At 34.3% G+C, this 72,089-nt stretch overlaps 2 protein-coding genes across 3 annotated transcripts; one reads left to right on the forward strand and one right to left on the reverse strand.

Annotated features, from left to right (window-relative positions):
• Window positions 1-984: 984 nt before the first annotated feature.
• LOC110092802 lies at window positions 985-17,107 on the reverse strand. 2 transcript variants are annotated; one of them, XM_020817472.2, is made up of 3 exons: window positions 16,750-17,104; window positions 16,521-16,544; window positions 985-1,647 (listed from the first exon to the last, which is right to left on the reverse strand). In XM_020817472.2, the coding sequence occupies exons 1-3, from the start codon at window positions 16,958-16,960 to the stop codon at window positions 1,337-1,339; spliced, it is 546 nt and encodes a 181-aa protein (XP_020673131.1). In that variant the 5' UTR covers window positions 16,961-17,104; the 3' UTR covers window positions 985-1,336. The 2 variants fall into 2 exon arrangements, with proteins under 2 accessions (XP_020673131.1, XP_020673132.1); XM_020817473.2 differs by lacking the exon at window positions 16,521-16,544 and having other exon boundaries at window positions 16,750-17,107.
• A 6,724-nt stretch (window positions 17,108-23,831) lies between these two features.
• On the forward strand, window positions 23,832-51,820 carry LOC110092778 (protein KTI12 homolog). The gene is made up of 9 exons (XM_020817445.2): window positions 23,832-23,997; window positions 27,687-27,790; window positions 38,022-38,078; window positions 43,055-43,140; window positions 45,844-45,929; window positions 46,688-46,803; window positions 49,772-49,822; window positions 49,912-49,998; window positions 51,214-51,820. The coding sequence occupies exons 1-9, from the start codon at window positions 23,844-23,846 to the stop codon at window positions 51,379-51,381; spliced, it is 909 nt and encodes a 302-aa protein (XP_020673104.1). The 5' UTR covers window positions 23,832-23,843; the 3' UTR covers window positions 51,382-51,820.
• Window positions 51,821-72,089: the final 20,269 nt, after the last annotated feature.

Below are 72,089 nucleotides of genomic sequence, written 5' to 3' on the forward strand. Positions count from 1 at the left end.
GTTTTTTAGCCACAGTTTTACTACTGTATGTATTTTAGGGTGATACTTTTGTCCCTCACTTATACATGTAATTTTTCTTCTGATTTTATCAAAATTTGACTCTGCCCTCACCAATCCTTTAAAAAGTATTTAAAAAAAAAAGAGTATTATCTTTTGATTGAGAGCTTTAATTACAAACCAATGAGAAATTGTTCTGTGCTGACACCAAACAGTTCTTAATTTGCTGCGCTCTTGCAAAAGGACAGTAAAAGAGCAGCAAATATTCAATTATGAATGCATTTTTACTTCCATTTTCCCGTGCTTTTGCAAATACTAAGTAAAAGCACAGCAAATTTTCAAATATTTAATATCCTTTTACTGCCCTTTTGCAAAAGGGCAGCAAATCTGATCGGTTGTCTTCATCCGATGTCCACACAAAATAATTAGTCACCAATAAGAGATACTACATTCAAAATATGCATATAATATATATATATATATATATATATATGAGTTCATCTTAATAGACTCAAAACTTATTAAAAAAAATTAATATACATATAAGCATGATATCAGAAGGATGCCGGAGGTAAGAGTAGAGATAGAGAGAGAATAAATAAGGAAAAAATGTGATGAGGAAGGAGATGTGATGGTGACTCTCCATCCCTCTCTTTCTTACTGAGTCAACCATCTACAATGAGGAAAAGTAAATAGGTGTTAGCATCATTCATACAACTAGAGAAAAGCTTTCTGTCGAGTCAATAACTAGGCCCCGCTTCAAGAAATTCGGACCATTTGGGTCAAAATCCACAGAAGTTCCACACCTAATTGTGATGAATTGCAGGCACTAAAGACAGGTAAGACAATAACAGATGTAGAAACCGCAATATTCATCTCAGATTTTAGTTCTAGACAATTAGTACAAATGATATATTAACAAGCTGATAGTACAATACAAATTTAGGTTTCGTTTGAGACGGCTTTCTTACTGCTTCTTAAAACAAATTTTTTAGTTAAAAATTTTAATCTTTATACTTAAAAACTGCTTCAATAAGTAATAAAAAAATCATCTCAAATACAACCTTAATGTCTATTTCTGCCTAACAGATGTGAAATGGATGATACAATACTTCCCATCAAACAACCCCAATAACCCCTCCTACTCTGGAATAATTATTACGTTCAGACAGAATACCGAGCATACTGAGTGATACTGCGCTCAGTATCACCGTATCACTCGGTATTCTATTTTTTTATTGGTCTCTGGATACGTTCGGTGTCTGGGCGTAATAATTACTCCTACTAGGTAGCATCCTCTTCGAGGAGGAAAATTGGCTATAACTGACTGATTCCTTGTTCAAGAACGAGATTTTGGTTTCCATCCTCTTTGGCGTGCCCTTGCTTCCCAAATTGCAGTCAGTTTCTTTTGTTCTGATAGGGTAAACTCAGCTCTTTCCCGCGCTTCCTCGCAAGTATCCATCCCTGAATTGCATTTATCAGCCTCTTTTTGATATTGGGATGCCAGTTTCTTGGCTTCAAGTAAAGTTACATCAGCGCGCTGCTGAGTATCAATTGCCTCGGCTTCCTTCAGTTTGAGTTCTTCAGCAAGAAGATCTGTGAAATCCTTTTCCATTACCTCATTCACATCCGGGTCCCGTTTGGCGCAATCTGCGGCGAACAATGCAGACAGAAACTCGGTTACTCTTGAAAAGACAGCTCTGTGAATAAGAATGCACCTTACGTGTGGTGTCCGGATAGTCCGGAGGCGAATCCGGGCGCGCCATGTTACCCTGATGCACCAGGGCCCGGGTGACGTGTCCAGATTCGCCTCCGGATTAATCCGGACACCGCACATAATAATTTTCCTAAAATAAGACGGCACTTTTCCATATCTCAAACTATTTTATATGTTTTTCTTTATCAAAATCACATGCTTCAATGCAGATAAGAATCGTGTCATGGCTTAAATTGCATCTTATACGCACAGCACTTGTTTCATTCCGTTCAAAAGTTTCTCTCAAGCTTAAAACATTGATCAATTTTGCCCTTCCAGATTCACCAGAATTTAAGAGGAAAAACATGCAGACTAAATATGTTCCTGCAGAGTAAACCCGGATTTGAAACAAAACAAGCACATCAACGGCAAGGAATGGACAAAATTTAAGCACTCTCCCCTGGGGTGTTCGCCAAATAATTTATTAAAGAAACAATAAAGTTACAAAGGCCTTTCCACCTCCCAAGTGCAATCAAAGTCGAAGCTACAAGAAGCCAGCCACTGATCCCCAAGAAGGAGTTTTAGAACCACATGATACTCGCATTAAACGCCACTGCAATAAGGCCAGCCCAAAAAAGCTACTGATGTCTGATGGTGCAACACTCTGGGTACTACCACTTAAAAAGACTTAGATGGTTTGGTCACAGAAAACAGCAGCCTTTCGATGACCCAGTTATGAGAGTAGATGTTGTGAGCTCCGAAAATTCGCGCCCCCGCCTCCCTACGGCCCCTTTTCTCTTTTTGGGGTCGTCGAGAAGAGTTTTAACGAGTAGGTTCCGAGGCAAATTTTCAAATGGAAGATTGGGTTGTGAATAAGACATCACCGATAGATTTCGCCCTCATTTTGTGAGGACTTTATGATCTAAATTCATGCTTCTTATAGGCGCAAGCCCCTATAGTTAATTACCCCTCTCGATAGCGGGAGAGAACTTTCGATTAAGGCTAGTCTTCAAACAAATACGTAGTATCTGGCATATAGTAGCAGTAGGATTTAGGTTTTTGAAATTTTAATATTTAAAATTTGAAATTAACCAGCATGTAGTTAAAGCAGATGGTGGAGTAATGATGATAAACCCGATTAAGATTCCATGGTTCCGTCGTCTCGGGTCATCATGGTCTATAGTCTACTTAGTCAGAGGAGGTAGTCGACCTAACCTGACAGAAGGATCATTGTCGGCAACTATGAGTTGCTTTGTTCAAGAGTACCTTGCAGACTTAGGATGAATATTTGTCTAAGGAGACAAATCTGAATCCACCTTAGCTAACAGAGGGTTTTGTGTCCTATCAGTCATATCCTATTGATTCGTCACTCAATAATTTGAAGCAGTTGGGGAACATAAGGGTTCTGATCATGGCCATAATTTAATGGTGTCATTTGATGACAAAACCACCCAATCAAAGGGACTCGGTCATAATCATTTGCCAGTGGTATCATTTGGCGGCGAAACCACTAGTTAGATGACACGTGTCACATACTTACTGGCAAGAGACAAATTGAGAAAGAATCCTATTGATATTCTCGACTAAACATTTGTTCTTTGTGAGCTATAGTGATTTTCATATTTATCTATCTCAAAAATGTGTTAAAGATGGTGGATGGGTATTTTTTATTTTAAGTATTTAAGTGTTTTATTTCAATTTTATATATTGACATCATCGAGTGTATTTTATGCAAATTTGGAGGAATTCTTGAATATTTGAGATCCCCTACGATTGAGATTTTATGTCAATGCAGCCATCATCAGAGTATTTATAAGAAATTTTCATTTATCACTTGAACCATGTCTACTTACCGACAGAGAATCGGGTTTATTGTTAGTTTTATGCCTTTATTAATGTTTTTTTTTTTTTGTAATTGGCCTTGAAGGTCTAATATGAATGTATAAAACAAATATTCGGATCGATACCGCGACTATATTTTTATTTGATTGTTTGAGTCGTGTCGACTCCTATCTATTCATAAAAAAGGATCGGGCTCGAACTTAAGTTCATTTTTTGGATAAATTATTATGTGCGGGCACCAGACGCCGTTTGGAGACCAACTAGAATGCACCATATCACTTTTTTGCTTCGTACCAGTGCTGGGTACTACTGGGTATTGGGTGATGTGGCACATTATGGTTGGTCTTCGAACCATCTGGTGTCCGCACGGAATAATTTCTCCATTTTTAACCCATGCAGCATCCTCAGACGGCATGTGTATACATATAACACGCTTGCCGGTGCCCCGGTGCCCATGTAGATATATACTTTTATATGCATTTTGCAAGATTTGTTTTATATTTTGCAACGTGTATATGCACGTGTGATTACGTCAATGCTTATTTCAATGCATGGGGGGTTCTGCAATATTCAACAATAACTAGTTTTGCATGCGATGATCATTTGGAAAATGCGCAAGTTTTGTATTTATGGGCCTGTAAATGCCTTTTGTCCATTTGTACGAGCAGTAAGGATTCAGTGGCGTGTCGCTGCGCTATGGGTTACCCGCTGCTTATTGTAGGCAGGGTGTTGTGCAGCACTAAACTCTCATTGGCAAGTAGTGAACATTTGAAAGATGCACGAACTTCCTTGAAGAGATGATTAATACCTTATGTCTGCTTATATAAGTATTACGGATCCAGTGGCAATATTTAACAACACATTTTACTTCATTCATATGTATTAACAGTGAAGTTTAGTTCAGCTTGTCTTTAGCAAGTTGCTATTTTCCTCAGCATTCAACCTGCGGGAATATACTTCAGCCTGCAAATGAGATGTATGGTGCATCAGGGACCTGTTACAAGTCAATTGCAAATAAGCTGATTTATTTGGTATGACGGCTTGGCGTGACAAATTTACTCCCTCAGCTTATCAGTAGCCCCCAATTTTTACTATAAATCCCTTGCTTCAACTTACAGGTGAATTGTAGCACTGCACCATGGGTCATTTGCTATTTTATGCATGTAGATTGTCGTGTACTAACGAATTTCCTGTAGTCACTCATAGATGCTTGTATTTATCACAAGCTCATCGCTTTTGCCTCATACAGTGTGTTGCACTCGCTGCAATCTTCTTACTCAAACGCATAAAGAGTCCACCATACTTACAATACATTCACCATCGTTGTTTGTAGGCAGGACCTATGTATGCATTTTTAGCCTTCTGCTATCATCTACGAGCAAGTTGTTTTGCATGCAAATCTTCTAGTGTTGCCCGTAGGTGTTTACATTAATTGCATATTAATCCCCTTTGCTTGTAGGAGATCAATGTATTTGCCTGACATTGAGTGATTGTTAACTCCGAGGGTATCGTAGCACTCATTGGTTGTCGTTGATCATCACCGTAAGTATATTACTGTGCATATGGTGAATCTTCCATCATTGCTAGTAAGTATTCACATTCATCATGTATTATGTTGTGTATGTTTGCAAGAAACTTTATCATTTGCAGAGAAGTTGATGTGTTCCTCTGCAAGTTAACACTGATTGTCGGTGAGCTGCATTCATCACTAATTCTCCCTACGCACACTGATTGGCAAGTTGCTACATATACTTGCATATTGGGTTTGTGTTCATGGGAGATTTCTACATCATCAGCAAGCCCATTGAAATCGTTACACTCATAGCTCATCCACTATCATCGTTCACGAACGGATTAGTGTATGCATGTGCCAGTCGGCTAATGTTGAACAAGCCAATTGATGTTGAATATAGGGAGACTACTACATTCACGGCTTATTCATTATCATTGTTGCTTGTTATGATTTGCATGCATTATAAGTTTATTATCTTTCTTCATAGACAGCACACCGTATGCATATCTATTTTTGCAAGGGATCTATCATATTTGCAGCATATCTACTATTAGTGTTCCATCAATAAACTATATGAGTTATTCTTGCTCGTAGATGTTTGCAATTGCTACAGCTCTCTATACTTGCTCATATGTTGCATGTTATGTATATTTCTATTCACAGAGGACCCATCACACTTCAATAAATCTATTATTGCTGCTTGCATGGCCTATTTTATTTGCTTGCATGACCGATGTGAATATTACATGTCAACTGCTATCATACGTTGGCAATTTACAGTATTGTTCATGGGCTTTGTACATCTGTTAGCAATTAAATTATAAATTCCCTTCAATTTCATTGTTTGCAAGCAAGTCATTTTGAAAACCACAAATCCTTTGCTTGCACATTGATATTCAATTGAATGATTTGGTCTTAACATTTGTAATTTTGGTGTGATTGTGCATTTTAGAGTTTAAGGTCTAGTTCATTGCTCATTAATATGAGTTCTATTCCATGTGGTCTTGTTGAATCCAAGTCCCCTATAAATCGAATAAGTTCTGTGAATTTACAGTATGAATTTCAGTAACCTCCTGATGTCTCTCCTGTTTAGGAAAAATTTGAGGAGTCTTAGCCTGCCCATCACTTCAGAGAAAGACGTGCATGGTCGGTGTCAAGTGACACTGCAACTGTGGTCTTCAATCTCACCTTGCCAGAGAAAGGCATTCATGGGTTTTCAAAGGTACCTGTTTGAAAATACAATTTTTCCCCGCAGGCACTGACACACGTACATAGGTACTTAATTTTTACCCTGTCATGCTAAGAAAACGAGCACAAGGCTCACCTGCTCGCCACAAGCACCGCACCGAGTTCTCTCCCACCATGCTAGAGAAAAAGCGTGCATATGATATCTTTCAGTGCGCTACGAGTGCCGAAAATATGATTTTGTGAGTTCTTTTGTTCAGAGGGCTGACGACATCGATGTCGATGGTGTGATGTTGACAATGGCAACAAGCACAAAACACAAGAATTTCTTTTTCCTCTTCTTTCTTTCTTTTTGCTTTTTTTCTCTTTCTTTTTATATCCCTTTTTTTACTGAATAACAACAATATTAATATTAATATTAATAATTAGTAATAGTGGTTAATGATAATAACTAATGATATTAATTAATATCAATAACAATAAGGGGAAGGGAAGAGTGAATTGCCCAATGAATGGTTGTAGTGGAGAGGTTTCGGTGGACTGTAGGTGAGTGTTTATGGTTGGGTTTATGAAGATCGGGGTGTGAAAATGAGTGGGTAGAAGTAGGTCACATGAAGCTGCTTGCTATTCAGCAAAGTCCTACATGGGGTCCTAGTTGGGTACCCATGCTTTACTCGGACGGGCTTCGCCCACCCACAGTAACTTTTGGGATGTCGTGCCCACATATACCAACCCACTTTCCATGCTTTTTGAACGCAGATTGCCACAAACAGATGACCTTGAGGCTTGTTGCCCTTTGCTGTGATTGCAAACTTTCAATCCGCATATCAAAATTTATCATAGTCGCAGCGTGGTTATGTGTTGCACATTGCGTAGTGAGAATTGCAGTAATATAAGATATACGGTGATTAGCAATGTAAATAGATTTATCCCTCGATGTTGAGTACCCACCCACAAGACCATGGGCGTACCCATACCCATTGGGTATGGGTGGGTAAATGGGTGAGTACATGGGTGGGTGTGGCTATGGGTACCCAATGCAGGGCTCTGCTATTCAGCGGTAGGAGAAGATTTCGGTTGCTTTTGGGTGCAAACAAAGGGACAGCAGGTGGAGTTCATGAAGGCAGCGGCTTGGGCTCAATTGCTGAAGGGGGTAGAGATGTGGTCGGCTGCAGGTTTTTGGGAGCTGCAGCTGCAGTTTCACGTGAGGGGAGATGGGACGGAACTGAGCTTGCATGCGGGAGTTTCTTGCGATTGAGGTGGAAGGGGCATGAGATCAACTGCTCTGTAGGCGAAGGGCTAGGTGTGTCTTGGCTGTGGAGGGGCTGGGTCAGGTGTGATTGGAATCGTGGCTTGAAATCTGCACATAGTGGAGCGAAATTTGGCCCTGGAAGATGAAGGAACTCAGCAGGTGCTGTTGGAGATTGACGACTGTGCAGATGGCTTCGGATGCAAAGAGGAGTGGATGCCTTCGAATAGTCTAATAGAGAAATTCAATCGGGAGATAAGCGGTGAGTTTCGGTAGGGAGCTGCTGGGTTCAAAGAGGGTTCGGCTTCGTGAGGAATGAATGAGAAGGAAGTTGAGTGAACAGGAGATCGGAGTTCGAGGTCTCGTGTGCGGGATTTGAGCGAGATTTGGGCAGAATTTCGGGCAAAGGTAATTTTTTTTCCTTATGTTGGAGGTGGGCAGATGCATTAGATTTGGCTTATGTTAAGAAATGGAGAGGTAGACTTAAAAAGACTTGATTAGAAGACTTTTCTTTATTAAATTTAAATAAGAATTTGAATCTTAATATATCACAAAGAAGAAAAAGAATTCATGTAGCAAACCCCAAGTAGTGAGATAAAAGCTTGAAGTTGTTGTTGTGGCCATTGAATGAAGTATCCTCATCTCATTCTTACTCATAATGTCACGAACTTCAATGCATATAATTAAGTATTTAAGTTTGTATGAGTCGTAATTATTCCCACTATTTTGAAGTTTGATGTCATGTAAAAGTGACATCTTTATTTTCATGTACTATCATCATAATACTTATAGCCACCTTTTAAATATCAGCACAAAAAGTCCAAATATAACCTGCTTCATCTGATTGTCCTACAAATATTAGGTGTTGGGGATGAGGAGTAAAACACCACAATGATAAAACAAGCAAGAAAGTAAAAGCAGCAAAAAAAATAAAGGACACCAAGTCACCAAGATTTAATGTGGAAAACTTAAATTAGGGAAAAAAACTACGAAGCCACACCACACCAAGAAATCCACTATGAAAATTGAGAGAAATAAGTACAAATCTCTATTCTCTCTCACTCTCTCATTACTTCTCTTCTCACATGCACCGTTCTCTATGTCTTATCTTACATAAATACAATAGAAAGTTAAGTAAATAACCCCAAGGGACACAACCCTTCTGAAAAAATGAGAAAGAAAATCATCCAGTCCGTCTCGCAATGCTGCGGCGCTAGTTTGGGGTGCTGCGCCGCTCAAACCTCTATTTTGATCCGCTACGGCGCCATATCTAGACCGCTGCGGCGCTCCACTCTCTGTCGTTCAGCGTTGTGGCACTCGGGAACACAGCGTCGGGGTGCTCAAGTACACAGCGCCGGAGCTTTGTACAAAAAAAAAATTTTTTTGTGGGGATAAACCCCTCCCCTCCTCGGCAAGAATGACAAACTTGAGGTTCAAGACAACAAAACAACATGATTGATCAACACAATCAAATTCCACACATAACATGGGGCTCCTCTTCAAACTTGTAAGATGCATCACATTGTAATATAACATGCATTACATCATAAAACTCATCATAGTTTGTTCACCTTTTTTATTTGAACATCACTAAATCCTACAACACTTAAAGGTTCGTGACAAACTCCCCTTAATCTATTAGTGAATGGTAAGACATAAGCTCTTTGTGTGTAGTAGAGTGAAGAGACGTGTCTAAGACAAAAATACATGACTCCATTAGATTATCAACATTAAGGAAAACTAAATCCCAAACCTCTACAATAGTGGCATTCAAGGATTCATTTGTCTGATTGAAATCATATCCATCCTTCTTCTGTGAATAATTTCTTTTCATATTGTCTGATTTATAAGATGGTCAGCATGCACAATGGCAACCTTTTGATTGGCTCCTCCTCTAAGAATTAGATCTATTTTATTTGTTGCCCTCTTGTTCTCACTCTGCTTTAAAGGCTTAAAAGCAACAGAAGATCCTTCACCTAATTTTTTAATTTCATATTATTAATTTCAACTTTGTTAGCCCACAAGAACGACTGATCATCACCATTATTTCATCAAAATTCTCCAAAAGTTATATGATGGACCAACTGATTTGATTGGGAGGAAATTAAGAAGTTTCCTAATCAAGAGGAAGTTGTTTAGAAAGGTTCTTAGTCAAAAGAAATTAATTAGGAGATATTTCATAATTAGATGTTTCTTAAATGAAGATAACATATTTAGGGGCTGATTTGGGATCTGATTTAGAGGGGATTAATTAGAAAATATTTTCTGGACTGATTTTGAGGGGATTAATTAGGAGATGTTGCCAAATTGAAGAGGGCAAACTGGGGGCTGATTTGAAGGGGAAATAATTAAGGAAATAGGACAAATTTGAGAAGGAATTGGAATATGGCTATTTGGATACTTGTATATTGTTTACTTTTAAGTAAGAGATTTTACTAGGGTTAAGGGGAGGTCTTGTTTGCTGAAATTATAGTATTTTTAGGGTGCTTTGGGCTCTAGCAGTGTTTACAGATTTGGGAGAGCCAGATCTTCCTCTCCAATTGAAGATCCAATTGTATCTTATCTTTTCTTTCATATATAATCCAATAAAAAAATGTTCTTGAGCGTTATTCTTCTTCGTTTACTTGTTACCGATTTCTGTTTTGCATAAATTGTAAATTCAACCAAGGAATTTCACAAGTTTTGCATCCACTTCCTATCAAATTGGTATAAGAATTGTTTGATCTAGGCACCCATGGCCGGAAGAAAAGTAGAAGCATTGTAAGGGGAGATCAAGCAATTGAAATCAGATTGTGTAGGAAATATTTCAAATTTCAAAAAGCTATTTTCAGCCATCCATGAGAAGATCGATGAGAGGTTCACCATCATTAAGGAGATGATGAGAAAGATGCTCGAGTTCCAAACCAAAACGGCATCGTCGGAGGCGGGGGTAGACACCAGAGACCAAAGGAGTGAAGGAAACTCTAATCCGATAAAAAGAGGAAAAGATCAAGAGCTGGAAATGTTGGGGGAAAAAGATGAGATGCCACCTTTAGAGCCATTTCCAACAACAACAACAACAACATCAAGCCTTTATCCCACTACGTGGGGTCAGCTATATGAATCTTTTTTCTCCATTATGTCCTATTAAAAGTCAACTTCTCGTTTAAATCTAATAAAGAAAGGTCATTCCTAATATTTTCTAACCAAGTCTTTTTAGGTCTGCCTCTACCTTTCCTAACATAAGTCAAATCTAATACCTCTACTCTCCTAACCGGGTCATCGGAAGGCCACCGTTTCATGTGACCAAACCATCTAAGACGACTCACTCTAATCTTATCTTCTACTGGAGCCACCTCCAAGGAGAGGAAAAGGTGAAGCAATGGAACTTTTAGTGGAGCTACAGAATTTGGAAGGAGAAAAAGATGGGGAGAAGATATAAGCATCAGACATGATTCTACCACCTAAAACAATATCGAGGGCAGTTCAAGCAAGTTCAAAGGTTGAATCCTTCACACGAACTCGAGTAAGTTATCATCTTGAGGGAGGGAGTCCCACCTACTAGTGTTCATCTAGACCATCATTCCAAAATCCAGAACAAAGAGATTGAGAGATTAATCAAGGAGATGCTCCAGGAAAGGATTATTTGACCCAGTGTCAGTCCATTTTTTAGTCCAGTGGTATTAGTCAAGTGCTTCAGCAGTAGATTCGTTCGTCCACCTTGAGGACAAGGTTGCACTTTGAGAGGGGAGTATTGATTGATCAGCTGATTTGATTGGAATAGAATCAAGAAGTTTCATAATCAAGAGGGAGCAGTTTAAGAAGGTTATTAATCAAAGAAAATTAATTATGAGATATTTCCTAATTGAAGATAACATATTTGGGGGCTGATTTGAGAGCTGATTTAGAGGGGATCAATTAAAAAATATTTTCTTATTGAAGAGGGCATATTGAGGGGGATGATTTGGAGGGGATTAATTAGGAGATGTTGCCTAATTGAAGAGGACAGATTTGGGGGTTGATTTGGAGATGAAATCATTAAGGAAATATGATAGATTTTAGAGGAATTGGGGGAGAGTTGTTTGGGTATTTATTGTTTATTGTTTGATTTAAGTGAGATTTTGCTAGGGTTAGCTTATTTGCTGAAATTGTAGTGTTTTTAGGGTACTTTGGGCTCTAGCGGCATCTACAAATTTAGGAGAGCCGAATTTTCCTCTCCAATTGAAGATCTAACTGTATCTTATCATTTCATTCATATATAATCCAATAAAAAAAGTGTTCTTGAGTGTTATTCTTCTTCGTTTACTTGTTACCGATTTATGTTTTGTTGAAATTGTAAATTCAGTCAAAGAATTTCACAAGTTCCGCAACCACTTCCTATCATTATAACAAGTTCATGTCATGAACTTCATCATCAAAATTGATATCAACGAAGCTCAACTAGCTAATGATTAAATTTAATTCATTAATGTGTTCTACTGTAGAAGCTCATTGTGTCATCCAAAGATTGAATGACGGTCATTAAATATACCTTAATCACCGTTGAAAACTTCTCGCATATCTGATTGACCTTTTCATCATTTCAATTAAATTCATCTAATGCATTCCGTTAAAGATAACACTCATCATTAGTTTACAAGCATCAACTGAGTTGTAACTCTTACCTTGTTTTCTCTTCTTCAACATATTGATTTAGGCGCATATAAGGTGATTCTTGTGGGAGTTCCGTAAGTGTAGTTACTATTTGAGCTTAAATATAAAGAAATTACCTCTTTTTCTTTGAAATGGTATTCATTTGGCCTCTCTTAACATACGAACTAGTAGTACTAGTTCTTTGTATCATATTTGTTTAGTGCATTTAAATGTGTGGATATGGTTGAATTTAGTTGCACTGATATGTATATTTTGTGATGATTATTAGAAGTGTGGATATATGTGATAGCTTGATTATTTGAAATCAATGAAAGTTATCCAATTTGATTATAATGTTGCTGAATTATTTAAAGCAATTTATAAGGAATGAAAAAGTGGTATCAGAGCCTAGGTATAATCTTCTAAGTATTACCCAAGTAACTGATTTTGGCATGATTATTTGATTGTGAATAATGGATAGACATATGATGCAACATACAAGTCGGCTTAAGTTGCCATCTCACAGCATGGCTAGAGGGCAACAAGACCTTGTTGTGAACCATTATGCAGGTGGCATGCGGCAACAAAGCATTGTCTTAACGGTAAGACCTAGTTGTGTAGATTAGAGTACAATTGTAGTAGTTGGGGTAAGTGCTCCTTTAAGTTGGTGGGGGACCATTGTAGTAGGTGTGTTGTAATAAAATCAATGTAGTCATGTAGGCAATTTGGCAGGAATGTAGAGAAAGATAGCCAAGCATCCCCCATCACAATCATATCTGGCTTGACCATCTCCAATTCCAATTGTTGATCATAAGATGAACGCTTTTTCAAAAGCTCATTTCCTCATTTCAAATGAACAACTGATTATTTCAAAGAAGAGATTTGACTGACCAAGATGGAAAATAAAATCTAGAGTATCAGCTGTCATTTCCATAGGAGAGGAATGCAACAATAGTAACATATGACTTTGATGATAATATCAAACATTGGTGCAAAAGTCAAAAGAGGACTAAATTCATTGACTATAAGCTCGTTGTCACTTGGGAGCATATCATGAAGGCTTTCTTATGCAAGTCCAATTGTGTAATATGTATATATATATATATATATATATAAAAGCATATTTGGTGTTCCATATAGGACTATATGTATGCAAATTGGTACTCGCTCACTTTGACACATTAATCCTTAACATTGATCTTTTCTTTTTTTGAAAATTATTATTGATCTATTTGTGATATATACTAGAGTCTAAAGGTAAGACTAGAAAGGGAGTTGAAAGTAAATTTGAATTATGGAGGTCAATCTCAGAGTCTAAAGATTTTCGTTTGAGTAGATCTAAAACCAAATATATAGAATATAGTTTTAGAAGTAATAGATTTAGTGGTGGGGTTCGTGACTTTAGACGATCAAGTCATTAATAAGAGTACACGTTTTAGATATTTGGGGTCTATTGTTCAGAGTGATGGTGAAATAGATGTGAATATTATTAGTATAATTTAAGTTGGATGGTTGACGCAGAGGAATGAATCGGGCTTATTGTGTGATAGAAAAGACACCCTCAAAACTTGAGGGAAAATTATATACGATGGTTTTGAGACATCCAATGCTTTATGGTGCAGAATGTTGGCCATTAAAAGAGAAGCATAATATTAAGTGTTGTAGAGATGAGGAGGCTCAAGTGGATGAGTGGCTTAACTCTTAGAGATCGGATAAAAATCGAGCATATACGTGAAAAGTTTGGAGTAATTCCAGTGGAAGATAAGATTAGAGAGAGTCACCTTTGATGGTTTGGTCACATAAAATGGCAGCCTTCTAATGACCCCGTTAACATAATAGATGTATTAGATTTGGCTTATGTTATGAAAGGTAGAGGTAGACATAAAAATACTTGGTTAGACAATAGTAGAAATTGTCTTTCTTTATTAGATTTAAATGAGAATTTGACTCTTAACCGGATACAATGGAGAAAATTGATTTATATAGCCGACCCCAGAATGGGACAAAGGCTTGATGTCATTGTATTTGTGATATATACTAATGCATGTGAATACAGTCTATCTTTAATTAAACAAAACATACAATATACGTCATTTGCTTAATATTATATCTTATTGTTAATTTGTTATGTGTGGAATCTGATTGTGTTGATCAATTGGGTTGTTTTGTTGTCTCGGACTTCAAGTTTGTTGTGCTTGCTAATAGATGTATTAGATTTGGCTTATGTTATTAAGGCTGTCTCACAACCCTTAAGAACGGAGCACCGCAATGGTCTAGATATAATATCACAGCAGATCAAGATGAAGGTTCAAGCTCCGCAGTGCTCCAGACTAGCGCCACAGTGCTGTGAGACGGCCTGGACGATTTTCTTTCTCGTTTTTCTTAAGGGTTGCGTCCCTTGGGATTATTTACTAGGCTTTCTCTTGTATGTTTGAGGTGTAGACATTAAGAATAGTGCTTGTGAGAAGAGAAGCAATGAGAGAGTGAGAGAGAAGAGAGATCTGTGCTTATTTCTCCTAATTTTTATAGTGGATTTTTTGGTGTGGTGTGGCTCCGTGGTTTTTTTCCTATTTTGGGTTTTCCCATGTTAAATCCTGGTGTCCTTTATGTTTCCATTCTTTTAGTACAATGCCCCGATTCTGTGTACACGAGCACCACAGCGATGTGTACCCGAGCACCCCGGCGTTGTGTTCCCGAGCGCTCCAACGCTGAACAACAAAGAACGGAGCACTGCAATGGTCTAGATACGATGTCACACTAGATCAAGACAGAGGTTCAAGCGCCGCAGTGTTGTGAGACTGCCTGGACAATTTTCTTTCTCGTTTTTCTTAAGGGTTGCGTCCCTTGGGATTATTTACTAGGCTTTCTCTTGTATGTTTGAGGTGTAGACATTAAGAATAGTGCTTGTGAGAAGAGAAGCAAGAAGAGAGTGAGAGAGAAGACAGATCTGTACTTATTTCTCCCAATTTTTATAGTTGATATCCTTTATTTTTCCATTCTTTAACTTTCTTGCTTGTTTTGTCATTGTTGTGCTTACTCTTCATCTCCAACACCTATAACATACTAACTTATGGATATTTATTATTTTATTTACACCGCTATCGTATATAAATATGTGCATATGATATATTATAAATCTTATATACATGTTGTATCATGTATCTGGTACTTTGTCCAGTGACTATTATATTATGATTTAGCCACCTGCTAAGTTATATAGTCACGCCACCTTATTTTCTTTTCCTAGGCAATTGTAGTAGGAATTCAGGTAGTGCGGCCACTACAATTATGCAGGCAAAAGTAATTTAGAACCTCCCTTTGTGTACTTTGCAATAATTATAATAGTATTCATTTGGACCTCTCTTAATATCATATTTATTTGGGTGTGTTTAATTTTGTAGATATGATTGAATTTAATAGCTTTGATATGCTTAGTAATGACTCTTCAGATATTTAGATGCACATGATGGTTTTATTGCCAAAAATCTATGAAAATTCCCCATTTATTCAATACAATGTCAAATTTTCTAAGGAAGATTATAGAGAGTGACAACCGCCCATTTTGCTAGCAGTGTAAGAAAAATAGCTCTTTCTATGCATAATTTGTCCTTATTTCTTTGATCCAACCACTACAAATCCCCTCAGCCATAGTCAACATAAACAAATCTCCATCTTCAAAGTTTCTAATCCATTGACCTCAAGTGCCAGACCGCTAGCAACCATCAACATTCAGTTGCAAATCTCCATATTCAGTCTTCATCAAACACTTATAGAAGGATGTTGATCACCTATTAACTCAGAACTAAACTCTAATAGCTATCATACCTGGTCACCAGAAAACGACACTTGTTAGATAAGTGCTTGAATCCAATTACCTCCCTCGATATAACCATGAAAACAATAGTTGGATCATTAAATAGGCTATGAGAAGTAGGTGTACTTAGGGATAAGATAACAACTCAGACAACAAAGTAGATGAGATTTAAGGAATTTTGATATGGTAGCTGATTTGTTCTGAATAAATTTGTGACAACTAGGAGATATTCAAACATAAATTTAGGAACAAGCATTGGCCAAATCATCCAAGGAATTTGAACTCCATACTTGTTGATCTATGTATGTGTTCAGCTACCAACTCAAGCAAGTACGACAAAACAGAAAGAAAATCCATGCCATGAAAATAGAAAGAAAATCCAGATACAGCATAATAGCAGCTTTTAGGCTCAAGGGCCTCATTTCACCAGCAAATTAAAGAAACCAAGCCACAAAAGATTAATCGCTATCATACCGAAAACTCATCAAATTATTCACTGGTGATAAATTTTATCAAATTAAAAAAAAAAAACATAAAGCTAATCAACATAACAAAAATACTTTCCAACACCACCAACAAAGCGAAAAAAGGTCATGAGGGTGACATAGCTAACCTGTTAGCGTGAAATTGGCCAATTCTGCAAGAAATTAGAAACATATAGCTCATAATCAGTAGAGTATACAACAATACAAAATACAACAGTAAATCATAATCGATCAAAGCCAAGGCGATATCTCATGAACTAGCAAGTACATCTCAATTCTGCACTATCTCAGATCCATGAAAAAGCAAGCGACAATGAGAAATCCCAAATCTGAAAAAGGGAAAACAGCGACGAATACCTTCCGGAAGAGCAAGGAGAGGCTGAGAGGAGCAGTCGCAGTTACATGGTGAGCAAGACGAGTAGGAGGAAGCTCGTCCCAGAGCTTCCACTAAGTGCCAGTACAGCGGCGGTCCTACGATGTAAGCCCCCAAGCCCAGCGCCATCACCGCAAACACCAATCGTACGGCGTTAGGGTTTACGCCCCCAAATGAAGACGGTCCCCCGGCCATTGAACTAAAGCTCGAGATTTAGCTCAGGATATTGTGCATACGAGAATCGATGATGGTCGAGAAAGATCAAATTGGGGAGGTAAGAGCTGAGCTTCGTCGGCGGCGTCGGCAGTAGATCTCGAGGTGATGGATTTATTTCTTGATTTCCTCTTTATCAGTGAAGTGGTGGCCTTTACGCGGTTGGGCCCACAGTTTAATCTACCAACCAAAAAGAAAACGATCAGATTCTAAGTCAAATTTTGATATCGCCATATCGATTCTATATTGATTCGAATTTAATCTAAACAAAATGTGTTCATATTAGCTCTTTTAACTATTCGGTTAGGTTGAGATCTTCTATTTCAATTCATTTATTAAATGGGTCGGATTCAGATTGATTTATTAATCTAATTTGACCTCGAAAAAATTGACGTTCAATATTTTGATCACATGCTCGTTAAAATTGTGTGGAGGAAAAAAAAAAGGTTCAATATTTTTTTTCTTTTTTTTTTTAATTTATTGGTATAATTTTTTATTTTTGAATTTTAATGAATTAATCTGAAATATATATGATTAATAAGTTAATAAAAATATTTTTTTAGTTATAACATTTTGTCATGTCAATTTAGAGTTACTAGTGGATTGGGTTTAGGTTCAATTTTTTATTTGTTTATTAAACAAGTTGAGTTTAGACTAATTGTATTCAGATCAGGTCAATTTGAGGTCGGATTCGAACCCAATCTATTGAATCACTTTTACACTCCTAAAAATGATCGCATTTCAATGGTATGTTTTCCATACAAATAAAAAAAATCTAATTAAAAAAAAACTTACTCATTTATTTATGCTATTATTTTCAATAAAATAGGTAAAAATTTAACACAATGAGCATACTTCTCCAATTTTAGGTATTACGAGCATATAAAGTTAAATTTTCCTAAATAAATGAATAAATCTTGAGCAAATGAACTTAATTTCAATTTTAGTGTTAATTTGTTTTTTATATGCCATATGTAGACAACTATTAAGTGAAACATTTGAACCTTAAAATCGCCCATACACCAATTTCAATAAACTTATCATCAATATGATGTGATTTGACAAGGCAATTGAATGAAATCAAAATCACACAATTTATATTACATTTAGGTCTTTAACTAGTTGAATTGTGACAAATGAGATTGATTTGAACTCATAAGTTCAAATTTGACCTTATTTGGGGGGGCTGGCTGACCATCTTTAGGTCTGTTGGGTGAAGGGTCGATCTCGACAGCGGCGACGTTAGGCTGAGGCGATGGAGGCGAGCTGAAAGAAGGGAAACAACGAATAATATCATCAGAAAAAAGCATACACTAAGGTACATCCTCTTGCAAATGTCTAATGAGAAAATCAACGAAAAAAACTTATAGTGGATTATCCTCAAAACATCGGTGTTCCACTGGAGAATGAGGCTGTGAGCGTAGGCAAACTCGGTGGAAGTCCGTTGGGTGATGGTCGGTCTCGGCAGCAGCGAGGTTCGACTGGGGCGACGGAGGTGAGCTGAGCGAACAAAACGGTGCGGAATGAAATTATAAGGTAGACGGGCTCGGGAGAGTAATAGGGTTTCGATCAACGTTTTTTTCGTCAGAAAAACCATCGGTGATGTTTTCGTTGTCTTTTTCAATGGTAACTATTTGTTGTTTTTTAAGTCATTGGCATAATATCCGTCAGTTCCTACGCAATAAATTAATTACTGGCGGAAAATACATTTCATTATACTACGTGTTTACAGATTACGACGCCTATAACGGCGAATACTGCATCTGAAACTTACCGACATATATTACATCGATAAGTCTGCCGTAATTTTACCGTCGCATAAAACATCGGTAAAAATATCATAAGTTCCGGCGTATATATTTTCGCCGGAAGTTCCGACGGTAATCAATAGTTTTCTTGTAGTGTAGCCACTCTACAAACAAAATAATATATAAACCTAAGAACTAAAATAAAAGCTACACTAGTATCACTACATGCATACATAACCTCAAGCTGCAAGCTCCTTACTTGAAATCATTTAAACCACATAATGAGCGAATAGCCTAGTAAGTGACAAAAATCTTACAACTGAAATCAATTTAAGAAAAAATGAAATAATTTGCTATAAATCACATAAAAAAATCTATGCATCAATATCAATGTCAGTTATCCGTACTAATTTCTTAGTTTATAACACATCATATCGTAGTCCACATTATCAATAATTGTGATCCATATCACTAATAAGGATAGTGAAATTTTTTGGGTAGTGGTATAAATCCTTAAGAAATTAACACATATCGATACAAATGGAGATTTTGGGGCTATCAGATATTTGTTTTGCAAACCGATTTCACAAAAAAAATTTAAATAAAATGTACTATATATATATTCTAATTATTTTTTAAGCCCTACAAAAATTTGTATGAATTTTTATAGTGAAATTGATTAAATTATATAATTATATTAATAAATATCTCAAAGCATTACTTAACTTTATTAAACCCCATTTCCCTTTTATTTATTTTGGCTAAGAGAGCTTAGGTGAGAGAAATTTGAGAGAGAAAGAGAAGAGAGAGAAAATATAAGTTAGGATTTGGAGGCCATATAGCGATTTTTGTTCATCAATGCAGTTGGGAGATTTGATTGTCTCACCGTAAGAAACCTTTACCATATTTCTAATTTCAAATATTTCATATTTTTTTGTTATTTTTCATCAATTTTTTTGTATTAAAAAATTAGGATAATTTTGTATTAATAAGATTTTCACCGTGTAACTTTTTATATGCTATAAATATTTATATTATGAACATTTTGAGTATTTATTTGATATTTTTTGTGGGGTGATTTTGAAAAAAACAATGATTTTTATCTATTCAAAATTTTATTTTGACATCTAAAAATGGTATTTAGTCCAATAAAGCTTCAAAATATTATTTTATACAATCTCAAGTAATTTGATTAATTTTTTAAAATATGATTTTTTTGCTCAGTAAGGTTTTTTATTACTTATCGTTATGATATTTTGATACTTTCTAAATTAAGCTTAATTATGTTTAATTTGTTGTAATGTATTGGAAATAAATGTGGATATATTATTGAAATTATTGTTATAATACTATGATAATAATATGTGTATAAAAAATAAGTAAAATTGATTAACTCATTAATTGGAGACTGATTGGCCTGTAAATAATGGAGGGCCGATGAACTTTCTTTTAAATACTATGACTTGATGTTATCATTTACTAATTAACGTGATACTAATTGGGAGTTGTAAGGAGATGATTACTATGCCGATGAGCAAAGAGTAACGACTTTGTTTAGTAAGCATACAGTTTACTAAAACGATACTAAAAAAAATACTATAATAACCATAATTCTTACTTGTTTTGTGTAACATACTAAACATATAATATACTAATTTTATATTGATATAAAATAACTTGATAGTAAGCATACACTCCTATAACATTTTACTGCATTGATATGATTTTGGCAATATTTATCGATGATTTAGTTTTATTGCTTTATAGATTTGAATCATGTACTATTTTATTGGCTTTAATACCATACTATTTTATCGTTTATAGATTCTACTACTACATCATATGAGTTTTATTATTTCTGCATTGATTGAACGATCATATGAATGAAACTACTATGATTTGATATCTAACATTCATATTACTCTTTTACCATACTTTGAATTTAGTTGTAGCTTTTGGTGACCTACTGAGTTTTTTAGTTCGTTATATGTTATTAAATATTTTTAGTTCATGGTAGAAAATCATGTGTGTGACATTAATCATATAAGGATTTCTCATATTTTGTTTCATTCTATTTGAGTAATTCTTTTGTACTCAGGAAAAAAATATTTATAATATTGTGTAGATCTTGAGTTGCGTATATAATTTTTGGGAAATGAATACATGTGTATACAACTATACATTGATGTTTAATCGATAGTTTGATTTATGTTGTTATTTAGAATTATAAAAGAAAATAGATAGCTCTAGTTGTATAAATTAAAAGTTAAAAGAATAATTCATCCAAATTAAATGATGGGATATTACGAGTGTTCTCAATCCTAGCGCCATAACGTTCACATGTACAACATCGAAGCACTCTAGTTCAACCAACAATTCAATAATTCATATTTTTCATTTAAAATGCTTATCATATCTTTGGATTGTTACATAAACATTCACATATGCCGCCACACGAACATCGTTGACCACTAATCATCTACTACAACAATCAAGTCATCCAATGGTAGGATTGTCCAAACAAATAATTGATTATATGCAGGTGTAATATATTGCATTTATTATTGTAGAAACTTACATCGGAGGAAGAAGCACTTCCTCTTGAATTTCTTGAGAAGGGAGGTAAGAGGAGAGGGAGAGAGATAAACTCAAAATCTTTATTGCTTGATCATACTCTATTATAACCTAAAGCCCCTATTTTATAGACTCAAAATAATAAAACCAAAAGCTACACTAATGGCTATATAAGCCATACAATAAATAACATAAATCTCGGGTCAATATCTAACAATTCTCCACTTTGTTACCAGATTTATACCAAAAAGATAACTACTGTTCACAAAGAACAGTCCCGCCGGTCTTTCCCGCCAATAGCATCGATTAGACGGTTAGCACCAAGCACCCTGGGCATCTTTGCCTTATCTGCCCTGTGCATCCATCTGCACCCTGCGCCTCCACCTTCGCACCCACGCCTTGCACTCATGTGGTCCGACTCCGATCACATCATGCATGCGCTTATCCATCCACACACTGAGCCTAGTGCTATGCTTGCACCCTGCTCGTCATAATCCCACACCCTACAATGCTGCATCCATCCAGTGCCCATGCGTTTCCTCCACACGTGCCCTGCACTCCTATGCGACCTCCTCATGCACTGCATGACCTTGCACCTCCAAGTGCCCAACACTCCCGACACTTCTCCTCAAGAACAGACCGACTCCACTTCTATCTCTCGGACTCCACCTGAAGTCCAAAAAACTCCACCTCAAATCTTGACCGATCTTTAATCAAGAAATGAAAGATCATGCTTCCAATCGGTTTCGGCAAACACAACTCGCGAGCCCGTCCATCTACTCGCAATGTCCTGTCGTTCTCCCGTCAATCTTTCTTCCGAGCTGGCCAAGACGGACCTTCTCCTCCGCCGAGTAGATCCGACCTGAGCCAACCGAGCGGCCCAAGTCTGGCTCTCTTGTTTGTCTGCTCCGGTCAAACCAAGCTGCTCTGCCCTTTCTTGAATCATTTTCTTAGATAAGAAAACCACCTATCCTCCACCTCTAAATCTCCATCACCGTGGCTCTGATACCACTTGTAGAAACTTACATCAGAGGAAGAATCACTTCCTCTTGAATTTCTTGAGGAGGAGGGAGGAAAGAGGAGATGGAGAGATATAAACTCAAAATCTTTATTGCTTGATCATACTCTATTACAACCTAAAGCCCCTATTTTATAGGCTCAAAATAGTAACACCAAAAGCTACACTAATGATTATACAAGCCATACAAGAAACAACATAAATCTAGGATCAATATCTAACAGTTATTAATGCAAAATAGGAATATTTAATAATAATTATGAATAAGGACTAAATAATCCTCCTTAAAATCTATAAATAAACTTTAATTATCTTTATTTTGTTTATAAATAATAAATATTTATAAGTTCAAATTAAAACTTGTGAATCTGTTTGAATTTAACTTGAGAATACCGCAATGTAAACTTTTCAAACAGAATACTAATATCAAAGTAAATCCAATGAATTTCGAGTCTTATTTTTTCCGTATGGCTTTCTCTATCCTGATCGAAACAACACTTGTATGAAACAATAAATATTTGCCACTATTTGTTTTAAAATTAATTACCTCCGAGGACAATGGGCTAAGATTGGGTGCCCAAGGAAAGTAGAGACCTAATATGAGGCGACAGTTATTTTGTAGAGAACAGTGCCATAATTATTTTGATTTGCATCAGGATGGGCTTAAATGCCCTTAGATTTGTTCTAAGATTAGTGCAATTTATTATAACATATATAAGCCCTAATTTAACTGCAAATGCAAAGACATTCAAGTCAATTGTGATGTAAATTACATTATGATATCCTTTATCCTTATGCAATTTTTTAATCAATAACCAAAGGTCCATAATAATAATTGATCAAATTTGGCTTCCATGTATATAAGCTCGAACAAAGTTGAATTATGATTGAATGATTATGATCTTTACATATATCAACTACTAACATTCAAACATTTTATCTTGCGCTAACCACCTAACTATATATGCGATATGAGTTACCAATTTGACCATTATTCACTCTCCATCGTTACTTAGGCGAGTTCGAGTTAGTGTCAAATTGATCACTTTCACCGCCAATAAATTGGGTGTGAATTTGGATTATTGAATCGGGTTGGAGTTCAACTCCATAAAAAGCCCAAATGAATTAGAATCAACATTAAACAAATCAACCAATTTATTAAATGGGTTAAAAATCTTAATATTAACTTGAAAAGTTCCCAATCAAATCCAACACAATAGAAAAAAAATTAAATCACATCTTGATATCTTGTTAGCATTGACAAACTTAAAATGAATGCAAATATCTTTTTAGAGTCTTAATAATCCAAAAAACAATTTTGAAAAAATATAATTCAATGACATTTCATAATAAAAATTAATATAATTAAATTATTATTGTTGTTAATTTTCAACTGAATTCAAATTAGCACACCTACTATTTTTTTTTTTAAATTGATTTGAAATTGACCCGAATTAAATTAGAATATATATAATATGTAGATCCTTATATATAAACCAAGTGGCTTAGTCTGGACCCTGATCGCATGGCGCTCGTGGTGATCTGTGGGCAGCCTTGCAGTGGTAAGTCGACGATTGCACGCTGCCTAGTTTGCGCTCTCGAGGCCGTGGAGCCGAAACCCAAAGTACGAATCATTGATGAATCCTCCTTCCATCTCGGCCGCAATCAGAGCTATGCAGGTAAATCCTCTCTCCCTCCGTTGCTCCGAGTTTTTTGAAGTAGCTATGATCATAAACCCTAGAAGGGGCTGTTTGCTTGCAAGATATAGCGGCTTTGCCAACCATTTTTTTGAGCAACATAAGTATCAATACTCTTCAAATCCCAAACCCGTTTTTCTCCTGTTCTAAACTTAATCCCGGAATTAGTAAATACTGGGAAGTAAGATTTTCACCATTTCTCTTTCATTTAAAAACTAAAATTTGAAATGTTGGCATCCAGTTTACTAGGATTTAACCACATTTAACATGCGCAACAGTTCTTAGAATTTAAAGGCTACATGATTTTACAATAATTGGATTTACAAGATAGAGAAGATGGAGGGTTACACTGAAAAGATGTTTAACCCAACAAAATGACTTTTTGCCCCTATATAATTTAGGTATGTGAGGGAAAACTGTTATTTGATGACCATGGTTGTGGTGAATTGCTGGAAAAGTGCTATCATTGAATGCCTTTCACGGGTGATTATTTTGGTTCTACATTGATGTGATTAGTTAAAACGTTTTGTAGCAAACATGATTATGGACTTTTAATGTAATAAAGCAAACTTGGAAGTACTTTGCATGGAATTATAATACCTATTTCAGTTCTGTTTATTTATTTATTTTTATTTTAAATCATGGATAGAAGCGGAATGGAATTCGCATTTTACCACCATTTTCTGTAGTGGTAATATGTTGAAGTTCAATAGGTTAATGTGCATGGAAGATGATTATGAAAAACCAAGTGTGAAATATATAGTAGATATTCATTAGGGGCGTAGATTTATGAAATTGTTTTCATCTAACTTTTTTTCCTGAAGTTTGAATTCATAATTAGGTAGTTGAGTTTTTTTTTTTATGAAATATAGTATGGAAATGATTTTTGTGCGCTATTTGCAGTAGAAACATCAGCTCTAAGAGAATATTTAAATGAAACTATCATTAATTCAATAAAAAAAAAAAGATAAATGAAAGTCCAGGGATCCAACTTTGCAATTAAAGAAATCAAGCAAGCTCTACTTATTTCAAGCATACTTAGATATTTTGACTTGTTTAATTTTTTGTGTTTGATATGATTTATATTTTGATGATGCCAAAAGTCATGTAGTAACCTTTTTGAAGAGTTCATTGATTTAACCAGTACAATGACTAAAACTTAGAGGAGCCCATGAATTTGTTTGATTATGAAATATTAACACTATGAGAGGCACGAGGCCACAAGCAACTAGTTCTTTTGGTTTCAATATGTATTTAACTAAACTGGAATTGAACTTGGCTCAAATCTATTCAATTCAATCTCAAACCATGCCAAGTATGGTTGTAAAATGACCTGATACAATCTCTATTCAAGCCAATCACGACTCATTAACTTCAATTTGAGCCAAAAATTGATTCAATTTTGATTGATATTCAAACTCTAAAGACAATTGCCTGGTCAAACATTTATACATTGGTGGAATTATATATATAAATACTTAAACACACACATACTCACTAAAAAAAATCAAAATCTAAATACATACAATGTGTATACGCATTTTATTTGTGCATGCATAATTGCATATACATTTGGATTCAAACTCAACATAGGTTGATCAGATACATGCTCGATTTACAGCAAATTTAATTTGGGCAATAATGATGAAAACATTTACATCAAGGAAAGATGCAAATGTTACTTAAAAAATATTAAATGAGACATTTGAAAAAGAAATTATTTGGAACAATATAGTGATATATATTAGATATATTATAGATTGATAAAAAAAAAAGTGAAGTGGTGTTAGCTTTGAGAAAATATATAAATGTAGGGTTTTGTGTCTGATACTTACTAAGATTTGGAGAGATATTGGAGATATTGTAGTGATTTGATGAACAATTATTTTCAATAGAACTTTGAAGATTAATCTAAGGCATAATGATCGGAGAAGAAGCATTTTGCTACTAATATTTAAGGGCAAAAGTAATGCTCAGGATTAAACTAACTATATAGGAATCAAACTTATGTAATGAAGCTACGTGAGAGTGTAATGGAATATAGGATTGGAAAATTTACATTAAGAACTAATTTGATTTCATGCCATGAAGATCTACTATGTAAGCGATTTTTGTGTTAAAATAGCTATGGGAGAATCACATAAAACAAGTGATTTTTATATTAATTTTATTCATCTTGAGAAGAAATGATTGAATATTTTTGTAATTAATTTGATATGCTTTATGATTGAAATGTGTGCCAAACATATATATATGTATGTATAATCACTAACTATTGTTTATAATAATTGTAAACGGATCCCAAAGTTTTTAATTATCATAACTTCACACTTTACATCAAGGATCAATATTCAGTCTATATCTTTTAATTTTGGTCATGGAGATGCTTATAAATGATATTTAAAGCGATGTTCCGTGGTGCGTGCTTTTTAACACACACAATTAGAAACTTTATGGATTCTTTGGATTAAAAAAATAGTACATTCATGAGAGGGGGTCATGTGAATGAGGGTAGGTAGGGGGTAAAGAGAAAAGGGAGATGTAGGGTAGGGAGAAATAGATGAAGAGGGTTAGATGAGAGAAAAAAGGGGGAGAATCGAGTAAAAGAAGGGGAATTAATTAATTAGATTTTTTAGGAGGACTTTGTGGAAGTGATTATATTTCAAAATTTGAACAAATATTATAGATGCAATCATGCAATTAAATAATTTAATTTCAAGAGAGCATTTGGAGGAAAAGAGATTGGGGAGGAACCTATTATGACAGTTGCATAGTAAGGAGGGATGCTGACTTTGAGAACAAACTAGAAAATAGGTTGGGGGCAGTGTAATGTTTGATAAATGAATTTTTTGACATGTCTGGGTTTGATTTATCATTCAGAAATTCATTTAGGGGTAACTATGAGCTATGGAAGGTCTTGAGAAGGGTATGTATCCATTATGGCGATCGATATAGCTTAAGAACGAGAAACTATAAGTCCATAAGCATATTGCTGAGAACTTTGTTGATTCTACGAAATTGATCTTCATCACAACACTGATCATCTTCTTGTGTCAATGATGATTCTTGGTATGAAGTTGCGTTCTTGTGCAAAGTAACGTAGAGAGATACATCAAAAGATTTTTGGAGGCCTTGAAAAAGTGGAGGCAATTAGGTGCATAACTTAATAGGGAGAAGCATGCTTAGCATCAATTTCATTCCAATAATTGTAACATGCAATTATGTGACTCTTGAACTTTTATTTATAATAGAAGATCCTATGTGATTAGACTAAATCATTACTTAAGTTAACATATGATATTATTGCCCATGATAATTAAAAGAAGACAAATTGAGATTAACCATAAACTATGAAAAGGAACATTGTGATGATGACATTAAAACTACCATGATAATCCCTTCTTGTCCTGCGTCATTTAGCCTTAGAATGCAAATTCTGATTAGGATATAGGAAAAAGGTTTTTTTTTGGCAATGTCATGACCTCCTTCCTATTGGTGGTGGTTATAGCCTTAACCTGTTGGGGTCAGACTATTTCCTTTTTTTTTTCATGAATTCATATTTAGGCTTACATGGAGTCTAGTGTACCTGTCCTAATTGCCTTTTTGTTTTCCACTTGCTTTTTTTTATTATTTGGTTTTTAATGTATTTTTATACATGTATCTTTGTGAAGATATGACGGCTGAGAAGAATTTGAGGGGGATTCTTAGATCTGAAGTTGATAGGTCCTTGTCAAAAGACAATATTATCATCGTGGACTCCTTGAATAACATTAAGGTGGGCGTTGACCTTGCATTTGTTGATTCAGTTTTCATATGATAAAACTATTTTCAAATAAAGCTATGCTTTAATGAATGGTCTTTTGATTATCTTAATAGTTCTTAGTATATTGACATTTGAAGCATAGTTACTCTTAAGCCTATTTGGGATTTATTTTTTTTATGCCTCTTTTTCAGTAGTATTATTTTTGGAATGCACACTGCAGAACTATTGAAATACTAAAGCATTCTTTGTTGTGATAAGAATGAACTTTTACAAAATAAAATGAAATAATTAAAAAAGCAGGGGATCGTTCTTATGGGTCTCCACTATTAATATTTTACTTGTTCTATATACCCCTAATTTATGATCTACTTGCGTCGTACGTTGATTGCCAGGATGCCAAAAAAAAATGATGCCAGGATGTTTCTTTATTTATATGAGCTGTAAGAGGTAATTTATTACTTTTTTAAAAATGTATGCTTAATTTAAACCACTACAGTAGGCGTATACAATGTAATTTTAGGCCCAAGATTTTACAGAGTTAAAAAGAAAAAAAAAAGTTTAAAATATATTATATTTTACTTTCAGAAAAGGCAAATTGAACCGTTTTTTTATTATAAATTAAATATAAATTTAATAAGGCAAATTGAACCGTTGATCTGTCAAATAATGAGTTTTTGCATTGATCATAATTAGTTAATTACACCGATGAGCATAGGGTTTGAAAAAATTCATACCAGTGAAAAACTTCCAAGGTTTTGATTATAAAATTGTTTATTCTTTAGTTTTTTTTCATAGAATAAATTTACATTTTGATTTATTTAATATTGTTTATTTATTCAACCATTCAAACGTAAAGAGTCTCTGGAGGAGTTTTGTTTACTTACCGTTCCAATTTAACACATTTTAAAACTATTAATTTTACATTGATCTTCTTTTTTCTAATTACACATTTTAAATTTTGTTTTAATTAGAAACACATCTCAAGTTATGCTAGTAATACAATGTTAAAATGATAAGTCATTTTCTCCTTCATATTCAATTTAACTTGTGTTATTTTAAAGCCATTATAAACTGTAGGCTGTTTTCTTTCCTCACCTCCTTTCCCTTTGGAAATTGAAAACCTTTGGAACTGCCGTCAAGTCTCAAGCTGTCTTTTTTTTTTTTGTTTCCCATAATTCTGTTGGTTCTGTTGCCATTTTATCCATGAAAACTGAAAGACCACAAATGAAAGTTAACTTGTATCCTCTTTTTGTTATTCCTTTCACTGGAAATTTGAATGTTTAGAAAGAATCAAATAACACATTACCATTTAACTGCTCTCTCTCGCTACCACTTGCTACCTTTTTTTTTAATCAATTTTTTCTGTTATCAAGAACCATTGAAACTTACCAGAAATTGAAACACTTTGCATCTCCTCCGACTTTCTTCTCGATTCTAATAGTGTAAATTGTTGGTAGGTCAAATGTTCTGTTTCTATCTAGGTATTATATTTAAGGAACACCACTAATCTATGCTGCTTGGTGATACCACTTGATAAGTTTATCTATAAGCCTTTTGTTAGATGATCTTGAGCGTTAAAATATTATATTTTGGGATTCCTATGATCAATCTTTATTTTAAAACGTTTTATGTTTCCTATGTAATTTATGACGGTTAACCATCATTTGTGCCAGACATCGAGTTTCATAATTTAATTCACTAAAAATGTCTTTTTCCTATGACCTCTCGTAAGATTACATTTTTTTATGAACTGTGGGGAATACAAATTTTAATTTGCTCTAATAACTAAATTGTAATGTTTAATGTGTTCCTTTGGTAAGATTGTATCTTTGACGATATGTTTTAAGTGTGGGAGAAATTGAGTAATGTGCTAACAACAAGATGAGTTTATTGTAGTGGATTATTTAATTTTCCTGCTTTACGTTGTTCCTTCTCACCCCTTTCTTTCCCTTTGCTTTTTCACCTTCATTTTGTTGTTGCTCATCCATTTTTACCACTCACGTTATCATCCTTCCGTTAGTTTTTGTTTTTTGATTTAGAATGTATCATTTTTTCTTAGACTGTATGACCTTTTTATAGTTGACCACGATGAAAACCAACCGTAATAGTTGGAATGTTCCGTCATTTCAATTTATATCTAAAATATTCTGCTGTATTTGGTACTGTATAATTATTTTTCTTTTCACTTGCAATATAAAGTTTTTTCTTTGTAGGTTCTCTAATCTTGTTATAGGTGAACAAGCATGGAAGATAGAGCTTAGGAGTTAGGATTGAAAAGTTAAAACTAATATATTGGTACTTTGTTTTTCGAGAGAGAGAAAAACTTAGTGTATATTTCGGAGCTGACTCTCGATCCCATGACCTCTTGATTGCGCTTGTCTTCTATATGTGAAATTAAATTCCCCTTCATCCTTGGCTTCTTTGCATGATTTTAGTGCACAGATGTGGGGCCTTGCTTAGTGTATTTTTTGCGTTTGATTACTATGCCTGCCTTTAAACTTTCATAATCTTTGGGATCTGTACTATAGGAGATGTGGCATTTTGGCAGTTGGAATATCCGAAACAGTCAGATTTTAGACCTACGAAATTATATGCATATAATTATTATGCAAGCCGTGTAATTAGTAGAGTTTGACTTAATATAAATTTTGATTTCTTCAAACTAGTGTTTTTATTTGATGCTGAGTTCTTTGAGTGTGGTGTTAGTGCGATTACCACTTTATAAGAGAAGTAATTTCTTTGAACTATCCTAATGCTCAAATTTATAAGTTTGGTGATCTCTTATCCCATTTCTTCATTTACATAATTCATAATTGGCTTCATTGTGTGATTTATTTTAGTCAAAACAATTACATTTGGATTTCTTGTCAATGTGGCTAAAAAATAAAGGGAGTTTTACATACATACCACTTAATACTATTCTATTTACATATTTAACACTTAAAACTTTAATATTACATAAATACCACCCATAGTTCATTTTAATACCAAATATGAGTGGTAGAAATGAAATATATTAGTGGTAGGAAAGAAATATAAGTGGTATATTTGATATTAAAATAATATAGGGTGGTATGCATGTAATATTAAAGTTTTAGGTGTTAGATATGTAAATAGGATGTTATAAAGTGGTATGTATGTAAATTTTCCAAAAATAAATCATGACTCTAAATGAATATTTTAAAATTAATTTCCAATATAAATTAATATGTAATACTTATTTAAAAAATGAAATAAATTCTATTTAAAAAAAGAAGTTAAAAAATCACTTGCTTGAAAGAGAAAGAGAACAAAAAGATGTAAGGAACACAGAGAGGCCATCCGACCACCTAAGACTTCAATGTTACAAGATATCACCTACGGAAGGATGGGGGTTTGTCTGGTCACCCAAAATATATTTTATAAAAGTTTATTTTTAATAAAAAGCTTCTCTACTACATTTTTCCCTCCCCTTTTCCTCCTGTTTTGTCTTCCCCAGTTTGGTTCTTTCCTGTACAAATGACAACCCGAGCCCCTCCTTTCCAAAACAATTCCCCTATCCGTCTTTGTTCATTATCTTGCTCGCTCACTCATAAACACCTTGACAATGCATAAAACATGAGGGGGGAGACTTTGAGTTCCTTGCATATACACACATTTCTTGCTGCTATAGCCTCCCAAATCATCTAAGTGCTTCTATCAACACAAATACTTGGTTTTCTTGATGCCATTTAAGACACATTTTTGGCTGGGTCATCCCATACACTGTAAATACATGCCTTTTTTGGCGTGACAAGAATGCTTGATATATTTTAAGTGCTCATCTCCTTATTGTAACATTGAAGCATTGGCTAATTCACCCGAAAAATTGACAAAAAGTGGGAATGTTTTGACATGAAAAATGGTGAGGCTTGGATGGTTGGAAGGGATTTCTAAAAGGTGTCATCCTTTTCACTCTTAAATGATGTGAGTGAGGCCCCTTCGTTCTGATGAAAATTCTCAGAGAGACAAAGAAGAAAGAGTGATGCCTAACAGGGGACCTCATAGCTAAGTAAACTAGCTGCGTTTTATATCTTTAAGTCGGTGATGGTAGCTCCTGCTAATAATAACCTCAATGCCATGTAGGTGGATTAAGCACAATAGCCCTAACTATAATGCTTAAATCATTCTTTTTGGGTGGAGCTTGCTAAAGCTCTAAGACAAGCTAAGAAGTAAACAATCTCCTCAAGCATTTGTACACTCCTATAAGTTGTGAACAGAGTATTTACCATAAGAAAGTCCAAAAGCAAGCATTGATGAAACTTTGCATAGCCAAAAATAGATAACCTACCTTCGAGCTTATAATTTAGGGAGCCGATCTCATAGTTCCTTTTCTATAGTATTTTTATTAAGTGTAGTAATCCACTGATTAAGCCTGCATAATGAATATTGGGTTATGACATCAGTTGGTTAGAAAATTTATAAACCATATAGTAAAGCCTGATTGCTGAGCATCAAAGCATGACATCTAGGAACTGAACCTAGAAATTTATCATCAGAGTGTCATTTAAAAAAAGAAGAATAAAGTGAACACATGCATTCAAATATCTAATGATCTTGATATGTTGATCTAAAAAGCCAAAATAGAGAAGTGTTGTGCTAGTTAAGCCAAATAAGCATTATAATGCCACCTAAATTTTTGCTAAGGATTTGTTGTAGGCAATTATCTTAAACTAAAGTACATGATTTGGAAAGTCCAAAAGAAATCGGTTTTAAGAAAATTATAATAATCTTCATAGTCAAGTATTCACATAGTCGTTAATTCTAAAAACTTGTAAATGGTTTAGCGGACACATCTTCAGTCCCAAGGTGTCAATCTTCTTTGGGGGCAGTGGGGCACTAAGACTAAGAACAACCAATTTAATTCCCACTTCATGGTAAGAAAGAAGCAAGTGATAAAGAAAATAGAGGAGCTACCAATACCTTTATATCAACTCATGTTCAAACCCAAATATAATGTTGAGTTTAGGCCAAGGGTTAAAAGACAAGATAGATACTAGATAGGATGCAACACAATATAATTTTTTTTTTAAATAATCTACCTTTATGTTGACATTTTTTTTGTGATGCATCCTATTTGTGTTCAATTGAGCCTCATTGAACTCAAATCGACTCAAATTAGATTCAAATTGGGTCCAATTAAACTAAATTAAACCCAAACTAAATCAAATCGACTCAAGTCGATCCAAATCGACCTTGATTCAAACTTACTTTGAGCCTAATTGACTCAATTGGAGCTCAAATCAGCTTCCAAAATCAAGTAATTGTGATGAATGGTCACGATTGCCCTCAAATTTCAAACCTGTGCCATTGTCCTTCTGTCTAATCGCAATATTTTCTCGATTGCAAGCAGATTTGGGAGGCTATAGCATGGATCGAGCAGCGGGGTCCTTGTTTTGTGCATAGAGGAAGCCGAGCGAGGGAGAGGGCTGTTTTTTCTTTTTTTTGCTTTATGCGTGTGTCTAGACGGAGAGAGTGAGAGGGAGACGAGTGTTGTGCATGCGTTTGAAGGAGGTTGAGCGGCTATGGGTGCTCTTGCGTACTCCTGGGACTGATCTAACAACCAATTGACTGGTTGGGAGTGCGTCTGGGTCGGTCGAGTGAGAGAACGAGCGTCTGGACCTTTGTGTGCGTACGACCTAGGACAAATTTAGGAGTCTCCGTTGATTTCTGGAGCCAAAGCCGAGCACAAAAGGTGAAGAAGCTTCCTCTTACAGGCGACTCTTAGAGCCGAGCAACAGCTCGTGTGTTTTTGGAGCTGAAATCGAGACGCCGAAGCCTCTCGTGCACGTGACCTGGATCGATTGAGTGGGGAGTTCATCAGTTGGGTGTGTGTGCGGCTTTTCGTTCTTCAAATGACTATATCAAGAGCTTATGGGATGCTTCTCTCTTCCTCTAAAATAAAAAGACGGGGAATAAGAGGACAATGAAGGCATTTGGAGGTCAGTTGCCTGCTATAGGAGCTTCTTCCTCCTCAAATATCGTCTCTGGCGAGCTCGTAATGGCGTAGGCAGCACTCGAAGCAATTTGGATAGTAGCCCATTCCATTTCAGTGGCCTTTATCTCTTCATGGTAGAGGTGCTACAACCGGAACTGTTGGACACTTTCTTCGGCATGCTAAAATCCCTTGAAACTTAGAAAACCCAAGTCTCCAAGCCTATGATTGGCTAATGCTAAGATTTTTTTTTTTATCTTACATTGTATTAGTTTTTTTAAAAGCAAAATGAGCTTTGGTGGTGGTGTGATTGGAAGCAGCGAAGGTTCAACAGAGCCTTATGTAGAAGCCAATAAGTCCTTATGGAATCATGCTACAAAGTTAGGAAAAACTTTTGAAGGTAGAGGAAATGTTTCATTCAAATGCAATTATTTTGGCGTACCTACAAAATATCATATTCTAGGGTGAAAGTACATCTACTTAAAATTTGTGGTCATAGAATTAAAATGTGTCATAAGATTACTACTTCATAGTTGATAGAGTTGATCAGACAGGTTGATGTAGCTGAATGAAGGATCAAAAGGGCACTTCCTAAAGATATATCTTTGTCCTCTACGGCTCTACTCATGGTTAATCCCACGCTGCTTCCTCCTCCATTAGAGTTGATCATGTTGGTTCATTTAGGAGTGAAGGATATGAATCTAAGAAAAGAGGAGTTGTTAGTAGTTCTTTAGAGAAGACATTTAATATACATATGCGAGAGCAACTTGGTGAAATTACAAGAATGTTTTTTTTTTTCAAATGGACTTCCTTTAAACATTGCAAGGAATTCTTATTATAAGAACGCATTTACTTTTGCATGAAATAACAGTCTTGCAGGTTATATTCCACCTAGATACAATGCAATAAGATCAAAATTATTATTGAGGGAGAGCAAATATTGAGATATTACTTGAACCTATGAAATGAGTGTAGAAGGAAAAAAGTGTCAGTGTGGTGTGTGATGGTTATACTGATCCTCAAAGAAGGTTACTCATCAATTTCATAATTATTATAGAGAATTACCCAATGTTCATTAAAACTATAAATTGTGAAGGACAATACAAGGATAAATATTTTATTTTCACTTTGATTAAAGAGGTGATAATGATGATTGGGCCATCAAATGTTGTGCATGTTATCACTAATAATGCACCAATATGTAGAGCTGCAGGATTGTTGGTGGAGAAAATATATCCTCATATATTCAGGACTTCATGTGTTATATGATGCACGGACATGGACACGATGACACGGACACGGGACACGACTTTTTTTTGAAAATATAGGACACGGGTAAGGCGCAGACGCGACATTACATTTTTTTATATAGTGTATAGATATTGATGTAACATCATATTAGAAATGACAAACAATAATAAATGAATGACATGATAACTTGTCTAGCTTATAATATAAAATGTTTAGTACAAAATATATAGTTCAAAAACAAAAATATAAACAAATAACCATTTACTACAACATCAATTATTCAAGCTTGAACTATTAGTATTAGCTTCAGAGGTTTGTTTTTAGCCTTCAATATCATCATCATTGAATATCATTGCTTCTAACTTTGGTTCATTAAGAGAAAGATTTGCAATAATTCATTGGATATCATATAACGAAAGTTGGTTCTTCTTTGTATCTATTTACTTCTCTAATTCCCTAATTAGCTCCCATAATATTTCTTTAACCTCTAATCTAAATAACAAAGAATGTATATATTTACTTCTATACTTCTCTAGTTTTCTCTCATAATAGTTCATTGGATATCATATATTAATATTATATCTTTTATATTCTAATTATTTTCTATGTCAGTCTAACTTTTCACCTATTTTAACAAATCCCATCAACTAGAATTACAATAAGGCATGCACATAATGATCTACTAGACATAATCAAAATTCTTTTTATTCTATGTCACTAAAAATGGCAAACACATGTAGGCATAAATGTTTTCAATAATCATTACTGCCTCTAAAAAAAAAAAATTCATTCTCTAATTTGAGGATTAACTTAAAAAAAATTCTAAATATAAAATTGGATCAATTATATCTAATATCATTGATTGAGCTATCTATTAGCATATCCATTGATGACTTATCAATAAAAAAATTTCTTATGAAAATATTTTAGTTCTTTGAGTTTCATTAGATTATTCATCCACATAGGAACATATGCATATCATTTTTATATAGTTTGTCTGTTTTTGATTTTTTTTTATCTTCTCATCTTCTAGAAATTGATTATTGTGTCTTTATTAATATCCATTGGAACACATGCTATAATTTTAAAATTTTCATTACTCGCCTTATGTTAGATTAGGCATTAGTTTGATTTTTGTGATTTACCTAGTTTGTATGAAGATTTAAAAAAAAAAGAGTTGTTAATCATGACAATTATATACATATTTTTGATGCAAATAGTAGATATGTGGAATTCATTTTAGGTGATAAGTAATGGTATGTCTTAATTCTCAAAGTTTTTCACATGAACCTTTACTCAATTAAGCGCTAGAAAGGTGGGGCCAATAAAATCTTACTACACATTCGGATGAATGCTTATATATAATAAATTTTGGCAAGTATTGGTGTTGGTCCAATCTTTGATGTATTTGATTTAGCTTACTTTATGAACCTGCTATTATAAAGCTTGGATTTTTCTCTTTTTCAATTTCCTATTTGAGAGTACATCTATCACTTTACCAAATTATTTTACTTGTTCTTGAAACCATACCATGTCATGAATGATGTTCATTACTAATGATTAATTCTTAAGATAATATGTGCATTCACATGGCAAACCTTTATATGAGGATTAATGGATTATATTGCAGGAAGTGAAACAATTATTCCTTTATTTTCTTACAATATATCAAATGCATGACTCATTATAACTGTATTTTTTTCAAGACATGTAGATTGGCGTGGAACCCCTCCCCCATCCCACAACTATGCCTTTATTTTCTATGCACGAAACCGGCTTCCTTATTGTCTCTACTTTCTATCCATGATGTTACCCCTCACGACTGTTAGGGTACCGACTTTGTTGCAACCTCAGTGCTGTGTCCAATAGCCATAGCATGGCTTTCAGTTCCAAGGAGGAATTGTGTATTCTATGCGACTAATTATTATTGCAGGTTTTGAATTTCGCTATGATCAATAGTGTAGGACGTGTCAGATTTAAGCCATTGGAGGATTTAAAGCAATTGAATTAGCCTGGGAAATCATATGTATGTAATTATATCAGGCATGTAATCTTTAGTATTTGGTTTGATAAAATTTCAGATTTCCTTAAACTTGTGTGCTTTTTTGATGTTGGTGCAAGTGCGATTACTAAATTTTAGGGAGGTCAACTCTTTGTACCATTATGAGGTTTGAATTTTTGTGTTTGTTGATCTCTTACCTTATTCTCTTTCGCCTACATGTCAGTATGATTGATTTTAGTCAAAAATGTGATGATGATTTTCTTGTTATGGTGTGAAAAATGATCAGGTTTGTTTTTTAATTTAAAAAAAATATTTAGTATCTATTTTCGATGATCATTTGTTTATCATTTGGAATAAATTTTATATAATTTCTGGCTTTCATCAAAGAAACCGATTGATTGCTTTATCGATAGTTTTTACATTACTTGTTCTAAATTTTGATTGCTTAAGTTTCACTTATTGCAACATTTAATTGTACTTGAAATCTTAGACCTTAAGATGTTCAGCATCACGAATGTTTTTTTTTTTTCATGCTTAATCTTAGCAACACGATGATGTAATAAGTTTAATATGATATGGTTTTGAGAGAACATAATTTACTTTTTGAATATGCTAACCCGAACAATCCTTTTCGCATTGATTTAGATCTGAAAACCTGTTGTATTTTGTGTCCTTCTAGTTGTTGTACTTTGATTCTTTTGTATGGGTGTTTTACTATTGATGCGTAGTTGTACCTCTTTGTCAAATGGCATCTGTAATAAAAGTTTTCTGATTTATTCATAAATTTTTTGGCAAAATTAGTTTCGAGTCTGTTGACTTATTATTGACTAATGGTTTTTGTATCACTTGTCTCAATGATGAAAAACTATCCGCAACCATTGGAGGTTTGTCTTCAGTCATGCTTAGACTTTAAATGATACTCTCATACAGTAGCATACTGTTAGCAGAATTACAATGATATTCATGGCCTTAATATTGTTAATTCTGTGGTCTCTCTATATGTTTTTACAATATCTTTCGTTTTGTCCAATGTGCAGGGTTATAGATATGAGCTGTGGTGCCTTGCTAGAGCCGCTGGAATACGATACTGTGTGGTAATTAGCCATGCAATCTCTTTCTATGAAATATTATATGCGCTTTTACAAGAATTTCATATGCCTAGGTAATGTCCTTTAGGCTTTGTTTGGGACGGCTTTCTTACTGCTTAAAGCGGCTTTCTAGTACAAAAATTAAAATTTTTATACTAAAAAGTCGCTTTAAGAAGCAGGAAGAAAACTGTCCCAAACGAAGCCTTAATTAGATGCATTTGTATTACGAGGGATACCATAAGCATAAGCAAATTAATATATCTAATAAATATTATTAGTGATATTCATTATTGAGATTACTTGGTTCCAACTCGTGATTGGTAAATCTACATGCACGCATGGCTAATGATAGTTTATGATGTCCTCCCTGACCTATATACCACATTGAATGCATACTTCAATTCTCGATCCAGAAACCTTTAGTAAAGCGATACCCACATTTAATTACTGGCAATTAATTAATTGATTAAAGTGATATTTTCTTAATGATATAATTAGAAATTCACAACAAATTAATAAAAAAAAAAAAGAAATTCATGCCTTAGCTGGTTATCCCTTATTTTATTATTCTTCATGAATTCCTCAAAATTAAAATAATTAGTGAAAATCACTAAAGTTGGTTCCAATTTTTTTTTGAATAGTTAAAAAATAAAGATTTGCTATAAAAAAGATGCATGCTTCCTATTGCAACAGGATAGAGGTCACAAGTTTTAGTTTGGACAGTGACTTTCCTTGAACTAAATATTCTCTTGTTCCTTTCAGAGAATTTGATTTGCAAATGTCCTTGTGTTCTATTATCAATTAATAAAATATTTACGACAATTTTGTATTATTAAAAAAAAAGTTTGATAATATTATTATGAGAGAGAAGTATAAGGTTTTTATGTTAAGAACAAGAAACTTTTTACTATTATATGAAATAGTGGGGAATATGGCTATATAAGGAAGAAGATATTATTTTGAGATAACATGCATTGAATCTAAAAATATTCATATCACATCCAACTATATTGAGAATATTGAATGAAAAATAGAAGAAGGAAGTAGAGATACAAAGAAGAATTCTAGAGAAGAAGCCTTATAATTTTAGTAAAATGGGCTTGACTATTTAGAATTGAGTTTTAGAGATAAATTGAGTTAAAATTGCATAAATTGAGCTCACCCCTCGACCCCCTATTTATAGATCAAGCTTGGAGTTTTAGTGTTATAAAATTGGTTACATAAATGACTATATAAAAAAATAGGAGAGAATATAATAATTGTATTACTTGATCATCAGGTTTGATTATATGAAGTCATTTGCCGATCTTGGAAGAAGTGGTTGACTTGATAATCATATGGTCAATTATTTGATTAATAGTTTATCTTGATAAGTCTTCACTCCTTGAGTAGTTGCCAAGGCTGACTTTATAGATAATAGTCGTCAGGGCCAATTGTTAGCCTTTATTTGCCTACTAGGACAAATTCATTGATCATAGTCACTTGTTTAAGGTGAGTTCTATGTTAAGCCAGTGGGTATGAAAGTTAGTGAGTTAATTTGACTTGGACTGCCTTTTTTATCATAAACCATATTGTCTTACCTTGAACTAGGATTTTTGGATATTTGGATGCATATTTAGTTCCCTGATTCTCTTATATCTTTGAAGGTTTACTGCAAAAAAGAATAAGAGAGTACAACAAATATTCTTCATTAATTTATCACCAACTCTTAATAAATGATTTTTTACTATTACATGTTAGTCAATCAATTTGATGTTAAATTCGGACATTGTCCATTTGTCCACGTCAGATAATATTTATTCAATAAAAGAGATATCATGGCCGCTTCTTATTCAAATGATTGCTTCTTTTGATTCCTTCTTCCTTTGATTGAGTTTGAGTTTAGTGAAGCTTCATCCTTGTAGCGAGGCAGTCGAGAGGAAGTTGTTACAGGTTAGGGGTGCATGAAGGCGCGATTTGTTCGGGGCTTTAGCTTAGGATTTTTGTAAAAAAATGTATAAATAGGGTGAGGCGAGGCTCGTCTCAAGGAAGGCCTCAGCTAAGCTGAGGCACATGCCTCATAAAAAAAAAAGCTTGAGGCGTAAGCTTGGAGGTATTTTTCATTAGAATTGTGCTGAGGCGGGTCTCAAGACAAGCCTCATGCTACCCAATTTTAAACAATGAGAAGAAGTTAGATCTATAATGGTATTCACTGAAAAAATTTAGGTCTTGTGTTGGTATAAGGAGATGACTTATCCCAAAATTATATAGTCGCACTTATAGTGCTCTCTAAGGAATCACTAATTCGATTTTTTTTACCGAAGATTGAAATGTAGAATAAATTTTATTTAATCTAAGATAATAAATTGCCCCGCATTAGATAGCTTTTTAATTTAATAAATTTCAAATTTCTTTTTTCTATCATGTGTTTTCAAGTTGGATGAGTGATTTCTTTGAGAGGTGTGGAAGTTTAGCTACCTAATTTCATGGGAACTTATTCCTTGGATTGAAATGTGTCCTATATTACTTTTACTTTTGCCAACTCTTACCTTTATCTCTTTTCTCATTAGCTTGTTGGAGTTCTTGATTATATTCAAATTTTATACAACTAACATTTTAATTGCGGTGAAGAAATTTCAATTCTCTACTCTTTTGTGCAGTTCGAATTTCTTTTTGATTTTTTGGGGTTTATTTGATCATTGCATTATGGTTTGTGTCTTGTTTTTTCTAGTTTGCATATAAAACAGTAAATTTGTTTGTGTTTACCATCTTTTGATATGCTAATCTTAAATTCTCTAGTAAAATGGTATTATTTTCCTTGCACTCTTAAAATATACATTTAAAACTAGTATTCTATATATTTGTCATTTTTTTTTGAAATCAACTTGCAATTATTACAACTCTTTAATATTTTAATCGAAGTCTATTTTTTATTTAATTACTCTAATGTTTGAAGTGAGTAGTGATCATAATTTTTACAATACTTCACAATTTCAAGATCATATGCAGTTGCAAAATCGAATAGCTTCTCATGATATTTTTGTATCTTTCGTTTCATATCTGTTAGGAATCATTTGTATCGTATTAGTCGGACATATAGTGATAGGAAACACTTGTAGATCTCAAGTATTTCTACCAATCTTCAAAAAATAGCAAGAATTCTCCACAATAATCCACACAAAACCCTGAAAACATTAGATAATTTGTATTATTTGATGAAATAGAAATGAAAAATAGCAAGATACAGTTGATCCTCAATTTGAGAGGAGGATCGATCTCTCCCAAATTCTCTAGAGGACGCTAAAGCCCAAAGGAAACCTGAACCTAAGAGATCTCAAATTTCAGCCAAATTCAAGATGCCCTAATCCTAGGAAAACAAACTATTTAATGCATACAATTCAAAAGGAAATATCTAAGCAGTCCCTGCATTCAATTTCCCTCCTAAACTTCCTCAAAAATCCTTCCTAATCTGCTCTAGGGGATCCGGCGTTTCGGTCGGCAGCATAGAGAAGCGGAAAATGTCCGCCTCTGTTTCCGAGGGCTCGTCCCGTATGAACCGGTTGGATTGGTCTAGTGGACCGGTCTAACAATACTCCCCTTCCAAAGTGCCACCTTGTCCTCAAGGTAAAACGAAGGAAACTGCTGCTGAAGTACTTGATCAATAACACTTTCCCCATACTTACCTCCTCTATCCTCCCTATGAAAAGTCTCCATATAGGGTTTTCTTCTTTCTCCCTCCACGATCTCCACCTCATCTTCCTCATGAATTTCAGAATTCGTGTTCTTCCCTTCTAACCCTTTTGCTGCTGAAGCCGCCGTTTGGTTGTGGATTTCTAACATTTTCTTCATCATGTCCCGGAGATCAGCTACTTGTCCTTCCATGGAGAAAATCCTGTCCTCCACCGTTGTCTTGATTTGGTTCATATACCCTTCAAGTCTTTCTTCCAACTCATCCACTTTCTTGGCCGCCATCTCTATCCGGATTTTTGTAGATTCTAAAAATCTGGATTTGGATCACAAAAACAGCAACTTCCTCCTTCACCGGCCAAAATTCAACTGCTAAAATTCGCCAAAATCAGCCTAGCAACGGTCCCAAGACTTGCTCTGATACCAATTTGATTAGAAACACTTGTAGATATCAAGTATTTCCTACCAATCTTCAGAAAATAGCAAGAATTATCCACAATAATCCACACAAAACCACGAAAACAGTAGATAATTTGTATTATTTGATGAAATAGAAATGGATAGCAAGATACAGTTGATCCTCAATTCGGGAGGAGGATCGATCTCTCCCAAATTCTCTAGACGCCGCTAGAGCCCAAAGGAAACCTAAACTTAAAAGATCTCAAATTTCATCCAAATTCAAGATATCCTAACCCTAGGAAAACAAACTATTTAATGCATACAATTCAAAAGGAAATATCTAAACAGCCCCTACATTCAATTTCCCTCCTAAACTTTCTCAAAAATCCTTCCTAATATGCTCTAGGGGATCCGGCGGTTCGGTCGGCAGCACAGAGAGGCGGAAAACGTCCGCCTCTGTTTCCGCGGGCCGGTCCCGTATGGACCGGCTCGACTGGTCCAATGGACCGGTCTAACATATAGTTGAGCATGTTCTTGTTTATTTAGTCATGCATTTGTATAAAAGGGCTGGAATAGAATGAACTTCTATGAAAGTAAAAGAAAGCCAATCTGTTATTCAAAGTTTCCCACATACACACGTCAATAGGGTCCTGTGGAATCTAAAAAGCCTCGAAAGCCTATCTTTCCTAAATCTTTTTCCTCATCTTTTAAAGCGTACAAAATGATAGCAATAGGTATGAGCTCCCAAGATGGTTTTCTGTTGTTGCCATTTAATTCCATTGCTTCAGTTGAGGTGTACTTGTCTGTACGCATGCATTACTTCATTAATTTTATTGGCAAGTGCAGTTAATTTACTAATTGGTATTTGCTCCAAACTAAAGGTGGTGGTATGCTGACTTAACACTTTCACTCTTCAGCTTTATTGTGATACTGGAGAGAACTACTGTAAGGAATGGAACAATAAGCGTGGGGAAAATGAAGAATCTTCATATGATCCTAAAATGTGAGTACTATATTTAATTTAATGATTCTTAAAGTTCTTTATACATGCTTTTGTGTTATAAAAATCTTATTAGGTTAAATTACAACTAGAACCCTAAAGTTTTTGTAAACTCTCACTTGTCTATTATTTTAGACATGGTTAAAAAAATTTTCATAGAACGCATTGGTTCACTCAATCCTTGTATTCTTCACTAAATTTAAAGCTCACTTCATGGAACATGTAGATCTAAAGTTTTCGGCAAGTCCATTTATTTCATGGTGTGCATGTGTGCATCACAATAAACTTTGTTGTGTGAACTTGGAGTTGCAGACAAACAAATCTTTTGAGTCCAAAAATGTCGGTGAATCATACCTTGCTATATTGAGAATCTTGAGTGAAAAAGAGAACATAAAATAGAGGGAGAAAGAAGAATGTTAGAGAGTTAGAAGTTCTGGAATTTCCATAATAGTGAAAAATTGCGTAAATTGATCTCACCCATTGATTCTCTATTTATAGTTTTGGGTTGGGGCTTGATCGTTATGTAGTTGTTTGCAAAGTAGTTGAGTTATTAATCAATAGTTTGCCTAGAGAAATCGCTGCTTCTTGAACAGCCGTCAGAGCTGACTTCATAAATTGATATGGCCGCTTACTTGAGGTGATTTCTCTTATAGGTTAGTGAGTAGGAGACCGAGTAGATCAAATTAACTTGGCTTAAATTGGCTTGATTTTGCTTAAACTGGGTATTTTGAATATTTGGATATACATTTAGTTCTTTGATTCCTTTTTATCTTTGGAGATTTACTACCAAAAGAATAAAAGAATAAAAAAATATTCCTCATTAATTAATCATTAATCCTTCATAATTGCTTATTTTAATATTAGATATTAGTTTATCAATTTGATGTTGACATCCAACATTATTCTTTTGTTTTGGTCAGCTGAGACATAGGATCATTGCTTCGTGTTCAAATGTTTGGTTTTTCATTTCTTTCTTTCTTCAATTGATTTTGAGTTCAGCGAATCCTCATCCATTTAAAGAATGGTTGTTCTAAAGGATAAGATTAATATCTCAAATCAAAGATATTATTGCTAGCTTATTTGGCATACAAAAGAAGGAATTTCTTCTAAAAGAAGAAGAAAACGAAGGTTGAAGAGACAAAGGCCAAAGGCAAAATTCAAGAACTTGGTACTTTGTCGAAAGCTATGACCGGCCAACATTCTTCTCCTATTGCTGTGAGAAGGGATGTTGCCTTGCCAGCGACTGATCTCCCTCAAGCTGGGAGAGAATGTAAAAAAATATTTTTTTAATAAAAATTTCTATTAATGAATTTCAAAATTTTAATTTTACTTATCACATTTTAAAGCAATTATTTCTCTATGAACGAGCTCTTATGTGAAACGCCTATTGCTGAACCTCTTACTCATCAATGACTTTAAAGTAAAAGAATAGAATTTGTCCAAGTAGTTGATCTATCGGAGACAAATGTTACTTAGCTGCCCATGAAAATTTGAGTAAATTGAAGTCGTTATGCTGTCTACTGCAATAATTGAGGCTGAAGTCGCCCAACCTACTATTAAATTAGTGGTAGTTGAGATCGCTGAGGTGCTTGTTGAACAAGAAATACTTGAAGGGTTGAGTACTGAAGTCGGCCCAAAATTAATTGAAAAGAGGACTTCTTCAACTCCATATTCAAGAAAGTTTTACTTGGATCCTGTTGAAAAGACTTCTTCAAGTTTTTTGAATGAAATCATTTCTCTTCCAACCTTCCCTTTGGTCGAGTTGGCTACAGAGAATGACTCTAAAACCCCTTTGAATTTAGTTAGTCTAGTGCCAGAAACTTTGAAGTAATTTGTTGGGCGAAACTGATAAGGAGAAGACATCTACTTCCAATTTGAGGGAGTGTTCTTGAGATATTCATAGTGCAACATCAGCTATGCCTAGGGAATTCATTGAAGTGACTTTTTTAAAAAGTTGATGAATTGTTTGTTGAGGCTGGCTAGTTGAAGTCATTCTTGAATGATGAATTCGAGAAAATATAAACGTAACCCTAATAAAAAAAAATTGAGTTGATATACCCATTTACTGAGTAGTTGAGTAGCTGAGTTGTCAATCAATAGATTGCCTTGAGAAGTCGCCCTTCCTAAAGTTTTAAACGAATTAGTTTCCATTTACCAGAGGGACAAAAGAAGAAATTTTCTATATATGTCAATTTGTCCGAAGGCGTTGTGTATGGGCATGCTGTAATCAGCTTTATTGTGCGACCTTGAAGTTTTAGACCAACAAATACTTTTCCAGTTGATCTAAATAGAGATGGGGGAATAAAGTCCATATTGATGTGTGGGGATGTGGGCATTGGTTGGTCTTGAGTCTTAAACAAACAAGTCCTCCAATCAGGAGAGAGACAAAAGAGGGGGGGACCCCAATTCATATGTGGGTTTTGTTGGTCTGGAGTTATCAACGTCAGGAACCTGCCTAGAAGTTTTTTGTCTCATGTCATCATATGGATCTCTGGGATCGAAAGCATTTTGAACATTTTTCTGTGAAGCTTTAAAGTGTACTTTCCTTATTTTAATTTGATATATTCAAGATAAACAGGCTCAATTTACGTCATACCTTGAGAGATTTGAATCCATTTTTGTTTTGTGCTGTGTTCTTGTTTGCTAAATTTAGGAGGATATAGCGTGCAATCATTTTTGGAATAACTGAAAGGACTTCGCTTGCAGATTTGATGACCTTGTGAGCAGATTTGAGAGGCCCGACCGCCGGAACCGCTGGGATTGCCCTCTTTTTGAATTGGTTCCATCTAGGGGTAATGCATGCTTATTAAGTATATTTAACTTGAAGTCTTTTTATATCTGCTCACTCAAGTCATTGTTATGCCTGTCTAGGATTCGGTATTTTTTGTAATAAAATTGATCGATCTCTTATGACACTAATGGAGCTTATGCTTTCATATCTTTATTCTTCGGTAAAACATTACTTATCAATGTTTTATGTATGTTCAATCTTTTTGAAGAATTTCCCTACAAAGTTTGCAGTTATCCTTAATATTGTGCTTTTAGATGTTATTGCAACTGTGTCGTTGCTGCTGTAACTAAAGCTTTCGATTGAGGTTTATTTTTAATAAAGCTCTACATGAAACCGTAATTTCATTATTGGCTAATAGATGTAGGCGGTACTCATTAGTACTTTTCATTATTGGCTAATAGATGTAGGCGGTACTCATTAGTACTTTTCATGGTGGATTTTGGAAGAGTAATCTAAGGAAGATTATAACAACAACATCAAGCCTTTATCCCACTACGTGAGAGGAATCCAAGGAAGATAAAAAAAAATGACTAACTGCTTTGAGTTATTGTATTGTTCCGAACATGTTATCATTTTTCTTAGATCAATCTCAGACTTTTTTTAATAAGTTTAATATTGATGTTGACATGTATTTAAGCCCCTACAGATATTATTAACTTTGATCAAATTCAGCCAAAGTGCCTAGCTGACCCGGACATGGTTCTCCCCCAAAACCAGTTTCTTAAAGAATGTTATTCTGTTTCCTTGCTTGTTTTGCAGAAGGAATTGAGCAATCATCTCCAGTTATTGCAGATGCTGTCTCGTACCTGACTAGAAAGGTGGACTCAAGAACAAGAGATATTAGAGTTCTTCAGCCTACTATTGCAACACAGAATGTAAGTATTGTTAGTGAACATGTGAGAAGCGTTTTTCATACCATGGTTTTAGGAAATTATCAATTTCCGTTTGAAATGTTATAGGATGCATGCTAAGTATTTATGAATGCACATGCATGTAGGTCCCAAGGATGGGATTAATATTGTGAATATTCTTCAATAAGGCTAGGCAATCCTATGATCAAGCTACCTTATTGCCCAAATATAACCATTCAAGATCAATTTTTGTGATGCTTGCCAAATCTTCCCCAGTTATAATCATATGAATTTTTAATCACTGATATATTCAGATGTAATCAAGTACATTTCATATACATTATCATCAAATTTACATACTTCAATCATTATGATAATCATTATTTTAATCCAAATTATTTTTGGTTGACTTATTCTTCATTTATCCTTATTGAGTGCTATATTTAAGTGTTAAATTTAATTGCATAACTTTTGTCCAAGGTGCATTCTGTCTACATCTTATTCTTCTTAATTCTATTTTTGTTATTTTTATTAGTCATCTTAGTGGTGCATCTCCTTACCTTTGTTGGATAATGCTTAAACCACCCATATTTATTTTCAATTGCCTTTGTTCAATAAATGCTACTCTAATGTCTCTCTAATATAATCATTTATCAATCTATCCTGTCTCATATTCTAGTATAATGTTTTGATTAAAAAGTAATTTGGTCTTAACTTAAGACATTCTGGATCATGGAAGTTTTTTAGTCAATATGATAAAAGTTAAGCTAAGAAAAGAAATAGGAGAAGTAAATATTTAGTTCAAGTGAAGTTTATTAAGGATGAAGATAAAAAAAATGCTATTATTAGAAGAGGATATTCAACAAAGGTGGATGAGATATTTTGGTAAGGTTTTCAATGAAGATTGTGAGAGTACGATTAACTTTAATGATCTTAGCGCCCTAAATGAAAATAATTTTTTTAAAATTTTTATCGTATTAGTAAAATTGAAATTAGAGAAGCTTTAAAGAAAATAAAATGTGAAAAAATTGTTGGACCTGATAATATTCCAATAGAGGTATGAAAATACTTAAGAGATGAAGGAATTTGTTGGCTTAAGTAACTTTTCAATGCTATTTTAAAGACTAAAAGGATGGCAAATGAGTGAGGAGTGTGTTGATTCCTATTTTTAAGAGTAAATGTGATGAACAAAAGTATGCGAATTATAGAGGAATTAAGTTATTGTATCATACTTTAAAAATATGGGAGAGAGTTATGGAGCATAGGTTACGACGTGATACTAATGTTTTTAAAATCAATTTGGGTTCATGCCGGGTAGGTCTACTATGAAAGCTATATATTTATTGATACGTTTGATGTAGAAGTATAGAGAGAATAAAGAAAATTTACATATGATATTTATTAATTTGGAGAAAGCTTATGATAAAGTTCCAAGAGAAATGCTCTGGAGAGTTCTAAAAAGGAAAAGGGTTAATAATGCTTCCATTCAAATCATTAAGAATATGTATGCAGGAGCTATTACTTGTGTTCAAATATAAGGTGGTTTGACCAAGTATTTTCCTATTTCAGTTGGATTACATCAAGGATCAGCTTTAAGCCCATATCATTTGGCTTTAATCATGAATGTTCTTGCTAGGCATTTGCTAGAGGATGTACCCTGGTGTATGCTTTTTGCTGATGATATTCTTCTTGTTGATAAAACTAGAGATGGAGTTGAAGGTAAATTTGAATTATGGAGGTCAACATTAGAGTCTAAAAGTTTTTGTTTGAGTAGATCTAAAATTGAATACATGGTGTGTAATTTTAATAGTAATAGATCTAGTGGGAGGAATTTGATATTGAAATATTGAGCGATCAAGTCATTAATCAGAGTACATGTTTTAGATATCTCGGATATGTCGTTCAATGTAATGGTGAAATAGATGGAGATATTATTAGTAGAATTCAAGTTGGATGGTTGAAGTGGAGGAATGCATTGGGCTTGTTGTGTGATAGGAAAGTACACCTTAAACTTATGGAAAAATTCTATAAGATGGTGGTGAGACCTGCAATGCTTTATGGTGCAGAATGTTGGCCATTAAAAAATAAGCATAATACTAAGTTAAGTGTTGTAGAGATGAGGATGCTCAGGTGGATGAGTGGCTTTACCCTTAGAGGCAATTTACGAAATGAACATATACGTGAAAAGGTTGGAGTAGCTCCAGTGACAAATAATATTAGAGAAAGTCGCCTTAGAAGGTTTGGTCACATAAAAATTCAGCCTTCTGATGATCCAATTAGAGTAGATGTATTAGATTTGACCTATGTTAAGAAAGGTAGAGGTAGAACTAAAAAGATTTGGTTAGAAAATATTAAAAATGACATTTTTTATTAGATTTAAATGAGAATTTGACTCTTAACTTGACACAATGGAGAAAAAATGATTCATGTAGCCGACCCCACATGGGATAAAGGCTTGATGTTGTTGTTGCTTTTATTGTACAATATGAAAAAATGTTGCACTTGTCTCACCACAATGACTTCCATGTCTAAATACTATGCCAAATTAGTTACTACATGGTTCACTTTTGCAGTTTATGGCATACTGAGAGCAGCATGAACTGGATATGCTGATTCAGCCATTGAAAGTTTTTCTTTAAACGTATAGTGAGGACATGAAATATTTTTACGGACTTGACCATAAAACTTTCTTTATTAGATTTAAATGAGAATTTGACTTTTAACAGGACATAATGGAGAAAAAGGATTTATGTAGCCGACCCCACGTAGTGGGACAAAGGCAAGGTTGTTGTTGTTTTTGACCATAAAACTTTTTGATATTTTGCTTACTAGTGAAAAAAAAAAAATCAATAGTATGCTAGCAATTAGGAAGCAACATTAAATGCATGATGGGACTCCCGTATGCACTAAGCAGTCATGCAGAGTCATACAAAGTACAGTTACCTATATTTATATTTATGGCTGAAAAAGTTATGTCAATCGAAATTTTCAGGTACGAGCCACAGAGGCAAATTCGCTATATGAGTTGGACAAAGCAACCCAGGTACCTCTGTGTAGAATTGGGGCATATATATCTGTTTATGAATGCATTAGAACTGACAATTTGATAATCTGCTTTTTGACATACCTTAGGAGGTAATCAATGCCATAGTAGAAGCGCAGTCTCAAGCTCTTGGAGGAAGCTTAAATAAGGTTTCAATTGGTCAACACTATCCAACTATATCCTTTTCAAACTATTGGTAGTTTATTCTTGTTAATACAAAGTTTACAACTTCTGTAGATTGCAATCTATTATCTGAGAGATTCCTATCGAAACTATGTTTAATGGTTAATTTGATAAGATCTGCATGAATAGCATCTTGATCACATTCCTGCACTGTAGCGCACTTACATCAATCACAAAGCTTAAGAACTGCAGAAAGATGAAGTAACACGTCTTCAAATCTGATAATTCAACCAAATAATAGTAGACATTCACAATAAGCTTCATCTACCTATCCAAAGTACAAACATCCAGAGTTGAAAACATAGGGTCAGTAATTAGCCCTTGAAAGAGTTTTAAAGCCATCACTCTTCAATATCACCACCATTTATGTACTATTCTATCACAAATGAATGAAATTGTCCACCAAAATTAGAGGTGTAAGTGAGCTGAGATGGCTCACGAGTCGAGCTCGAGCTCGAATTTGAGTTTGTTTAGTAAACAAGCTCGAGTTCGAGCTTGATAAGGCTCAACTCGTGAGCCCGCGAGTCGGTTAGAATAATTTTTGGATTTTTAAAAATTTAAATAATTATTATTTTTATTAAATGTAAATCTTAGATGTCAAATGTCAAGGGAAAAGGCATTAAATGTTAATGTTAAATTCTATTAAATTTTCGGCTCATTCTCAATTGCTGTCAAGGGTCAAATGTCAAAGCATTAAATGCTAATGCTTTATACAAGAGAGACAGTTAGGAAGCGCTCGTTTATCCAAGTGAAAAAGCAACGTTGGACTCCAACCGTTGGCCACTTGGCTTCGACCATGTAGACACCTTTTATTATCCAAGGGAAAAAGCAACGGACCATTCGGACAATTTCTTGCTTGCCGAAAAACTGGGTGGGAAATTCCAAATGGCGGGTGGGAAACCGAAATCGAGCGGCTCGAAGAGCTCGTTTCTGTGTCGCGAGCTCAAGCTCGAGCTCGGTATTTGACTTGCGAGTGAAGCTTGAACTCTCCCGGATTCGAGCTTGACTCGATTCATTTACACCCCTAACCAAAATGATAATATGATAGGGATGGAGGGGGTGAAGTATATGTCAGAAGTAGAGAAGAGGAACGAGCAGCTGAGGTAAAAAATAAAAGTTGAAGAAGCAGGAGAGTATTTCACAGTAAGGAAGGTTAAAAATATATCTTTTATCTGTTCTTTGTTGTTAGCCTTGACTATGAAGCCCACGTCAATATCGAGAGACGAGTTGGATTACCTGAGCTAAAAAGCCTACGGCGCACATTTATAAAGTTAACTGGGCAAACCAGCTTAAGTGGCCGCCCTCCTCCTTCAGATGCAGAGAGTGCCAAGAGGATGTTTGTGGACTATTTGAACAGGGAAATTGGTACTTCATAATGTTATTTTCTTTCGTCATTATTATGGAAAAATTATTATGTGCGGAGATTGGACATAGAGACATGTCCGGACAACCCCTTAAAATTTGACACGTGAAGTGCAATTTGATTGCACTTTTTGTGCGCTTATCTGCACTTTAGTTGCTCTTTGCTTGCTCTTTTGTTGCGTTTTTTTACTGAGCTTTGGCTGCGCTTCACCTGCACTTTGGCTACGTTTTTGATACTCTTGGCTTAAATATATAAAATAAAAAATAAATCCAATTAAATATCCACGTGTAAATATTTTATTGGAGTCCGGACGTACCTCTACGTTCGGTATCTGCACCTAATAATTTGCCCATTATTATGTGATTACAGAATTGTTTTAGCAAAATGATTTCTTACTTTATAATTGTAATTTAATATTTCCTTGACGCAAGAATGGTGATTGTTACAGCAAATTTTGTTCTGCTTTGTCTGAATGTGGCAAGTTTTTCTGCAATGAATTTAGGGAAGGAAAAAAAACTTAGCTCTTGATCATTCTCGACCAAAGTTTTGGTCAGCATGATATTAAAATTATTGGATTTTTTTGCTTTGAAATAAATATAATATAAATTTATGATTGAATTAACAGAACTTATTTGAACAAGAACTAAAGCACTAAATTAGTAGTTTTCTGTTATCAACTAATATGTTTTTAGATTTTGTCATTAAAGATGACATTTTTTTCATTTTGTGATTAATATGTTTATAAGAATGGTTATAAGATGAAATCATGTGATTATTTGTTTCATGTGTTATATTCTCTTATCATATTTTGTCTTTCATTAAGATTTTGTTTGGAACAATTTTTTTTATTATTTTTATAGTAATTTTTTTCGTATAAAATTTCTTTGATAGTAGCAAAAAAAGTATTAGTAAAAAGTTATCTTAAATAAAGTCTTTAGTAAAAATTTATCTTAAATAAAGTCTAAGGCTGTGTTTGGGATAGTTTTTTAATTATTTTAGAAAATAACTTTTTATTCAAAAATTTTTTGCATTTAAAAATTATTTTAAAAGCATTAAGAAAGTTATATCAAATGAAGTTAAAATTGCATGAGATGTAAGGTTAACACTTTTTTAATTTTTTAATTTTTTAATTGTTAATTTTTTAATTTAATTTTATTCTTTTTAAGGTGATCACTTTTTTTAACATAAATATGGAGTATAAATCGGTTATTAAATTATTATTATAGCTTGTTTAGACGGTTTTTTTATTGCTTCATAAAAAATTAGTTTAAGCAGTAAAAAAAATAGTCTCAAATGAAGCTTAAATGTGTCCTTATATATCTCTTAATAAGGCTGCTATTCTAACAATAAACAGACATACTCGTGATTATCAATGAATCAGTGAGAACAATTAGGCTCTGATTAAAGAGGGATTAAGCTTCTCTTAGCTCCTTATAAGCGCTAAATTATCATAATGCTTTTTTTAAGCCAAATTTATCTTAAGCTATGATTTGCATCAGCTTCTTTAAATATGAATTAGGCTATGCATTGAACAGAAAAATAAAGGTTGATGGTTAAAAGGTTTTTAAGGTGTTGAAAATCGAATGAATTAATACATATTAGAACAACTTTATATTATTTAAACGGCATAATAATAATACAATCATGTGCCGAAAAAAAAAAAGAAATATATATATATATATATATATATATATATCTTGAAATATAGAAAACCTTTTCTATAATTTTAAATATAAACTATTTATTTATTTTAGTGACTAACCTCTTCTTTTGTAGCTATAAAAGAAATCCAGATGTGTGAATAGGAAAATTATTAGGTGCGGACACCGACGTAAAGATATGGAGTGGACACGTTGGATTTATTTTTTATTTTATATATTTAATGTGTCCGCAGAATTTTAAGTCAAGCTTAACAAAAGTGCATGTAAAGCACAGTAAAAAAATACAACAAAGGACCAGTCAAAACGTAACTAAAGTACAATTAAACGCATGTAAAATACAATCAGAGCGCAGTAAAAAGGCGCAACAAAAGAGTTGTCAAAACACACCTAAAGTACAACTAAAGTGTAAGTAAAACACATATAAAGCGCAAAAAAAGTAACCAAAGTGCACTAAACATGTCAAATTTTAAGTGAATGTCCGGACGTATCTCTACGTCTGGTCTCCGCACCTAATAATTTTCTGTGTGAATTGCGAAGGTTGGATCCAATTAGAGTTTGAGGAATTAGACATTAAGGATAAAAAAATTAAATAATTTTATTCAGTTAAAATTCTTTGCTTCTATCTCATTTGGAAACGGGCAATAATTTGATGAAAATAGGAATCAGACGGCTTTTCAAAATGAAAATCAGTTCATCCACCGGTGATTCATGCTTTATTTGGACAATTTTTTTACTGTTTTCTAAAGCAATTTTTATAATTAAAAATTTTTGTATAAAAAATGTACTTTAGAAAGCAATAAAAAAGTTGTCACAAACGAAGCCCCACTATGGAGGATCCCTTCCTGGTTGAATTAGTTGAACCGGTTGGCCTACACTAGGGGTGCAAACGAGTCAAGTCGTGCTCGAGTCGGACGTTGTTCTAGTCGAGCTCAACTTTCAAATACGGAGCTCAATCTCGAGCTCGACTAGACAGAGAAAAGCGAGCTCGTCGACCATCTCATCGAGCGGGAGTTCGAGCCGTATTCCCCAGCATCCGTCAACTTCTCCAGCATCATCTTCCATCGCAGATGTCGTCGTCCTTCGCGAGCGTCGTCGTCTTTCGCCATCGTTTTCGTAAGAGTCTGTCATTGCCTTCGCCAGCTTTGTCGTCCGTCGCTACCTTCGTTGTCCGTCGTCATAAGCGTTTGTCCGCTGCCTTCGTCATCTGTCGTTGCCTTCTCCTCCGCTCAAACACAGTCGCAATTTCAATTTTCCGCATACGCAAATCCTTTTTCCCACCAGGCACACGTTCCGCGAGCTACTGGACGAGCTCGCGAGTCGAGCGGAAGGGTATTCAAGCTCTAAGGCGATAGACTGTCGAGCTCAAAATTGTGTTTGAGCTCGACTAGTCTAGCCGGTCATCAATTAGAGCTCGAGCTAGCTCGCGAGTCAAATTGACTCGATTGCACCCCTCGCCTAAACCTACATCATTCTCATTTCAAGATTACACATTTTATTGTCATCAGTGTAAATAATAACAAAAATTACATTGTAGTCATGCAGAGAAGCACAACTTCAGCATTGTAAACATTCATTAATTGCTATGTATAACACTCACTAATTTTCTTTCAAATAACAAAAGTAAAGGAAAAAAAAAAACCTTGTGATGCTCTTCAGAATCCGTGCAGGTCCTTCACCTCGCGAAATAAACGTTTCTTATTTAGCACGTAAAGTCCCGTAGGCCCTCTTGCTCCAGTACACATAATACGTATAAAAATATATATTTACAAGTTTCATTATCTCTATCAGCTGTAGTTGAGGCTTGAGAGTTTCTTCAGCTGATTGAGAAGGCCGATGGAAGCTCAAGCCCTGGCCTCAAATGTTCCTGCAGCCTCAAGGATCAGCAAATCTGTTTTAGCTCATGGAAGCAGAGCTTGTAGCTGTCGCTTAAAGATTATTTCTGGAGCTGGTATCGCTTCACATACATAATACTGAGTTCTTATTTATTTTTCTTGCAACAGTTCATATTCATATAAATTAGTAGTTAATTATGATTCTTCAGGTGTTCAAAACCAATCAGAACTTAATGATTCTTGAGAGTTTTTACCGTTACATACTTACATCTACTCTGAATACATTACAAGAATACGAAAAAACTATTCTGTGCGGAGTCTGGATGGGAAGAACCGTCCGGACACTGTTTGTATAAAAATTTGATACACAATATGTGCGCTTACATGTTTGAACGTTTCTTCCCGTGTGGACTTCGCACAGAATAATTTCTCCAAGAATACAGAGTAGTTTGTATTTGCTTAGGAATGTGACACTAACTGGATCAGTTCTCATTATCATACATTAAATCTCGATGAATTGAACAAAGTTGCACAGTCTGGAATTCCTGATTGTAATTGATGTGGATTTAAGGTTTATTTGAAAGAAAATAGTTGCAGAGATTCTTCACAATTCTGCAATTTTTTTTTTCAGCCTGGAGAAAGTTGGGGATGCGAAGCTCTACTAGAGCTTCTTCTTCTACAGGGGAGACATTGGTGAGTACCTGCACTCCTCAAATAGCACCGAGTACAAATCTAATATCAAAAATGTAAGGTAATAATTTTTTTTTTAAAATTTTATATACATTCTTGGAATTAAAAAAAAAAAACTCATGAGTGAAAAAGCAATTTTCTTTTTATTGTAGGTGCAGTGGCTCACCACTTCTGTGGATAGCAGTCGGAATTGGTCTATCTGCATGGTTTTCAGTGGTCAAATGCCTATATATTCTTTTTCAAAACTTTATTTTTTAATATTTGAATTATTTTTAATGATCTACTGTTAATTTTTTGTCTAATTATTTGGCAGATGGCAACAAAAGTTAAGGTGAGTTTGGCTTTTATTTGCTTGAATATAAGATAGTAGCTAAGGCCCTCTTCATTGCATGCACCAAGCATTCTATTTTTCAAAACAGATCTAAGAGCTTTCATATTCACAATGATCAAACTTTTGCTGAAGATATTGTCACCTACACTATCAAAAAATTAATATTTTCACAGTAGTTTATAGCAAAGATTTTAAAAACACCACGGTAGATAAATATAGACAGCAATTTTAACACTTGCTAAAAGCGCTGCTAAAGCCTCCCTACAGCAACACTCATAACACCGTTTCTAAAGCCGTTGCAGCGAACGCAAATACAGTGGACTTGCAGCGGTTCCTAAACAGCTGCAAATAAATTAGTAGATGTTTAAACCGCTGCAATAGGTCCTAAAAAGTGCTACGAAAGCCTAATTTTTCTTAGAACAAAAAAAAAAAAGTTCTGCCAACTTGTCATAAACTCATTTAAATGATCAAAATTAAATCTTGTAAATAAATTTCAGAGATATGCAATCAATCAAGCATTCAAAGCAGTGATGGGTGAAGAAGCAGAAGCAAATGGTCAGTTCAATACTTCAGCCTTTGCATCAGGATCATCAATTCCATCACTCACTGCAGCATCACCAACATCTCTTCCTTCCCAATCTGCTGAATCTTCTGATGATATTTATGCTGATGAACTAAATGTCAATATTCCACCTGCTGCTACTGTAATAACTGATAAAAATGAAAAATAAAACTGTTGAAGTAAAAAAATTGATGAGAGAGAGAGAGATGATATTTCTGAATTAAAATAAGATTATGGAAGCAGCAAATTTAGCATTTGATGCTGAAAGAATGAAGGATTCAACATGAACTTATCTTCTTCAGCTTTGTCTAGTTTGAATCATTGTAATCTTTTATGGAAGAGATCATAAAGCAAGATATTATAGAATTTTGATTTTTTTTTTCTCACTTTTGCATAATGCAACTGAAGATATAAATCAATTGTATATATATATCAGCTCTGTTTGGTTTGACTGGATAGCTTTTACCCAGCTTTTTTCCACAAATTGCCTTAAAAAAAGCTATTTTTTGGACAACAATATTAAAATTTGACACAAAGCAACTTTAAAAAAATTGTCTGTAAAAGTAGAAAAGCATTAAAGCAAACCATATTTTAATATTTTTTTGTTAGAAAATAATTGATGCAATTGAAGACTAAAATTAAAGTGTAATAGTGAATATCTTTAGTCAGAATTTTATTAAAAAAGCAGCTTGAAAAAAATATAAAAAAATCTTTACAGAGAGAGAGAGAGAGGAGTAATCTTTTGTACATGCATTAAGGAATTAAGGTTCTAATTCTCAACAATCAAATTATCTTCTTTACCAACCGTTGCTTAGCTTGGTTGGTTGGTAAGTACTGTTTGGAACCTCCAAATCCGTGCTCGATACCCCTCGAACAGCAGAGCCTCTTAAGTGGGCCCAATCAAGTGCGGACCAGGAGGTTTTTGAGGTGGGTGCCTCTTCTAGGTAAGTCGAGGATTAGTCATGCAGCCAAGCACCCTTTCGGGAGTGGCAGCAAGTGGATACCCCATTCTCAAATATAAAAATAAAAATAAATAAATAAATTATATATATATATATATATATCTCCTTTTATGTTTACTACTTTTTGTTTTTATGATTTCCCATCACTTAGCAACAAAAATCATCAAACATTCAAAATTTTCTTCATGTAAAGAAAGCATAAACCCAAAAAAACTCATCATTTTCGTTCAAATCTATAATCGAGATTTGGATAAAAAAATCATCCTTCTTTCAGCACTAGAATAGAGAGAAATTTCAGGCCCTACCTTTACTTCAATCACCTATTAATGGCAGGCAAACTGGAATCCTACCACCTTAGGAGTTCAGATTTTGGTAGGAGAAAGGTTTGCGCACAAGAAATTTAGTGCCACATTGCTTCTAGACATTAGATCAATCTTTTTACAATGGCCATGATTATGCAATCATAATTTTTAATGTTTCTCATATAATTTTTTTTACACTAATCAAAAGTATGCTGCAAAAAAACTCCAACAAAATTCATAAATTATCTAAAATTTATTATCAATCTACAATTTTGTTGATGTGCAATTTTTATGACTAAAACAACAACAACGTACATCGAGCTTTTATTCCAATACGTACGGTCGGCTACATGAATCATTTTTCTCCATTGTGTCATATTTAACAAAATGTATTAAAGAATTTATGTCATGATCATTTGATAAATTTCACGCTAGTTGTCGACTACCTAATACAATCTTTCATTTTTCTCATTCAGGACTAAGGACATGATAACGACATCGTTTCTAATTTTTAAGACTGAAAGTTTAAATAAAAGAGAAATGAAAAATAATCTATAAAAGCCATGGAGGATTCTATAAGGTTCATAGATTAGTAATACAATTTTAGATAACCTGATTAATCTGGGCCGGGATTGATCCAGAGAAGAAGAGATCAAGGAATCTTCAGTAGAAAATGACAGTCAACACATGAGAGATTAGACTCCACAGACATTCAACAACAATGATGATTAGCTGAGGTTTGTTTTCTTTAATGCTAATCTAAACAGAAATATTATCTTATCAAAACTGAAACTTAGCGAAGTGTCTAATCCATGAGTTGAACTGTTCTACCTCGGACAGAATTAGCTTAGAACTAGCAAAATAATCAAAGGAAACTATAGCCAATATGAGAAAGAATTTGGTCTACTTCATATAAATTATATATGCTCCTTCCCTAGACCAATTAAATTTGTGCAATGGATCTCATGTGCTTTGATCAACTAAAGTTCTAGCAGTTGTATATATAGTTAACAAGCTTTAAAGTCTACTTGCTGATCTAAACTAGCAATCTAGCAATTGTTGGATGCCTCATGCTACCTATAGTCTTCTTTGGTCCACCTATTTCTTATCACTCATCAGTCTCTTTCCTTAACTTGAATTAGGGTCTAGCTATATGGAATAACTTTCTCGTTGTTTTGCTTTTCAAATGACAACCATAATATTATTTAGCTACTATTTTTTATTGCTTTCTCGTTATTTTTTATAAATTTCTGTGATGAAAAGCTTCTTATCAGAATAATTTAGTTATTTTTCCTACGATAACTTTACCATCAATTTTATAAAATGTTGCGGTTACCCAAACAAACCGGTCCTTAATCAACAATGTGAAATGATTCAAATGGGTGACATGCATGAAGCATTTATGCCAAGCTTCTTATAGAATATTTGGTGTTTATCTATGTTTAGGCAGATATATGATTCATATTTTAATAATCTAAAACCTCCAACAAAATATTTTTCATTTTTTTTTAATGTGACATTGATGATATATATATTTAAGTCAGATTTAGTGACAAAACTGAATCTTCTTCTGTTTAGTCATTTTCACTAACCAAACTTTTTTTTTTGTCAATTAGCTACGCAAAGATAAGGAGCTTTTGTCCTTGCCAGCGGTTGGAGAGTCATTTCATGCTTTTAATTTTGGGTTCAATAACATGCAAAAGATTTTCCAATTGAGATACAAATCTCATAAAAGCTAATCTAAATTATTCAAAGCATAGCTTGAGTTAATAAGTGTGTGTAAATATATACAGTGTTTTCATGTCTCAAGTCCTTGATGAAAAAAATACAGAGTTCCATTAGATATTCGATAACCAATGTAAAATTGTTAGTCTGTGTGGAATCTAATTGTGTCAATCAATTATGTTGTACTATTGGCACAGATCTCAACTCAATTTGTCATGCTCGGGGTTCTCTCTCTGCTTAGGTTTAGGTGAGGACCCGAGCATCCCGATGCTGTGTCTTAGAGAACTCCGGCGCTATATACTAGCCTCGGCATTGTGGCTCACTCGTGAGTAATTGATAAAATTTTATGCATTTAATTTCTCTTTTATAAATTCATACTAGAAATAGTTTATTTAAAATATTATTATTTAAATAAGTTAATTTCCTATAATTTAAACTATATATTGTTCATATCTAATTTAACCCATTTGTCATCTCGATCTAGTATCTACTAGCATGCTACATTGGCATTATACATACCATGATCTCTTTGACCTTTGCCTGACCCAATAGGACACTATTTGGTCACTATTAAATTTAAATCATGATTATGCATGACTAAATCATTGGATATATTTATTCTAATATGTTATTGACAATCATTTAAAGACAAATTGATTGTTTAGTGAACCACAATTGAATCCTTTGACTCAATTAATTCAAATAGATCATTTTTCCCTTATGTGACCCTTCCTATTAAGTTGATCATTTTAAATGACTTTAACAAATTCCAATAGAACAATCATAACTATAGGGACTTAAGAAATATTATGTTAATAGATTAAAATAATATTTCTTGTTAGTTTTTTTGACATCATGGTATACATGGTAGGCATGATCTTCCATGAGACATGCCATAATTAACAAACCAAAAGCATTTATGTTGTATAGCACATATATACTTTTTCATCAACATCTAAGAAAAGAAATAATTAAAGAGCAAAGTTGTTTCAAGTTTTCGTTGTGTGGAGTAAATTTTATGTGCAGGCCCTAATAATTATGATGTTGCATGCATGCATGCATGCGTCGATCTCTTTTGGAAAAGGGCATGCAACTCTCCAACAAAAAAAGAGAATAGCTAGGAATGTAATGAAGAAATTATCTCATGTGCATGTCTCCAACGTACCATCAAACCATCAAATGCATGGTTTCATATATATTCAATTGCTCTATATGTGAGATAGATAATAAAGATTCAGTTTGGGGAGAAATTATTCTATGTTGATACATACAATGTCAATTTTAGGTAACCCAAAACAATTTCAAGGATACGAATACTATCCGAATCAGAATGCGTCTCGTCACCCGTTTGTTATGTACCGCAGCTGTGTACCTCTATGTATCAGGTGACATATCGCGTTATGATTCGCCTCCAAAAAGTCCTGTGTCCGCACAAAATAATTTAACTGGTTTGGAACGACTTTCTCAGTTTTTATCTTTCATACGATAATGATAATTTCATTTGACTAATACTTTCTTGAGACTTTCACACTACTTTTTTAAAAAAATTTATAATAGAAAACTATTTTTTACAACCAAAGTAATAAAATTATTTTTTCATTTACAACTTTATAACCAACTTTATAAAGCACTGAAGCCACCCCAAATAATTTTGTTCCTTATACTTTGTCTTCTTGCCAATCAATATTAATAACTCTGAAGTTAAGAAACACTTCCAAGATTCCTCAAATACCATAATTTATTTTTAATACAAAATAAATAAATATAATAATATTATTTTCTAATTATGATCCCTTGATTCCTTTGAAAGTTGTTCTTATGCTTTTTATTCATCAAGAAGTGCTGACATTTATGCTTCTTCAAAATTAGAAAATATATTTAAAAGAAGTGCATCAGACAAGCTGTTAATTTGTTCTTCATTCTATAAATGAAGTAGAATATTAATATTACTGAGACACATGAAAATTTTAAAAGAATATATTATCAAAAATATTATTGTCTGCTCTCATTGATGGATTAAAGCTTAAGTTTGCATTGAAAATTTTTTTTTTCTGCAAGACTATCAGACTTAAAATTTCTCCTTTAATCAAACGGTCGCTTACAATCAAGAGAAAAACTATAATCGATCATTCAATGAACAGAAAGACAGAGAGAGATAACTTTGACAAAGTTGAAGTATCGACAAAAAAAAACTGTTATGTTATATGCAGCCATTACTGCTGCAGGTCTCAGCTTAATAATGCACTGATCATAATAATCATTAATTATGTGCGTTAGAAGTTTGTAGAAGCAAGAAGATACCATGCATGATCAGCTTCCACATAAATTTATATATATCTAATGATACTAACGCTAAAGCTGAGCCGTTCATCATGTTAAATTTCAGGTCATTTTAATTCTATTTAGTTGATTAGTATGACTATATATGTAGTTTTCTTTATGTCGGGTGTAGTCTATTATGTTGCTACATTTTTTAATAAGTACATAGCCGACACTTGTAATAGGGGAGATTTTTTGGAGAATAATAAAATAAAGACTTTTGCTTTGTTATTTTGAATTCCTGTATCCTAAGATTTGATCTTAGGTGATGGGTTCTTTCTCCAATAAGGGGTTCTCGGAGGCTTGCTCGGCCACGATCACCGGATCATTGACGTGGATTCGTCGAGCCCCCTATGATCCGGTGTGTGTCAGATACTTACCGTTTATTTTATATAAAACTCTTATATTTTTGTATTATTTTTTGTTGAGAAAAGTGTTGTAGGATATGAAAGAGTTAAGTAGATTCTTCACAAGAGTCTTGCCATGTGACTTTGTCTCAAATTTTGCTGTCGGTCATGATGTGTGATGTTTTGAGTACTGAATTGCACGCTTGCCAAGATAAATTATTGATTAGGAGGAAAGAAATATTTGAATGGTATTATTCTTATTATGATATATTAAAATCAGTAAGGATATATAGATGAATGAACTTTGTAGCAAAGAGAGATTTGACACTTAGGTTATGATTGTTACTTTTTGTAAAGAGATTCCAAAAGAGTTGATGCTTTATTATCAATGTTTACTATGTGGTAGAAAAGATATGCCTAGCTTTTCTTAAACAATGGTCATCCATAGGCTCTCCACTAGGAATGATAGTTAATTAGGGTTTAGGACATTTTTGTATGCTTGAATTATTTAGAAATTTGTGGGTGGAAGGATGAGATTATTTTTACATATCATGTATTATGTCTTAATGTAATTAAATTATTAGGCAGTATAATTAAACTCTTAGATCTTAACAAATATAATTGTGGTAAAAAATATTATGAATATCTAACAGTTTAGTTGTATTTGTATGATAATTTATCAAGTTTGTTATGTTGAGGGATAATATGTGAAATTAATGAATATGACATAACATTAAAATAGCTTCATCTTGAGGATGATATAATTTTTTCATTCAACTGTGGTTGTGTGTCCTTGTACGTTGCAAGATTAATTTTCCAATCTCATATCTAGAAAGGAATGGCACATGGTTTAAATTTGAAATAGATACCAGAATGGAATCAGAACGAAGAAAGATGATCATCATTGTATTCTTCTGTTGAAAAATACTAGGAATATTCAATGAACACCAATATGGAAATTACAGCTTAGTTCTCAAAAAAGCATGCAAGTCAAAGACCAAAAATAATGATGACAAGGGAAACCATAAAGCATGTTATTCAAACACCATGGAGAATTGGATTATAGAAAACCACAGGTTTTGTTTGGGACGGCTTTTTTATTGCTTCTTAAAAAGGAGTTTTAGTACAAAAATTTTAATTTTCTAACTAAAACTCCGTTTTAAGAAGCAATAAAAAAGCCGTCCCAAATCACAATTAAAATGGCTACGTTGCATATGTATTAGGCAATAGATAAAGCCACTGAAAGCAAATTTAGTGTAGCATAAAAGAGAGATTTTTATTTTTATTTTTAACATATAAGAAAAAGGTGGACGTCTAATAAAATTAGAAAAATATAAACTGACAAATAATTATATTAAAAAGATGATAGAAGTGATACCTATTAAAGATAATATAATTAAAAGATAGAATTAGATTCTTAAGACTATATAACGAGGGGCAGAAGATGCCCCGAATGACATGATTTGATTGAATTCATGAAGATTGTGAGGAAAATGAGTAGAGAAAAAATAAGATGATTAGATGTTTTCCGAGGAGACTTATACAAATGTAGTTAAGCTTCATAGAGCATTTAATAGAAATTAATGAAGAATGATTATTTATAATGTTGAAACCAAATAACTAGAATGAGACTTATAATGATGATGCTGATGACAGGCCATCTCATATGAACAGAAGATTGACCAAAGTTTATGCAAAATGATGGGGAAGATAAATATTAAAAACAGTAATAAAATGCCTGAAATTATAAAAAAATAGAAAGGTTATCGTGCAGCAGCAGTGGCTGCAACCATCAAAATATGAGAAATGAGAATAATATGTTGTACTTTTCTGCATCTCATTATGTTTCCATAGAACTTGAAGTTCGTAGTTCTACAAAACTTCTTCTAGTACAATGAAGGTAGTCATAAGGGGAACGGGCATCGTTATGTGTGACTCTCAACCTTAATCTTTGGCATAGCTTGAACATATAACAAAAAAGAAACCCTGCCAAAGCACAACAGTTTAATTGCGCTGAAATTAATGAATCTTTCCTAAAATAATTATTCTTTACAACTTGATATGAATTCAATTTTATTTTTTTTTTCTGGGTTTTTGGTGTTTTTTTTTTGGTATGTTGAGTTTGTTTTCATTTATATTAAAAGGCATAGAGTCGAGTTGTAATTTGGTAAGAGTTGAACAATAAGATTCTCACACTGTTTTTGCTCAAACTTCCTCATCTATACTCCTATGGCAGCAAAATCGAAGGGAACCTTACCTTTGTTCAACCTGCAAGCTTTCCTGCTTTGCCTTGTAATTGTCTTTTTTGGCTCAAGTTTATGGACACTTTAGCTGTGGTTCACTATTGAAAGGGAAAACCTTTTGCATGTAATTTAATCTCACGCGACAGCACTTTATTTGGATTCTTAAGTAGTCTGGGCTCTCGACTTCATCAGGTTCTTTTTCCATGAGGTATCATAGCTTGGTTTGTGCACATGGTCTTTGGCTTTGCTAGATCCTATAACTTGCTTATGGCCAAGTGTGTGAATTTGTTGACGATTGCAGATTGTGATTGTGATATCTATTGCGTCACATTTTGGTAGTCCAAATAAAAACAACATTTACACCTCTTGGAAAACTTGCATTAGGCTATATTTAATCACTCAAGGTCTCTTGTATGGTCAATGGCATTTAAACAGGGGCAAAACTAACCTTTCATTTTAAGGGGGGCAAAATTTTCATATTAAAAAAATATTAAAAAAATAAAAATAAAATGAAGACATAATTCCTGAAATTTTATTTAATATAAAATCCTAATGATAATAATGAAATTTTATTTTATCTAAATTTTATTTAATCAGATATTGCTTTCACATCTAGTTCAACCAAGTTTTGAAGTTTATTGAATTCACTCTCATGTTTTAATCCTGGATCTGTGAATTTTGATCTTGCTTTTTCTACTTGATGAGTAGGAATTTGTGAATGACATTAGGAAGTTAATTTTTGTTCTTTTTTTCTCTTTGAAGGTAAGCTAGATCAATCCTTTTTTACCAATATAAAATCGACATCAATGAATTATAAAAACTTTATTTCCCATGTAAATATTTCAATGGATTAAATCTGAATTTATAATATATTTGACATCAAACAGGATTCGACAGCAATGCAGTATGAATAAATTCGACATCAGTGAGAAGTTTTGAGGTTTATTGAGTTCACTCACATCAAACAAATAGATTGACGCAAACAGAATGAAAGTAGGATTTATAATAAATTTAACCGAGAGAGTAGACAAGCGAAATAAGAATGAAATATGAGGATTTACAATAAAACAAATATATTTGCGACAGAATCAAAGGTAACGTTTGTAAATCCTCATATTTCTTTATATGCGACAAAGAAAGCATACATGCAAAAATAGAATAATGTAAAATAAATCAGCACTCACCGGAGAAGCTTAAGAGAGACACAATGCCGGCAATAGAAACTGCGACCGTGGATGGCCTTCGATTCAAGAAAGGCTAACGTCGGGCTGCCGGGATCGGGAGAGCCGGAAAGGAACTTCCAGGCGGTTAGGGCAAAAGGGACAAAATAAGAGTCTTAGGGGGGCTAATGACTTAAATGCCACTTTCTTATAATTAATTTTTTTTAAGGTGCGTAACATGGTTCCGCACCTGCATGTAAACCACTCTGCGGTTGTATGGTCCAAACAATGGAGAAAGCTAGGAGGAGATTGTAAATCAAAGCTGGTATGGCTATGTTTATGCTCTCTAGGTCATGAGCATCTACTGAAAGAAATTAATATCTTTAGCTTTATATGAAGATCTAACACACACAAAATAAAAGACCAGTTGCAAAAGACATCAGAGTTTTTATGTGGAAATCCCAAAAATGGAAAAAGACATAGGACCTGCCCCAATTAATACGATTCCACTAGTGTTTATCTTTGATGAAAATGATATCATTTCTCATAATTAGAAAAATTAATAAAATATAAAATAATATATAGAATGTATTTTGTAGTGGAAGTTGGAAGAATCTGGTGACATAAAGGCTAACTTCAAAAGATTGCTTGAAAGATTGCTTGGTATTTGTTTGTTCGTTCTTCTTTAAGGAGAGAAGATCAAAGACCAACAACTCCAAAATAATCTTGGTGTTGATATTAGGCGCACCATCCATATTGGGTCTTAGGTAAATAAATCAATATTGAAGATAAATAACCAAAATGACACTAGTGGACTTAGCTGATCATACTAATGTTGAAATTGAAATTATGCAACTTGTATAGTCTAATAGAAAGATAATAGGAGAAGTGATGGACTAATATATGAAGACTCACCCTCTTACCTTTAATGGGATGGTGGGACCAATTGAATTAAATGCATGGAGTCACCACATTGAGATTAGACTTCAAGGCAATAAGTTCCACAAAGAACACAAGGTGAATATGGTTGATTTCCAATTGTAAGAAGGTGCTGATGACAGGTGAGAGAGCCACCGACATAAGAGTTCTAAATTGGAAATAGTGGTTCTATGAGTAGATTTTAAAATATTATTTTTAGAGTGATACTTCCGAATAGTAAATCAAGCTAAATTGATAAACAACTTCAGAAAACTAGAGTAAGAAACAAAGATTTTTAGGAATACGAGATCACGTTTGTCAAGATCATCAGATTTATTCCATCTATTGGCCAACATGATTAGAAAATTGACAACTTTCTTTTTTTCCTAAGGAAAGATCTCAAGAAGTGTTTATTCGCTATCAAATGCACTATATTTAGAAAGTTGGTAGATCGAGCTATACATACAAAAATAGAAATTAGTGCTTATGAAGAGAATATGATTGGTAAATGAAACAGCACAAACATTCAGACACAAGGAGGTTCACAGAAAAAGCAGCTTACAAATGATCAAGGACATACGCTCAAGAGCAATCCTCATTGGCACCTTATAGTAAAGATACTTTGGACAATGCAATTTAACTATTGAAAAGTATTTCAATTTTCAACTATTACAGCTCTTACCAAAACATTAAGAATTGTCCCCTCAAGACTCAAGAGAAATTTGCTTTGCTAGTAACAAAAGATAACAATTTCAAACATCCCGTAGAAATGGGTGACAAAATTGTTTTGAGGTCAACATCACAAGCAAAATGGTAAAGGACATACACTACAATATTATGATCAGTCTCATTAGCAACCACAGTAAATTCTAGCACCTCAACACTATTAATAGCACCCGCTGCATTAAAGCACCATTAGCAGTAGCTTTCAATATCATCTCAATAGTAACCATCAATATTATAGTATTAACCATTGCGACCTCAGCCTTTAGGACAGTCTAAACAGTGATTCCACCTAAGAGTATTTACTATGATGGACCAAGAGGCTCGTGAAGATCGTGACATGGTGACATGTATCATTTCTACGCTAAAGCAACCGATAAAGATTCATATTCATTCATATTAAACAAATTTCATCAAATGCATCAGTATCGCAATGGTTGTTGCATCTATTTATCATCTGCTATCTAGTTCATCTATGATTATTACTTATTGTATTCATGATTATAATATTGTTATCAAAGATTTGTATATGCTTGCTACACTTATTATAATTTCACTAGTTGAGTTTGATGCAATTTTGGTATTAATTGGATATCTACCTATGATGCCATCATAAACTGTCATAAGTGGAGAGTTGATTTTTGCATACTTGACACGATGCCTTCTCATTTTAATGACGTTAAATGATCATTATCTTGCCTTATATCAACAATCAAATGTCATAAAATATATTACATAGGTGTATTGGTTATATTGCTCAGGTAATGGATACTAGTAAATCTAATATTAATATAGACGGTGTTCTAATTATTTAAGATTTTGGGGATGGGTTTCTGTTAGATCGGTCTAGCCGATCCAAACAGACCGGCTCTTATAGAACAGAGGCGGAAGTTCCGCCTCCTGTACGAGCTGCATAAGCCGCCCTTTTCAAAAGAGCAGATTATGAAGGTTTTAGGAGAAGTTTACAAGGAAATTTGAATGTAGGGACTATTTAGAGATTTCTTTTTGGATTGTATGCATTAAATAGTTTGTTTTCCTAGGATTAGGGTATCTTGAATATGGCTGAAATTTGAGATCTCTTAGATTTTTTGAACTCTAGCGGCTTCTAGAAATTTGGGAGAGATAGATCCTCCTCTTAAATAGAGGATCAATTGTATCTTGTTATTTTCTTTCCGTTAGTTTGATTGGTTGATCTTTCTTGTTGTTTTTGTCACCACAAGATCGTTAGGTTTCACTTGAGATCCTCAAGTGTTTCCTAATAGTTTCCAGATAATTTGCTTGGTTGTTGCATAATGACTATTGAATTTTAGGAGCTCAAGATGCATTTACAAAAATTGCACGACAAGGGATCCATCAAACTTAACGTTTCACCATGGGGAGCATAAGTTCTATTAGTGATGTTTGGATTGACTAATGCTTTTGCCACTTTTATGGATTTGTTGAATATAGTTTTTAAATCTTATCTAGACCGTTTTATTATTATATTCATCAATGATATTTTGATCTACTCCAAGAATGTAGAATAACAACCCAACACCTCATAGTAGCATTGAATATTCTTCAGTAGAATAAGTTGTACACAAAATTTTTTAAGCTTAAATTTTGCCTTCAAGAGGTGACACATTACATTGACATATTGCCAGTGGAGATGGAATTTTGTTGATCCTGCTATGATCAGAGAAACGATGAATTGGTCGAGGCCAAATACTATCACAGAGATACATAGCTTTCTTAGCTTAGTGGATACTATCAAATATTTGTAGAAACCTTTTCAAGTATTGCTACATGGCAAACTAAATTAACTAAGAAGTTTGTTAAGTTTGCATGGTCTGATGCATGTGAATGAAAACTTTAAAAAAAATTATGAGTTGCTTAATGTCAGCTACCATCCATACCATTCCTTCTAGTTGATGCAGGACTAAGTAGATTTAAATGAATGCGATAAGAACTTGCACGTTTTGAATAAGAGCAAATAGAATTTAAAATGTTAGCCAATAAACGATAATATAAAACAAGAGAGAAGTGGCTCTGCTTATGCCAAATCACATGCTAAAAGCTAGGATCACCAAAACAATTTAGAATTTCAACCGATGCAAATTAAGTAGATTTTCAATAGAATCCCTAGGTTAACAATGAGTTTAGAAAGCATAAAAAATCAAAACTCAAATCCTACGTTTACTAGGCATTGGAAGATAGCTTTGCACGACTCCTTGTGTTTGAATCACAACCTACAAGAAAAGAAGGTTAGGAGAAAATTGAATAGGAGGGAAAGCTCACCCTCGTCGTGGGACAGAGGTGATTTGCCACTGAACGTTGGCAAGTTTCTCTTCGATTGATTCAGACAAGCTAAAGATGATCTGATCCAAGTACTCCTCGGTGGAATTGTCTATTTCCGTGTTGATGTCGAAGAAAGTCGACCGGAGGATGTCAACGAATCCTTGCTCGTTGTAGACGAAGCCGGAGTCAAGATCGGGATCGACCATAAATCGATTTCGTAGGGTAAGTGTTGGAGACTACATCCTTCGCTTCCCTAAAAGATCCCCCTTGAGAGAAAGAAGTTTCTCTCAAGGATAAGAGTAGAAAAGAAGGGTGATAGGTGGCCGGCCAAAGGAGAGGTTTGGAAAGAAAATATATAGAGATTTTTAAGGAGAGAGGATGGAGGAAAACTACGAAATTATTTCCCAAGTTACTCCTTTAACTTGGAAAGGATTTAGGCTTGATTTGGAAAGGGGTGGGGGCGGGTAAGAGAGAGGGAGTGCCTTTTTGAATTATTTTCAAGAGAGGGGCTTGAAGTTTGGAAAGCAATTCAATAGGGGACCATGAGGGAGCCGGCGTCATAGGGTGGATTTGGGGAGATTAAACAAGGTTTATTACTTTCTTAAATAGTACTCTCAAATTAGGACATAGGATTTAATTCCAATCCAATTCAAATTAAAATTGGATTTGATTTTAGAAACTTTCAAACCAACCAAGGAGGAGATTTCTATGAGCAATTCTTTGCTCTGACGCAGGAGAGATCAGTAGCAGACTACCGTAAGCGGTTTGAGCAGTTGGCCAGTAGGATGGAGAGATTATCACATATTGTACTAGAGGGGAACTTCATAAAGGGGCTAAAGATAGAAATCAGAGCGACAGTAAAAGTCCTGATGCCGCGGGACTTGGGGGAGGCCATGAAGTAACCACAGCTGGTTGAAAATCAGAAAAAATCTAGAGAAGGGAGTCAAAATCAGCAGCTCAGGAGGCTCTTATAGGATGATGACCACTCTTCTAGCACCCAAGGGGCCTGCATCAGGCAACATTAATGAGACCACCAGGGAGAAGCTAGTAGGAGGGAGTGGGAAAAATTTCAAGAGGCTGATAGAGATCGAGATGCAAGAGAAGAGGGCAAATGGGGTTATGCTTCCGATGTGACGAGAAGTATACTCCAGGGCATGGAGTCGGGATCGAACTCTTTAAGTTCTCACTATCTATGATAACGAGAAAACTGAGGAGCATACTCAATTCGAAGGAATTGTTTGATCTTAAGGGAGATCTTCTATAATTTCGCACGTGAGGGGTTATTTCTTGTTTTCGCCCAGTCATTAATAACTTGATTATTTTTAGATAATAGCAGATAGAAACAACGCTCGTAAGGAGTCGTATCGAAACCAATAAATATAGACCTGTCTGCCATCCACACATAATTTATAAAGTTTTTCGAAAAAACCTTCCAGTGGAGGAAGACCCCCTAGGGATAAGAGACATGGGCTGAGGTGAGCGAGAGATGGATGACAAGTTGCATCTGGATGTAGCAGAGGTCTCCATGAATTCAATAGTATGAATCACTTTGAATCATACAATGAAGTTTAAGGGGGAAATAAAAGGCATGGAGGTGGTAGTGTTGATTGACAGTGGGGCTACCCATAATTTTATTTTCGCTCAGGTCATCAAACAACTGGGAGTGAAATTGATAGACACCGATTATTATAGGGTGCTGATGGGTACAGGAAAGGTGGAGAAAGGTCAGGGGATCGGTAGATGAGTTGTGTTAACCATCCAGGGGATTCAATGAAGGATTTTCTCCCACTAGAGTTAGTAAGTACTGATGTCATCCTATGGATGAAAGTGGTTGCAAATCTTGGGGGAAACCAAGGACAATTGGGTAGCACTCACTATGGAATGAATAGTGGATGAGAGAGTGGTGTTTATAAGGGGAGATGCAAGCTATCCAAAGCCAATGTATCACTTTAGACCATGGTAGGAGCATACAAGAGGCGTGAGAAGATTATCAGGTGGGACTACACAGGCTAAAGGTGATCAAACTGGAGGAGGGAGGGGATGTTTCTCTTTCAGTGCAACCTTTGATTCAACAATTCAGTAAGATTTTTCAGCCACCTCCACGGGAACATAAGCATATTTCTACCTTGAGGACAAGGTGAATTTTTGGAGGGGAGTATTGTTAGGCCGGTCCAGCTGGTCCACGGAGGACTAGCCCGTGCGAAATAGATAGAGAACTCCGCCTCTCCTGCACGTGGCTCGCAAGCCGCCCGATTCCAAGGAGCGTTTTGGGAAAGTTTTTGAAGAGAGTTTGGAGAGAATTTTTAAATTAGGGGTTGTTTAGAGAATTTCTTTTGAATTATATGCATTAAATACTTTGTTTTCCTAGGATTAGGGCATCTTGAATTTGGCTGAAATTTGAGATCTCCTAGATTTAGGTTTTCTTTGGGCTCTAGCGGCGTCTAGAGATTTAGGAGATATCGATCCTCCTCTCGAGTAGAGAATCAATTGGATCTTGATATTTTTCGTTTATATTTCATCAAATAATACAAATTATCTACTATTTTTTGTGATTTTGTGCGGCTTTTTTAGGAGAGTTCTCGCTGTTTTCCGAAGATTGATGGGAAATACTTGAGATCTACAAGTGTTTCCTATCAATCGTCAAGGCAAAACATAAAAGACTTGGTGGT

This window comes from Dendrobium catenatum, unplaced genomic scaffold (assembly GCF_001605985.2).
Source record: "Dendrobium catenatum unplaced genomic scaffold, ASM160598v2 fragScaff_scaffold_665, whole genome shotgun sequence".
Taxonomy (NCBI): Eukaryota; Viridiplantae; Streptophyta; class Magnoliopsida; order Asparagales; family Orchidaceae; genus Dendrobium; species Dendrobium catenatum.

What these genes read in the sequence shown, in the direction of transcription:
- LOC110092802 (XM_020817472.2), bottom strand. Translation starts at nt 16,960, where the DNA reads ATGGCCGGGGGACCGTCTTCATTTGGGGGCGTAAACCCTAACGCCGTA. An exon ending in TCTCCTTGCTCTTCCGGAAG is followed by an intron (nt 16,545 to 16,749) that starts GTATTCGTCGCT and finishes AATTTCTTGCAG; the next exon opens with AATTGGCCAATTTCACGCTA. An exon ending in GGCCAATTTCACGCTAACAG is followed by an intron (nt 1,648 to 16,520) that starts GTTAGCTATGTC and finishes TGTTCGCCGCAG; the next exon opens with ATTGCGCCAAACGGGACCCG.
- LOC110092778 (XM_020817445.2), top strand. Translation starts at nt 23,844, where the DNA reads ATGGCGCTCGTGGTGATCTGTGGGCAGCCTTGCAGTGGTAAGTCGACG. An exon ending in CCGCAATCAGAGCTATGCAG is followed by an intron (nt 23,998 to 27,686) that starts GTAAATCCTCTC and finishes ATCTTTGTGAAG; the next exon opens with ATATGACGGCTGAGAAGAAT. An exon ending in TCTTCATATGATCCTAAAAT is followed by an intron (nt 43,141 to 45,843) that starts GTGAGTACTATA and finishes CTTCGCTTGCAG; the next exon opens with ATTTGATGACCTTGTGAGCA.